The sequence below is a fragment of the Delphinapterus leucas genome, chromosome 5 (assembly GCF_059928025.1).
Source record: "Delphinapterus leucas isolate spDelLeu-1000000601 "Yukka" chromosome 5, BTC_Dleu_Yukka2, whole genome shotgun sequence".
Classification (NCBI taxonomy): Eukaryota; Metazoa; Chordata; class Mammalia; order Artiodactyla; family Monodontidae; genus Delphinapterus; species Delphinapterus leucas.
In genome coordinates, this window is record NC_143133.1 from 22,142,498 (window position 1) to 22,214,586 (window position 72,089).

The 72,089-nt window shown below is 39.1% G+C and overlaps 2 protein-coding genes across 2 annotated transcripts; both read right to left on the reverse strand.

Moving 5' to 3' along the window:
- Nucleotides 1–5,726: 5,726 nt before the first annotated feature.
- On the reverse strand, nt 5,727–19,247 carry SYNPO2 (synaptopodin 2). The gene is made up of 2 exons (XM_089911294.1): nt 19,180–19,247; nt 5,727–16,736 (listed from the first exon to the last, which is right to left on the reverse strand). The coding sequence occupies exon 2, from the start codon at nt 16,618–16,620 to the stop codon at nt 14,521–14,523; it is 2,100 nt and encodes a 699-aa protein (XP_089767420.1). The 5' UTR covers nt 16,621–16,736; nt 19,180–19,247; the 3' UTR covers nt 5,727–14,520.
- On the reverse strand, nt 17,957–23,930 carry LOC111186154 (synaptopodin-2). The gene is made up of 2 exons (XM_022596430.3): nt 23,333–23,930; nt 17,957–19,979 (listed from the first exon to the last, which is right to left on the reverse strand). Exons 1-2 carry the CDS (start codon nt 23,527–23,529, stop codon nt 19,076–19,078), a joined length of 1,101 nt encoding a protein of 366 aa, XP_022452138.2. The 5' UTR covers nt 23,530–23,930; the 3' UTR covers nt 17,957–19,075.
- Between the last annotated feature and the right edge of the window lie 48,159 nt (nt 23,931–72,089).

Consider the following 72,089-nt stretch of genomic DNA (forward strand, 5'->3'; position numbering starts at 1 on the left):
ATAAAGTAAGTGGGAGTTTCAAGTGAATGATGGTTTTTCAAATGAAGAGATAAAAGACCACTAAGGGGGGCTTCCCTGGTGACGCAGTGGTTAAGAATCCTGCCAATTCAGGGGACAAGTGTTCAAGCCCTAGTCCAGGAAGATCCCACATTCCATGGAGCAACTAAGCCCGTGCGCCACAACTACTGATCCTGCACTCTAGACCCCACGAGCCACAACTACTGAGTCTGCGCATCACAACTACTGAAGCCCACGTGCCCTAGAGCACGTGCTCTGCAACAGGAGAAGCCACCGCAATGAGAAGCCCGCGCACCGCAGCAGAGTGGCCCCCGCTCGCCGCAACTAGAGAAAGCCCATGCACAGCAACGAAGACCCAAAACTATCCAAAAATAAACAACTAAAAAAAAAGACCACTAAGGGGTAAAATAGATTAAAGCAGAGTGTACAGTGATAGTCCTGATGGTGTGCTTTTCAAATGCAAATGCGAAATACAGAAACATCTTTTATCAGAAGTGCCCCAGGTACATTTCTTCAAAATTAGGAAGCATTTACTTTACTTGAAGATACTAATCCCAGGTATAAATGTAGTTCCATTAATGGTTCAAGGGGATGTCTCATAAGGTATTAGGATGCTTGTCTACTTATCAAACTTTCAAAATTAGAGAGCAAATTTTTTTTTTTTTTTGCTGTACGCGGGCCTCTCACTGTTGTGGCCTCTCCCGTTGCGGAGCACAGGCTCCGGACGCGCAGGCTCAGCGGCCATGGCTCACGGGCCTAGCCGCTCCGCTGCATGTGGGGTCTTCCCGGACCGGTGCACGAACCCGTGTCCCCTGCATCGGCAGGTGAACTCTCAACCACTGCGCCACCAGGGAACCCCTAGAGAGCAAATATTTAATTTTGCCCTTGACATTAGTTATTACAGCTTTTCCTATTGGCATAGTTTTCTTAATGCACTTATAAAATGGCAGTATGTAATTATCTAGACATAATATTGCATATTAATACTACAGCAAATTTTTCTATGTGGGCCACTCATTTATTCAAAAGATCTCATTCCTTATTATTTCCCTGACCACTCCTCATTACCAAGTTTACCTTCATTTTGATATGATGTTAGGTAGCTATTGACTATCCACTTGCTAAACAATTGTTTCACTTTCAGTATTGATTCATACAAATGCATAGACGAATTAACAAAAGCCTTATGAACTAACTAACACTTCATCAACCCTCTAAGCCACTTTGGTTGTATAGTCTTAGCCTAATATGAAAGGTAAATTCTTCTGGAGGTATTAACATGTTTAGGCCATCATAAATATACATTTGAGATTGAGAGAAGAGAAGAGATCCTTCAGTAAGATGTATGTTTGAAGTTCTTAAGCAACTATCCATTAAAGAAAAGAAAAATGCTGGGGAAGGGATGGAAAAACAATGTCCAGAGCTTATCTGTTTGTAAAAAGATTCCTTACTTATACCAGTCAAAATTTCCTCTCAAATCTGTTTTGATCTGTTTTGTAAATATTATGAGACACTTTCTGATAGTGGTATTCAGATTTTCCAGTTGATGGTTGTTTTCCCATTCCATTCTTGTCCTTAATCTTGCATCTCTCAATATTGGTAAATCTAATGAGGATAAGTCCTTTTTAAAATATAATTAATAGGTCAGCGATGATTGACTACCTGGAATCACATATGCTAGTGACCTAGGCTAGAGCTTTTGTGTGTTTTAGCTGGGAGGAAATTTATCTCCCAATTCCTTCATTTAAAGAGCCTGAAGGAGGTGTGGGTAGGGGGAGCAACTCTTACAATTTCTCACTGTGGGTCAGATAGTCCCAGATGAAATCCAACTCTGATGTTACAACTAGTTGTCTAGACCAGTACATTTTTTGCAAAAAAAATGAAGTCTAGATGAGACAAAATGAAGTCTGACAATGCAATGCATCCCCATGATACACTGATAATTAAACATCTATGCACCATTCACAAAACAGGATTTTCACTTTGCCCGTGGTTGACAGTGGTAGGTAGAATATCACAGAAGTTTGGAAAAAAAAAAAAAAGACAACAAAACAGAGGTTGAATAGTGAAAGCAAAGAAGGTAAATACTAAATGGTTCTTTGTAAAAAATTGCTTTTTGTATGAATGCATGATATGTTTGACGTAATTTCATAAAATGGAACATGTGCATTTTAAGAGCAAAGGATGGAGATCTAGTGATTCAGGTGAAATGATAAGCAAAGAATAGCAGAAGTTCTGCTTTACAGAATTGCAAGCCCTTTTCTTACTTTACTCCAGTGTGCCCAATGGCTGCCCTAGGACTAGAGGTGTCTCTGAGTTTCAGAATGCTCTCCATTCTCAGGAAGTATCTGCGTGTGTCGAGAATAGACAGGAGGAATTATAGTCACACTTTACAGACACTGGAACCAAAGCAAATCTTCTGGTCAGGGCTTCAAGGAAAGAAAAATTATTCTCTAACCTCCTAAGCTCTGATTTTTGTCTCATTAGAAAAATGATGTCTTTAAGATTTTTTCTTCAAATATTCTGGAATTAAAGTGGTAAGGAACAAACAAATTTTGTCTTGTCGGGTTTTAAACAGACCTTGGTTTTTAAAAAGCATTGAACTGCATCAAAATTCTCACAACACTTAAAACCCAAATGTTTTTAAGGAGCTATTTATATAGAGAATTATAAAATCTTAGAGATGGAACGCATTTTAGAGATCCTGCAATCAAGCTTCCATGAGGTATAGGAGTTCCTTTTATAACACCCCTGATAGGCATTGCAATGGAAAAATCACAGGCTATGAAAACAGATAGACTTGGATTCAGCTGGTGAGTCTGCCACCTTACTGACTGGGTGACTTTGGGCAATTTTCTTAAGCTCTCTGAGCTTCAGTTTCCTTATCAATTAAAAAAAAAAAATGAGGATAATTTCCACCAAATAAGGTCGTTGTGAAAATTAAATACATGGATTAAGACCCTTAACACATTTTATATGTCTAACACATATGTTAGTTAGTTCCTTCTCCATTCCTTCCCCACAAGTTTTTGAAGTTTTCTTAAGTTAAACTGAAATTTACTGTCTTGTAACTTCCATTCACTAGTCCTGTTTTTCTTTTTCACAATGGAGACCTTTACTCTCTCATCCATACCAAAGTTCCTCAAATATCCAGCTCTCCTACCTCCTTTTTAGTCTTTTCTCCTCCCACTGGTAAATGTACAAGCATATATCTCATATTACAGAACTTCCAGACACATCACCATCCTTTTTGTTTTAGAAATAAACTTTAGTGCGTCAAAGGCCTGAAAACAATACTCCTGTTAGGATCAAAGCTGCTACTCAGTGGGCCTTACCTGTCCCTTTGTTCTGTTCACTCTTCTAATGTTTAAGCAGCCTCTTGACTGACTTTGCATTTTGTCAGTCCAGCACACAATTTGATTGTCTTAATGTTAAGGTTAAACAAAAATATTGGGATCTTTCCCTGTGATCCATAAAGCACATGAACTTCTTTTTAGTTTTGAAGATTTTACAATCATACTTGTTTCCATTTTAAAAAGCTAATTAGCATTCAAAGTGCTTCAAAATTCTCCTTTAGTCTAGATCCCAAAATAAGAATGTTTTGATTACTGCCAGAGAGATTTCAGTTATTAGTAAGAACATTTTTGATTGGAGATAAGAGACTCTACTGCCCTACGGCCAAGGGAAGTCATACAATCCCTTTGCCCAGAGATAAGAAAAATCAGCCAGGGAACTTTGTACAGTCGCTTCTCTAGATGATAAAATTGTATCATTCTATTCCTAGAAATATTTATTCTCAGACTTGATTAGAAGCAGGGGGTCAGATAAAATCACATCTCAAGGCCCTCTTTATTCTTCTATTTAAAAAACAAATTTAAAAGACTGTTCAAAGCAAATTATTTGCAACACACTTTAGAATGGTTGCCTGTGAAGCACTCTCTGAGCGGGAAGAGAGTTTGCTGCCACCTCCTGGGCTTTTAGAATAAAGCTGTCAAGATCAGCACTTCAGGGCCTGTTCCCTTCAGACAAGGCATCAAGAGCATTTGAAAGCAGGTGCCGTTTACAAGTCTGGCTGTCCCGGACTGAATGAACTAGAAAACTATTGATGGGTTTTAAAGAATAAAGTTGATTTCAGTGTTTTGTGTGTCAGAAAACTGGTTTTCAAAGTGAGGTTCACAGCCCATTACCATCAGAATCACCTGGGGTATATGTTACAAAAACAAATTCCTGGGCCCCATCCAGGGGCTACTAGAATCATAATTTCCCTGGGGCAAGGGGAATCTTAATTTTTCCCTGGGAACAAAAGTTGGAAAACTGCATATTAGAATACTGTGAAGCCAAAAAAATAATAATAATACTGTGAAGGCAATAGTTTGCTCACACTAAAACACTGTATATAAAGGAACTAGTTGGTGAACTGAAGTGAAAAACTAAAATTAAAAGTTCTAAGAGATATATTTTGTTTTGCTCTTAATTTCAGTAATACCACCTGAAATGAATTGTGACATTTTGCTGGACATTTCATAATGTAGAATTCAAAATCTATTTAGCCCATATTGAGTTTATATGAAGGATTATAAGTGGCACCATCTGATAAGCATCAACAAGTAGTCCAGTGGGCCAGACCATCAATAAATTCTGAGTGTGATTAAAACAAGAAAGAAACTTCCAACTGTGAAAGGGTTGGTATGATACTTTAAATTATCATTTTATTTATATCAGTCCAGCCAATTCCTTAGTGATTTTTAGCTCTAGAGGATGGTTTTGTGAATACTTCTTTATCAAACTGAGATATGCTAGCAGAAAAAAGAACTAATGCCATGTAAGAAAGAAACCTAGTTGTTTTTTACTTTTTAAGAAAAAGTGTAATTAAACTCCACAAAAGGAAAACTTAACTAAGTCAATTTAACTGTATTTGAAACTAAAGCAATTTTAGATTCAGATGAAGTTTTCAGAATCTCATCTTGTTGTGATTTTTCTCTCTTCAAGATCGTCCTAACTTCTGCTTCTGACTCAGAAGAATTCTAGAAGTACCAGAAAACCCACATAAATTCCCTGTGTTTGAAAGGCAGCTGGAATTTTAAGTTCCTCCCTACATCAGTCATTCAGCTTCTGAGAATTGTTTTTCATCACTTGCGCTGTGAGCTGGGAGTTTGCCCTGTTCAGACCGAGGTTTCACTCTTTCTGGTTTCGGAAACTGATCACGCTTCTCAGGCAAGGGGGTCAATTACTCTAAAAAGACCAGGTTGCTGACCCTTCATCCTGGGACAGTGTTGAGGAGGAGGGATAAGAACAGCTGCCTGCTGCATCGTCAGAGGCCAGCCAGGTTCTCTCAGAGCCCCAACTGTTGCAGGCCTGAATTGGGGTAGCTTCAGGGATTGGGTTGCCAACTGTTCCACTTTCTGTGTGATAGGCCTAGTTAAGCTTCAACTATCCTACTAGAACCTTGCTCAGGGTACCAGCTATTCTATTTTGAGAATATATTTCATTTACAAGCATTTCCCCTAAGAATTCTCTCTATATTGCTAAATACACCACACTTATTTTCTTTAATATTGGTACTTTGAATTTATCACAGTCCCTTTATAGTGAGTCTCAAAGCTGATATTAAGTTTCTTTTTTAAAAAATACTGTACCAGTCTTTTTGAATCCTGGTCTCATCTTTGTATACCACTACAACAATGCTAGTACAATAGATGAAGACAAAAGAGAAAAAAATTGACCAATAGGCTGAATACAGAGGAATATAGAAAAATAAAACTTCAGTAAAAAGAAAACAGTAGAGAAGAAACAAAGATGTCTCAGTAAAAGACTCCTGGGGATATATTATTCTTCATGTCAATATGAGGTTTACACAGACACTGCTGCTGCTTTTTCTATTTTAGTTCTCTTAGATCCCTTAAACTGGGATTCATATTAACAGAGAAAACAAAAGAACTTTTTTAATCATTGTGTGTGTTTCCCTCCTTGGTAGTTTATGAAATAGTAGCTATTGTTTATTGAGTGCCCTTTATAAGAATATTAAGAGCTAACATATGTTGAATGCTTTCTATGCACCAGGCACTGTTTTATACCCATCGCACATATTGGTTTGTTTAATCTTCACAAATCGTGAGGTACACCTATTATTTTCTCCATTACATAGCAGAGAGTACTGAGACACAGAGAAGCTGAATCGTTTGCCTAATGTCTCCCAACAAGCAAGAGGCAGCCTGGGATTCAGCTGCAGGCATTTTGGCCCAAGTCCACACGCTTACCCACTACAAAATGTTGTCTCTGTGTACTTGGTGTTTATGTGCATTATCTCATGTAATCATAGGTGAATTTCATTTAAAAAAAGGTTACCTTATGCTTCCCCTAAATCAAAATCATTGCTTTAATTTATTTATTTTTTAATTTAAATATTTGCAGGAACATTTTTCTGCATTATTGTTACTAAAATTTGAGGAATTTCTCATCACTATTCTTTTTTTCCTTAATTTACCTGGTGTAAATTAGCACAGCTATAGTAATATATGATGGCTTGAAGTGGGTGTTTGAGGAATTTAGTCAAACACATCATGGGTATTCACTCAATGGAACTAGCAAAATGTTAGACTTCCCCCTACCATTTGAGTTAGAAGCAAATAGGCTGGTAGAAATAAAAACGACACCTTTCTCCCTCCCCTTGTACCTGTTCACAAGTGTCTATCATTTGGGGCTACCAAACTCTAAGAAGTTTTTTGAACATTTCTTTCTTTGATTTGGAAGGTATAAAGTAACTTTTGAGTTATTCCTGAGACAGGTATAGCTTATCACCTCTGATGGGCAATTCCTTTCATATGTGACCTTTGTCTTGTGATCAAGTGAGGTAATGTAGCCTTGTGATTAGAGAATAGCTCTGGAGTCTGACTGTTGGGTCTTGAGTCTTAGCCCCATCACTTTAGACAAGTTTCTTAACTTTTCTTTACTGTATTTTCTCATCTGTAAAGTAGAATGATAATAGTACCTTCTTCATACACTAGTCATTTTGTGATGACTAAAAAAGTTAAAATTTGTTAAGTCTTTAGAATGGCACCTAGCATATAGTAAGTCCTCGTAATTATCACTGTATTAGTGGATCTATGATTTTAAATTAAGGCAGTAAAGCTCTGCAAATATAATGAGGGTTTTTTACAATTAACTCAGAAGTTCACATCTTCTCTCCTTGAAGTTAGTGACGAGAATGTTCATACCCACATTTAGAATCCATTACAGTAGTTCTTTAGGAGATGTTTCCAAAATGACAATGAGACATAGTTTAAAGCAAACAGAACAAAACAAAAAACTACTGGAAAAAACATAAGGTATAAAAATGTCCTCTCTGGGAACTTTTCAACAGAAATACCTGTCGAGAAACCTTCCACTGAGGACATTGCAGCAGGAAGGGTTTGCTGCCTCATCCATATCCAGGATGAATGCTAGCTCAGCCAGGAGACACTTCATGGAACTCTAAGATTCCAGTGACGACTACTTTTTTGATATATTTTGAAACACTGAAAACTGTGATTCTCTCAGCATTATTCTGTGTAGACTTATTCCTGTTGAAATGTCTCAAGTTATTATTGGTTTAGTAGCAAACCAAGCTGGGTGCTGATTCACTATGATAAGCAAGTTCCCTGAATTACTTTTAGTGGGAAAGGCATGAAGCCAAGGGGAGTACTTTCTTTTATGTAGAACCTTTGATTTTGCTTTATTTTTTTTTAATGACATTCCTCACCGCCCCCAGCCCATGAATATCACCTTTTCACCCTGATATAAGTGAAAGAATTTTGGGAACTCATACAAAATCACTGTCAAATCCATCATTTCTACTTATAAAACAGATGCTTATTTTTCAGAGACTGGTTTTCACTTCCAACATATTATCATAGCATCTGATTTTATGAGCAATCTTATGATAGTAGGGTCCTTTCTAATGTCTCTCAAGTGGTCAAAGCCATCCATTAAGCATATGTAGAGTAGGCTCTTGGTGCATGGTTTGCTGAACACATAATTAACAGGTCTCAGAGAGTGGGATTCTGGGGTCTAATGAGACTGTGGAAATCTTGTGGTACTGAAGGGAGAGCCTGGACTTTGATGTCAGATAAGTATGTAAGTCCAACCCTAGTCCACTACTTTATAAGCTTAGTGATTGCCGGACAAGTTGGTTAGCCTCTCTGGGCTTCAGATACCTCATCTACAAAATGGAAATAATAATAATACCTTCATGTTCAGGGTAATTCTGAGGAGTAAATGAGATCACAGTGTAATTGGTTAAGGGTGTAGGTCCAGACCAAATCCAGGGTCCACTACTTAACGCTATGTGATCTTGGGCAAGATATTCAGCCTCTTTGTGCCTCAGAATCCCATCTATAATCTATACACTGAGGATTATGATGGTACCTATCTCATAAGGACTACTGATTTAAAAAGATAATCTATGGTGGTTGCCAGAGGGGTGGAGGTGTGGGTGGGCAAAATGGGTGAAGGTGGTTAAAGGTACAAACTTGAGGTTATCAGAAATAAGTTCTGGGGATGTAATGTACAGCATGGTGACTATAGTTAACAATACTGTATTGTATATTTGAAAGTTGCTAAGAGAGTAGATTTTAAAAGTTCTTCTCACAAGAAAAAGAAATTTGTAACTATGTGTGATGTTAATTAGATCTATTGTGATGATCAATTTGCAGTATATACTAGTATCAAATCATTATTGTACACCTGAAACTAATGTGATGTTATATGTCAATTATATATCCATTTAAAAAAAAAAGAATCTATGAAGATACTTGGCACAATTCAGGGCCCAGAGTTTGTGCTCAGTTAGTGTTAGTTATTGTTATAATTTATGTAAAGTATTAACATTGTTCCTGGCTTTTAGTAGAAACTTAATACATCAACCCCCCCACCCTACCTTCTGTCTTTTCCTTAGACCTCATGAGCTTGTTTAAATGGCTGCCACAGCTTCCATCCCCACCCATGTCATCCTAACTGAGACGGTAATCTCGACTCAGGGCCTTTGGGTGGTCTTGAAAACAGATCATTCCACTAAATAAAGATACCAAAGAGCCTCCCTGACTTCTAAAATGTCTCCTGAAGAACAAAAAAAAACACTTTTGCTTTTTGATATTTACTTGCAAGAAGAAAAATTTTCTCAGTTTATACCTAAAATGTGCATTTCTTTTCAACTTAGAGCTAATTGCAAGTCTATGTTTGTTTGCTTGTTTTCCATGAACAACCATTAATAATTATCAAGGAGCTCAAGAAGTAGGGGCTGTGAAAGCAGGATTCCTCCATGGTATATTGGAATGTTATTATTTTAAATACTATTATTATTATCAGGTAGAGGAAGAAGGGTAGGCTGGAAAGTAGGTCCTTGTGATTATTTTTATTAGGACTCTGAATGTATATCTTACCAGTCATAACACACACATAATTTAGATAAATGTGTCAAGAATGAGGTATAAACAGAGATACACATGAGGAACTTTACATTTAGAACCAAAAAATGAAAATTTAAGAAATTCTGTGTATCAATAACAAACAATTATTTAAACTATAGGACCCTGTAGAAGTCTAACTTTTTTTTGTACTTGAGAAATACTTTATTAGCTGGCATAGCTCTGATAAAATCAGGAATCTGACAGGATTTGATATTTTAAAATTAAATTTCTCTTCACTCCATTGCTTCTGAGTAGTAAGGTCTATGATTTCCAAGTGCCAAATGGTAATTTAGTGTACAAATATACATACCATAGAAACATTAAATTTTTTTTTTTTTAATTTAAGAAATTGGCTGTACCTGATAACATCAAGGAAAGAATAGTCTGATTTGGGGGCTTCTGGTTTTTATTGGTCTGATGCACCACAGGATGGCCTGTAATTTTTTTCCTTTTTTTAAACTCAGACTGGCCTCTTTTAGCAATTTTGCCTGGTGTTTGGGTCCTGTGGGAATTTACTAGCTTGCTTTATGGCCTTTGGCCAATCCTGGTGGGAAGTCTAGAGAAGAATTCATTTCTGCTTTTTCCCAGAATACTTGTTGACAAACTCAGCGGCACTGAAGTGTTACACGAGTCTTTGTGTCCCCCAGAGTCCAGTGATAAGGGGACATGAGACCAGCAAGGGTCAGTGCTTCTGGGAATATAATGTTGGCTCTTAGAATTTACATATTTTTCTCATGAACTTTTAACAATTTTTAAAACAAACTCAACAACTGTGATTTTAGGAGGGAATGAGAACACAGCCCACTGCTTCCCTCTGGAAGCATTTTAAGCGTTTAGCTTTTCAGAAAACAATCACCTCTTTTTGATGACCATGACTTCAAATACCCTTCCTGCCAGGCCAGTGATGACTCATAAAATAGCAATGGATTTCAGGAATTCACTCTTTGAATTTGGGTGCTTGCAGGTTCTCGAATTTGTAACTGGATGAAATGATACACAGCAAGGGACTTCTGTTTGAAAGATTAAATCCAAACTCAGACACTAACAGCCATGTGTCTTGTGCTCTCAAGAAACGTCTGTGAAAGTGCTGCATTCTGAGTGTTTGATATGCCTGTCAGCAGCAAAGAGCCTTCAAAATTTTTTAAGCTAGTAACTGTAAACAAAACAATGGCCCCACATCACTTAGTCCACTCCCTTTAAATGCAGATCATTTGTTCTTGACATCTCAGATGCGACTCTTGTGGCCAGGCTAGAATTCAACTGTGTGATAATACTCAGTTGCCCTATGAAACCCACTTTTTGAAAGGGGTCAGCACTATCTAGAAGAGTTAAAGAATCCTGGCTTACTCTCAAGAACTACTGTAACTCAGTCAGTTTTCCTGTGGTTAAAATGAGTTGCTTCTTGTGAAGATTAAATGAGGTACATGTAATCATTAACAATCGTGCTAGATATATTTTGAAGTACAAAATTTTACATGTTCCAGAATGACAGCCCCAATGTGTCTTATAAAACATATTCCTAAAAATGTATGCTTTATACTATCAATGAATAGTCAAAATGCAGAACAGTGTGATTTTCCTCTCTCAAAGCAGAATGTGTTTATTATTGAAATATTAGAAATAAGACTGTAACTTCTAAGATCAAAGTGGCAGTGCTCAGATTCTCAATCTTACCAGTTCTGTGATTCAATCTGCCCTCCTATAAGACTGAGAGGAATATGTATACTTACATTTACATAGCACCTTTCTTCCTAGTATATCTAGTGTTGTTCACATTCACTATGGCACAACATTCCAGGAAGAGAGGTTTGAAACATCACTAAGGGGACACTGGTGGAAAGAAATTTGCATAAGGTCCTACAGTAAGTGAGTGACTGTGATTACATTTTATTTTATATACCAATGCCTATTAACCATGCAGTGGATTCCTTAGGATAATGTATATAAGGCACCTATCATAACACAAGCACTCAGTAAATGATCATTGCTATTGTGTTGACGATGACAACTGGACTTCATGGGTGGGGTGCTGTACCTAGAAATTAAGCTAACAAAGGACAAAGATAAAGGCAAGGTCCTAAACTAAACAAAAACTGCCTCCCCATACCCTCAAACTAGCCAAGCAACCAATCCGAATACCTGCCACCACAACAAAGCCAACACCCCGAATTCAAAGGGTGCCCAGTGGGAGGGAAGCTGAGGTCATGAGTCCTAAGTCTCCCACCTGCTGCACTGACATCATTTCCAGAACTCCAACCTGAAAGGTGGTACACCCAGCTTATTCTGCTTGCAAGCTCCCACGGGACTACCCGGCTGGGGAGAAGAGGCAAATAAATCCCTGCTTCTCCAGGGAGCTAGCTCAGTCCTTCTCCCTCCCAGCCCCCATCTCTCAGGGTGAGGTTAGACTCTGCTGTGGATACAATTTTGGAGGATTCCCATGCCTTTTCCACCATTTGGGACTGTATGGTTCCAGATGAGATCTGTGCTACCAGCTCCCAGTCGAAGCTGTGGATGCTTTTAGTGCATGCCTGACATGCTTCTTAGAAGCTTTTTGGGAACCCCATGACGTCTCAGTCATGTTAGTTGTGTCTTTAGTCATCAACTCCAAACAGTGGCTCTGATAAGATGGCCACCTGTCCAACAGGAAATGGACCCCAAACACTTCTCATTCCTATATACCACAAACCACTGGACAACTGTAAATACTTGTGGGTCATTACCATTCTAGGCTACTGTTGAACCAGTGATCTCAAATTGACTACTTTGTGTTCCATTTTCTTCCCTCTAATTCATGCCGTTCTTTAAATGCTATGTTAAGAATGCAAAGTTACAAAAATGATCTCCTTTCCTGCTTCACCTTAAGATGCCTTTTTTGGTTGTTCTATTAGAAAAGAATGCAAAATGCACAGCATTCAACAGACTTCCTTTGCAAAGAACAAGTAATACAAACAATAGCCTTATATAATGGATAGATTGCTTTTTCCTTTATCCTGTATGAATCTTCCTAATTGATTTCCCAAAAAGGCAAATAAGAGGCCAAGCTACATCCTGTGGTTCTAACCTCTACATAAATTGCCACCAAAAGCAATGGAAGATTTTGCAGAGAAAAAGCAGAAGAATAAGCCCCATTGTTCTGTAGCTGACTTAATTCTCCTCTGTGTTATGTCATACAAATACCTACAGCTTGCAGTTTTACAATGTACAGAGAAATGGAAATGTTCACAGAAAAGAAATTCAGATGTTTGGGAAGCAATATAAGAGAAATATCAGAGAAATGACTTAGGTCAGAACAGCTCATACAGGGAAGTATTTTTTTTTAATACATTGAACAGATTAAAGAAGAAAGTAATATTTTAATAGGGTAGTGAAAATATAGCAGATTGACAGTGACAGCAGAAAAAGAACAGGAATACAGATATTTTCAGAGGATTAAAATGGTACCATGTACCCTCACACCAAGCAAGCTTTTATGAGAGGTCTCTAGACATATCTCTTGTATCAAGTAGATGGTTTTCCTTGGAGCTGTCAAAAATGCTTTGTGGGGCTTCCCTGGTGGCGCAGTGGCTGAGAGTCCGCCTGCCGATGCAGGGGACATGGGTTCGTGCCCCGGTCTGGGAAGATCCCACATGCCGCGGAGCGGCTGGCCCCGTGAGCCATGGCCACTGAGCCTGCGCATCCAGAGCCTGTGCTCCGCAACGGGAGGCCACAACAGTGAGAGGCCTGCGTACCGCAAAAAAAAAAAAAAAAAAAAGTGCTTTGTGGTTCTCTACATTAATTCATGTTGAATATTTTCCATGGTTGGTCAGACTTGGACTTAAAATAGATATGAGAAAGTTCTTCAGGTTTACTGTCAGTAACATTATTAACTTCAGAGCCAGCTGGATGATGGCATGGTGTATGACCAATCCAAATTTAAAGGTAACCTTGTCTGAATCCTCCTGGTCCATCAGATATAAATAATAAAGTGAAGGTGCAAGAATAGAATTGCAAGGAACAGTGGGAGAAGCAGTCGTCAGAAAGCAAAACAAACACAAGAAAAAAAATTTGTGACATCACTCAGAAATGATGCAAATAATTGTGAGTTCTCACCCTACGGCCTCCACACACATGGGATTACTTGTGCTTCACAATCAGGCCCTGGAATCAGTAACCCTTCATGCCCCAATCATGTGATTTCCCAAAGGAAAACAATAGCCATATGTACCTTTAGCTGCAGCCTGCTCACCTTTTTATATGTTACTCCATTTTACTGTACTCTACCACTTGCCTCAGCGAGGAAAACAAACTTATGCCTTCATGGGCAATTGGAGATGTACTCAATTTCTTAGGTAACTGGGGAGAGAGGATGGGAATCAATCTCTAAGGATAATTATCCTTCTTACCTATCCAGTTTACTTTAAAGAAGTCTTCTGAAATGAGCTAATATATGTAAAACATCTGGCAAGGAGCCTAGTACATAATAAGTACTCTGTAATTATTAATCCCCTCTTTCTTACCTACCTTACTAAACTATGTACATTCCAACAGTCCCCAAGGTACCTTCTCTGCAACATCAAACAGGTGGCTGAGGTTGACAGACCAGAGCTGATCCCTGTCCTCGATAAATTTCTTATCCTTTAATACTAGTAATAGAGATAAAGCACTACTTAAAAAGGAAATGTCCGTCAATACATGTTATGTTTTCACTACATTTGAACCTTTTCACTGTAGGAACACAGCTGTTATGTTACATAAAGACTGTGTCCTAATGTTGATAACACTGATCACTGTTCTTTTGTGGCTAAAGCATAAACCCTAAGGATCTGCTTACTTAATATAATGGCCCATGTCTATTTAGGGGTGCTCCCAGACTTTTTAAGTGTGCAAAGAAGATAAATATGTTTTAAGTCAATCTGAGTTAGATTTTTGACTCATTAAAAATATTCTCCTTGGACCCAGATTGGGAGGTGACATCTGAAATTAAATTAAGTTGAGGACTTGCTAGGCATTCTCAGGGACTCAAGTAACACTGCAAACAATTCGTTTCAAGCAAAGTGGACACTCAGCTTCAGCTACAAGATTACTCTTCCGCAACAGATGGTTTCCACACCTGAACTGTGACACCACTTTTCTTTGCTGAGAACTTCGGCCTTGGTGCCACAAAGTAAGATGTCGAGGCTGATTCTTGCTTTGGAGAGGTGGGAATGGCCACGGGCACTGGGGAGGCGCTTACTGGTGAGGTGGCCTCGGCAAAGAAGGAAGGCTGAGAGCTATAGGCTGGCACTGAGTACACAGACGAGGCCTGCACATTAGTGGGCGAGCCAGCATTCACTGGCCGAGGAGGAATAGCTTGCTTCATGGCTGGCAGTGAACTGACCTTGACTGATGACTTTGCAGGGAGGCCATACTTTGCATCTGGAGGTTGGAAAGTAAACAAGGATGCATTTAGCTGATAAGGTTGGTGCTTCATGACATCCAAAGCATTAAGGGGTTTCTTGCCCTTTTTCTTGCTTGTTTTGGAGGCCTGTGGGGCTGATGGCTGGGACTTGACAGCAGCCAGTGGGTAGGAGGGGGAGTGGATGGGATTGTAGGCCACAGGAGGAGGTGCTCGGACATTGGAGGAGTACTTCCAGCCGGCCGGGAGAGATGGAGTGGGAGACTGAGCACGGGCAGCATGGGCCTGCACGGTGTCTGAATCTACCACGTACTTTTTCATCCTCGACTGCCTTTTAGCAAAGAGCTGGGCTCCTTTCCCACTCATTCCTGGAAGCTCATTGGATGGTCCCATTGCGCCGGTATGAGCAGTGTTTACCGTTGGTGTGGGAGCTGATGGTTTGGGAGTGTAGTTCAGACTGGCTACCGATGCTTGTGGTCCTTTGAAGGGACCAGCCAGGCTCAGAGCACTAGCAGGCCGGGCAGTAGGGTAAGAAGGCTGCGCTATTTTGATGGAGGAAACAACGGTGCCATGTGATGGGTTGGATGTGGGGAAGGCAGGAGGTTGGGCTGGAGCCACTCCTGGCGACCAGACTGGAGAAACTGGAGTTACTGGTTGGGAGGATGAGGACTTGACAGAAGGCTTTGGAGCGACAGGAGGTGGGGTCTTTTGTTTTGCAGTGGGGCTTTGCATGAAATTACAAGCCTCTGCTCCTAAACTGAGGTAGTCTTCTTCTGGTCCGGAATCTCCTCCTGCCCCAGTGCCCTTTTTGCCTTCCGAATTTTGAAGAAGTGACAAGAGTTCAGGATTTGGGCTTACTTTGGGCTCTTTAAAAGTGAACATGGGTTTTGTCGTGCTTCTCCTTTTGGCCTCCTGCAATATTCCTGTTCTTTTTGCTGGCACCGCGATCCTTTCATCCCGGGAAGCTATTTGTTCAGATGAATCGTAAAAGGCTGGCTGGGACCATGGGCCAGGCTGGGGCCACGGAGGGGGCTGTGCTGGGCCAGCTGTCGGACTTGACACTGCTCTGGAGAAGGTTTCAGGTGGGGGTGTGACTGCAGAATAAGGTGGAGGAGCAGGAAAGTCAGCAATGGGACTGGTCATGTTTCGCGTTGGAGAGAAGGGGGTTGCTGGCTGGTTCACGGACCCCGGGAAGGGTTTGGCCGTTCTATTCATAGGGATCATCCTCTGAGCCTCTGCTGTCTCGGACAACCCAGTGAAGCCATTCTGTTGGGGCACATGGCCAAGGCCATGGCTCACCTCGATGTAGCTTTTGCTCGCAGATCTCTGCACTCTCACCGATTCTTCTTCCTTCCTTTGGTAAGATATCATGGTTCTTAGGCCATCCATCTGGGCAGCATCTGGTTCTCTGCTTGGCATTCCACTCACCCTCTCCTCCTCTTTTTGGGCTGTGATCTGATCCATTCTCTCCCTCCTCTTAGCAAACATGAGGGCCCCCTTGCCTGTGGTGTCTGGCAACATCTCCATCTTGTCCCCTCTGTTCAGTTTCTTTTCAATGTCCACTAGTCCAGAATCCCAGTCAAAGTTCACAACTTGTGTGTTGTCGTCAGTGTCAGACAACAACTCTTCCTCCACCTCAGATTCGCTTGCACCCAGAAATGCTACTTCACATGTATCCTCTTTGTCGCCTTCTTCCTCCTCCTCCTCTGCCTCTCGATCAAGTTCACCAGTCCCGTAACTGACTAGGGTGTATTTCCTGGCCCTCCGACGGCGCTTCTTAAACATCAACACCCCCTTGGAATTGGGGTTGGGGGCATCTGTCAGAAGGAGGGCAATGCTTTTGCATTTAGATTTTGCTTCTTTCACCTGCTTTTCTGATAGGCTTTCACTCCTCCTGAGCCCTAGGGAAAATACAAAAATTATATTGAGTTGGCGAGTTCAAGGAAGACTCCATGGCAACCCAGAAATCAACTCTCCTGGGGGAAAATGAATGCAGAAAAACATTTTTACAGTTGGGTACTGAATTTTGAAACAATCCAACTCATTTCTCTTTCTTATTTCTTTTAAAATGTATACTTCTGTAATGATATACATGATGGTATAATACAGATATAATTTGTATATATATAATATGCCATTTCATTTTTTCCTATAAATACATTTTATATATGTTGGTTAGAACATATGTTTCATAATTTGTTTCTGTATGGCTCCTTACACTTTAACAATAAACACTGGAAAATAAATGTCAGTTAGTCAGATGTAATTAAAATTACAAAGGAAAGAATTTAAGGACATAATATTTTCTGAAAACAAGTTAGGACATACCTTGCATTTCCATATTTAAAAAATAAAATGTTGATATAAAACATTTCCAAGCATTTTTAAAAAGTGGGAGGGGGAAACAAGAAAATATTGTTTACCTAAATGTTTCAGTGTAATAAGTTTAAATATTTAAGTTTTCTGTTTCTACTTTGCCATTCTCCCAAAGTCTTTGCATTCACAGCTACTAAATTAATATAAAGTCAAAAAACTGAATGAATAATAATTGAAGGTACCGAATCAATAAGTAATAATAATTCAGAATACAAGATTATTGTGAATACATTTAAGAAATTTTAGCTACAAAGTTGTCTAGATAAATTTGTTTGTAAATGTATTACCATCTTGGAAATATAATACTACTTTTGTTGCAGCAAGAATAAGTGTAAATCTTGGGGAAATTTTTAAATTATATTACTAGTGACCCTTAAACTGTGGGTAAAAACTGATGCGGAAATTAAGTCATGTAAAATGAGAACTTGACAGTTTTAAAATAACGGAAAGCTATATTTCAATTTTTAATTTTATTATTATTGTTATAAAAAATAAATTGGTGGCAAATTAATTTATAGTACCAGCTAATTATAATCATGTGTTCCATGATAAATGAGCATGGTTCACAAATAATTTTTGAGTTCCTCAAAATAGTTAAATGGAAATTTCAGAAAATCTTTTTGAATATTTTTTTGATTGGAAATCAGCTCTATTTTTCACTGGAAAAAATCAGACTTAATGGTTACTTTTTCAAAAATAAAATAGAATCAGAATAGTTTTATAACAAAATTACAGATATTCACTGGTAATCAAATTTTATTTCGAGAATATAGTAAAAAGTGTGGTCATTCCTAAATGTAATTCCTTTTTTGACTAGTGTTATACAACTTACTATTAAATTGACAGTAACAGTTGCACAGTTGTTGCTAACTTCACTGCCAACATGTAAAATATGTGTGAGTGCTGCCTTAATGCACTTGTTTAATATGCTATAAATGTGAAGATGCATACAGATGCTTAAAGTATAAGGAATGATTAACATCACTTGCCAATTCAACTACAAATGGTTATGCTAAAAATACGCTTTAAAAGGAATAACAATAGTTAGGAGACTTAATATACTTTGAATAACCAAGATCATTACTTTTGTGTATCATTCGTACATTCAAGTGCCTTTGACAGTCAGTTTTTACCTCCTCAAATGAAATTCCAAATTTGTTTCTAAAAAGCACATGAAAGAAAATAGCAAAAATCATAAGACCTAACTGCCATTCTTATCTTCATTCTCCAATCTGTAATCGCTCCCCTGGGTAAAACAAAACACTGTAAAAAGCCTTGACTTTAAAATATATTTTGTGTTGGGGGACATTTAAATGCCTCCACATGGCCCTGGGGATTGACTTTTGTGTCTAGAAGGTAGATGAAACGCTTTGTGGTCTAGTGAAGACTTACAAAACGGAGAGGATCATGTAACTGCTTAGTATTCCACATGTCCTTGTCCGTCAAACTCACTTCTGCAAGCATCATCATGCTGCACAATGATTTTTTTTCAAAACGAGGATCTGCTTTTAATATCAGTGGTGGAGACTGTATTTTAAAGACACCTCTCAGCAGCAGACTCAACAGTTTTCGACAGTTAAACTCAGCGTCCACATGACTTCAGATACTCTCAGATGCTATTTTAACATGAAATATCACAATATTCTGAGACAAATCAAAAAGGCACATTAACAGTATTATTTTCTTTAACAGTTCCTGTGTCTTTGGGAATAAAAGAAAATGCATTAAAAACATTTAAATCTACTACAAAGTTCAAACTTATTACTTCCAGTTCAGAAATTGGTATTTTCCACAATTTCATGTTTGTTATTTTGTGCATTAATAAATTAAAAAAAAAAAAGCCAATGAGAGACGTAAGAAAATCTTACCAAAAGAAAAAGAAATTCACGCAGGCAAAGCAGGAGCAAAATACCCTATCTCCCAAGCCCCTTCCAACAGCCCAGCAGTGGCCCCCCGGGCAGGACTTACGTGCGTGGCGTGCTCTGTGCTTGTGAGGTCTGCTGTGATCCCTTTCTGAGCGTGGATCTTCTGCCTGCTCTGTGCCTTCTGATGAGACTGCAAAGGATACCAGAGAAGGAGGTGCTTCTGACTGCCCTCCTTCCACTGGAGAATCCACACACCCCTTTCCTGCCTGAAGCCTGCTCCCTTCCGTCTTCTGCCTATCAGAGCAGTCGAAGATCACTTCCACTCGGGGCAGCCCGGTGTCTCCTGCTTCACTTCCCTGGATCACTCTCAACTCTTGGCCACTGGAGATCTGGATTATCTTGCTGGACCTCAGACAAGGCTCCCCTTTCTCATTAGTGGGGACAGAATTTATGTGGACGATCCCGTCATGCTGTAAATTAGGATCTTGGTCAGGAGGCTTAGATTTTTCAGTTCCCAGGAGAGCCACTACAGGGGCACTAGTGCGCTTGTGTCTCTCTTGTGAAAGGGACAGTTGTAGCTCAACCACAGTGCCTGGCCGCCCCGCTTCTGCCTTCTCCCTTAAGATAACCTCCTCTGGTAAGCGTCCACTTTTAGAGTCATACGTGTGAGGAGCCAGGCCTGTTTCTTCTTTTATGCTCCCAGAAAAACCAGCACCACTTGCTTGGTCCTCAGCTAGGGGAGCTCCACTCTTGACCTGGGCGATGTAGAACTCCCTGTACTGGCTCTTTGTGGCTGGTCGAATCTGTAGGGTGGTACTTTCCACGTACCCTTCATGGATGAGATGCTCATGGTTTTTGTTTTCAGTTTCAGAGTTCAAAGTCTCACTTATTCCACTGGATGGTCTGCACACAGAAAAATCAGTCCAGACAGTTAAATCAGAGTGTGTTACACCTGCCAAAGAACTTCCTGACACTTTTATGATGTCTAATACAGGATACAGTAAAAATATTTCCTCTTAAATGTCAACTGCAACATATTTGAAAACAGAAATTGGCAACATGTTTATATTATTATTTAAAGATCTTCCAAATAAACTTGTCTTTTAAAGCAAAGCAAAAATGCTCACAAAAGGTTATGAAACGGAAATCCATCCTAAATTCAGCTTTTATTTTTTTCAAAGCACAAGTTATAGCTACATGGATGCCCTTCATCTATAATTATTGGGGTGTTTTCAAATAGCCATGCTTGTTATAATATGACAAAGCATTTTAATGTCTTATTGACTAAGTTTAGGTCTGGACATTATAAAGCCTCATAAACATATTCAGCAGCTTCAGAGCAATATTAATATACAGATAACTCAAGTAATTCTTTTAGAGGCTGTGCTTTCTTGAAAGGAATGAAATAGAAGCTGTTTTTTAAGCTCCAATGAGCATGTGTTTTGTAATAAGTGGACCCCAGCCCAGTACTCTTGTGTAAAGAGAAATCCTTTCCATGCTGCAATGAATCATTGAGTCATGGAGTATTTATAATCTGAGATGTCTCCCCTTCTCTACTTGAACTTGCTCTCTTGGAGCATTTTCCTTATAGGATCTCTGAAGTCAAACTGTTCCTTAATCTCTCAGCTAAGGAGCCCACAGCTGTTCACCACAGTCCTTTGATTTTGACCTTTACCATTCCCAGATGGTTTTGCAAATTTGGGTTTGCAAGAAGCAGTGTCAGTTAAGGGTTAAACAACTTCTTGCTAAAACTCTAATTTAAACTCTAGCTGCTTTTAGAAGAGAAGCATCATTCACAGAACAGCTGTAGGAGATGCCTTCATTTCTTACATTTGTAAGTTTTTTAAAGAAGCAGCAGCGCCTATCTTGGCCCCTTTCTTCTTCTCACAAAATGTACCCTAACTAATGCAGGGTCATCAATTGAAGGGAGTGAGCCCCTACTTCTATTCTACTCAAGGGAATTTACCTTAGAATTTATGTTGTAGTAAAATTTAAGACTAATATTCAAAATAATTACTCCTAACTTTGCTTTTGACTGCATTTAGCAAAACAAAAATAAACAAAACACAAACTAACAGTCAAATGAAATGCAGCTTTCTCTATGCAAATAATCTGTAAAGCTTCCTGGTAATACCAAAAAGAAACATTATAATATAGTATTTTTTAAACATGTTGAAAGCAAATTAGATCTTCCTTTTATAGAAAATGATGAATACACTGTATGCAACTGAATTTGAGGGTACCAAAAGGCCAGAGAGTTTTAATTTAGGAAGGCCTTGAGATGGAAGTAGATTAAATCACTTTGAATTATGTTAGCAATCAGTTATGAAGCTGAGAAGAGAAAAGTTTGAATTCGTTCCAGCCTTACCACTGTAATACAGGCAAATGGGTCAGATAAATGTTAACATTTATTGGTAGCCAAGGTAAAATGGATAGCTATACATGAATAAAAATCATAAAAGAACTAGAGGCTAAAGCTTTATACCTTAACATGCTCATTTCCATTCAGGGCACATAGGTACCCAATTCCACAATTTATGTGTCATAATTATATGGGTATATATATATAATCATTTAAATGAAATTTACCGTAATAGAGACAATGTTAAAGGAGGATTTTTTTAAGGTAGTCTGACCCAGCTATCTCTGGGCAATAGTCCAGGAAAAGCAAATCGCTTGTCCTCTAGGGATAGACAACAGTTACATGAGTGAGAGAAATATTTAATTCCAGGAAACAATGTTCAGTTACCCAGATTGGTGGTGGTGGTGGTGGTGGTGGTGATGATTACCTTTGGGCTGATTTTAATTTGAGATTCCATTTTGAATCTCGTCAATTATTTATTTATTTTTTAAAAGGAAAAATAACAATAATCATAATTCCAGTTCTTAAAAGTAGCAGAGAACGAGTCTATTTATTTCTGAAAGTAAATAGGTACCTAAGACTCAACTTTAAACCATCAAGGACTTTCCCAATGGTAGTCAGTCATAATCAAAACAAAAACTAGTAGGGGATGTCTCAGACTACAAGTGTGTTCTGAAGAGACTGGCCTCATTAAATCAGCAAAGGCACTACAAGGGAACGAGTTAGAAAAGGTTTTTCTCCCATTTTGGGTGTGATTGAACACTTCAGATACCTCAGAGATTGATGCATAATAATGGCCAACCCTTGACTACACTTGGCAACATTCCTGTTAGATCCCTTTTAAAAGCAAGTGGCAGCTTTATAAATAAGTAGGATCCCAGGGGCTTAAACACTGGGCTTGAAGGGTAAATATTTAGATGGGAGATTCTGAGACAAATGCTAGATTTCTTTTATTTTCACAAAATTTTGGCCAAAGTGAGTTCACATTTGTATAGAAATGGAATCATATTGAATGACTATCAGAGGGGTAATGCTGTACGTAGTCTTTCTGCAGAGTTAAGGCAAAACCTAGAAGGTTTTGAAATTCTGTGTGAAAAGTCCTTCTCTTGTCTTTCTGAAGGCTGCTCTCTAGGAAGCCAGAGTGTTCCTTTGTGGATTCATTATGATGCCATGGTCAGGGCCTCATTTGCAAAGTTAATGTGGACTATACTGCCATTTGCACATGGTAAAAATGTTGATGCTATAGTTTTTTGTGATCACCCTCATTGTTTTCTTTCGTTTTTATGTTTAAAGTTTACTTCTGCATTTTTAAGCAACTAGGTGAGGATGGTGGTATTTGGAGAGATCAAATTGACAAGTGATTTGCATTGATAGTCCAAAAACTAACCATCAGCTTTTGCCCATATCCAAATACTGGTTTTTCTGGCAAACAGAAATTGGACTGCTTTTAAGGGTTTCTTGGTTCTTTTCCTTCTCCTAGGCATCCTCTTTCTATTCAAATAAATATTATACAGTATAATATTGCGACATTTAAACATTTTAAATTAATCTAGGTAGGAATCTAGGAATTTTAATTTAGTGATCCTGACCCACCAAAAAATCTTGACCTAGAAGTATTATGTTCAATATACTGAGCTTCCTAAGGAAGTAGTCTAAAATACCTAAGATTTTCAACAGAGTTCTTGAAACAAAATTTTCAAGTTAATTCTCAATTAACCAGAAAATTCAGTTGATTAGAATTGCCATTTATCAAACACTATGATTTTTCTGTTTAACTATACTGACCTACGGAGCACCCTCATTTCCCCATAAATAACAATTTATATGGTAGTAGGAGCTATAGCTTTCCCATGTAGCTTCGGGAGAAAATATACATTCCAACGAATCTTCTTACCTTTTGACAAGCATTTGGAGAGAGTCTGTTATGCTCTCCATGAGCTTGATGACTTCTGGGTGGGTGAGGTCTGCACAAGGGCTGCCATTGATAGAAACCACTTCATCCCCCTCACAGAGCCCAGACCCGGAGGCTTTGCTCTGGCTTCGGATCTGAGTGGAGAGAAAAAGGAGGCAACAGTTAGAATTATATAACATAAAAAAACGCGCCACTATCTCTGAGAAATTTCTACTTGGGAGAGGTAAATAGATCTTCAGACTGTAAAAGCAGCCCTGATTTTTAATTTACCTGTTAACCTATAAGTCCATCTTAAACACTTTTCACCCATTACGCACAATTTATTATACACCATAATGTCAACATTTAATTCATAGCATTTTAAGTAAACAGAAAAAAAGGAAATCAAATCTATGGTGAAAGAACTAGAAAAGCAGAAGTAAAGAATAGTGAAGAATGGAGGAAGACAGATGTTTAAACTGATTATACGTTAAAAATAATTATTTCACACTGTGAAGCTTGATCCAATCAGAAAGTGGCTTCTCCCATTAAAATAAAATTTAAAAGCCCTTCTCATTGCCAGGGTGGATGGAACACCAAATGTAAGAAGGACATGTAGGGCAGGACAATCAATTTAAGGAGATAGCTGTACAGCTCAATGAACTGACGAAAGCCATCCCAGTAAAATGGGGAAATTAGGCAGCAGGATATTAATAATTACGTCAGAGGAAGAAATCCTTCATTGAAATCAACTATTCAGGACTTGATAATAAGCAAACTGTAGCAAAAAAGAAAGAAAAAAAAGGGATTATTTTGCAAAAAACTAGAAACATCCCTGCTCTAAGGATTGCATCATATTCCAGCACAGATTCAGTGGGACAAGAAATGACTAAAAACCTAGAAGAGAACCTTCAGATCCTGGAAGAAAAGAAATTCAGAGGAGTAGAATAGCAACAGAGCTCGCACCAGTCCTTAGTGAAGAATAACATTCAGTTATTCCTGGAGGTTTACATTCTGTATAATTATGATTATGGTAAATTGCTGTGCTGGTTATTATCCATCTGCCCTTCCAGGCCCATTCTCTACCCTCCCTGGTGCCTCTTTATGGCAGTGGGAGGATTGGCCTGTAGAGACTGCAGTGACCAAGTTCCCTTGCCTGCCAACTCCTGGTTGGATTTGGTCAACAGGAAGCCCCAGTAAGAGATCAAAGAGCAAGGGAAATGAGAGGTGAGGGAGGTGTTCTCCCTGCAAGACCTGCTGGGCCACGATTTGGCAATGGCTTTGCTCCTTGATCTAGACAGTTAGAGCTCTTGTCCGCCTGTCCCTCTACCATGCCTTAACTCTTGTTATATTCCAATAACACACACCATCTCTTTGCATCTTCAGGCCTAAGGGTAATAATAGCTTCCTGCTCTTGATCTCTGGGTGCTTCATTATCATTTGTTGGTTCACTTGAGCCTGCCTTTAGTCCCTGCATTACATTATCTTTAATTACTCCTTTGAACAGGCCACCTATTTCCTGCTAGGACCCTAAATGATACTAATGTGTTTAGATTTCATTTTATAATGTGAATTTAATAGTTCTCAATGAACCATGTATCATGATCATACAATCTCAAATTTAAGAATACTTTAAGATAATCTTATATACATTTTCTACCAAGGGGATCCCTGTTTGACTACTAAAATTAAGATTCTGAGTCCAAAGAGGCCCAAACCAGGTAAGCAGTGCTTCTTGAAGAATGTTTTCATAGCCAGGCTCATTTCTGATTTGGCATAAAATGTATTTCAATTTATCTCTAACAGATGCCCACAAATTCTTGCTAAGGTCTTAAATGATAATTAATATGCTGACTGAAACAGGTTTAAAGTTTATATCTCCAAGTGCATTTATATTTTAAATGATACTCTTGGAAGCAGAAGCATATCTTTAAGTGCCAAAGCAATGCTGCTATTGAAATTTGAAGTGATTCAGTTAGTTTTGTTCTGGGAGGGTCTATCCTTTTATTGTTATAAGTTATAAGAAGGCCTTCCCCTTTTTCTGAAAAATCAATCTCATTCCTTTTGTTTTGAAAGAATACACTAATTTATTGCAAAAATTAAATGAACTCAATATTTCCAAGGCTATAAGGAAGCAACAAAAGCAATGAGAAAGAGAATTTCACCCAGTTTTGAAAAATATTTGTTTATTGACTGCCAAATATATTTTTTGTTGTCTTGCATGAAATTATTAAAATAAAGAATCATGAGAGAGTTGTTAATAAGTCAAGAATAAAACAATGCTCAACAATGAACATTTAAGTTAGGAATAGAGTTATTCACATTTCATTTAAATTTACTTAATTTTTTTAAATAAAATAAGATTAGGTGGATAATAAAGCATGTTTCTGAAGCATAAAACCATTCATCCAGTGGAGTCAGATGTACTAGAGTACAAACAGAAAATTCATCCTTTTGAGAACCAAAGGGGTTTTATGTTGATAAAACAGATGCATCATTATACCCTGTACCCCGGCCCCCACCAGGCCCAATCCTGAAGCTGGGATTCCATTTATCAGCAATAAGTTGTGTGAGTTTTGAGCAGCTTCATGGGTTTGCAGAGCAAGATGAAAAATTGGTCCTTGGAAAAAAAACAAATCCACAACTTAATAGAGCTGTCTATCATCCAAACACGTGTTGCTTGATGGGAAAAGTGCAGTTCATCATTATGCTTGTCAAGTGGAGCTTTTAGTGGTATCCAAATAAGCAAAAGCACTATGGTAGGAGCCATTAGCATTCCTTCAGAGCATACATTCTGAGGTCAACATTTGGAATCAACTGCTGTGATTGTGTTTAGCTGACCTTTTACATTTGTCTGAACAGCAGGAAATATTTTTTCCCTCAAGAACCATGTTAAATATGGTGATACTTTCCTTGCTGCAGAGACTTTTCTAAAGGACTACTCTTTCTCCATTTTTAATAGGACTAAACTAAACAAAGGTTATATGCCAAGTCAATTATGCCCAAACATATCCCTTGCAATCACCAACCTCACCAATATGGTTCTGTTCATAGGTGTATTATGAAGAATAAACATTTATTAGGATACAAAAGATCTTTACCTTATATTGTGTATAATTATGTATTTTTATAATTTGTATAATTGTGCATTATTATGTATCTGAGTAAAAATTCTATTCCCTGAAAACATTCTTACTTGTTAAAATGAAATACATTGTCAGTAAAAAGAGTAAGTTTGCATGTAAAAATCATTACTATTTATAATGCTGAATCTCTATCAGTGAAATTATCAACCAGTCTTCTCCTCAGGCCATTAGTCCTAGATTCATAAAATATGTGTCCTAGTGGAAAAGAACACCAACTCTGATGAAAGAAGACATAGGATTCAATTGTGTGGCTCCAAACCTTGCTAACTCTCTGAACTTAGATGAGTTACATTACATCCTTAAGCTCTAGTTTTCTAAAGTGTAAAATAGAACTAATAAATTTGATCTCTCTAGATGGTTAATAAGGATTAGAAATAATATGTGTTAAGTTCCATGATGCACATACAGCTCATAGAAGTGCTCAAGAAGGGACTAATGAATAAGAATGCATTGACTTCCTACACACACACACACACACACACACACACACAAACAAAAAGAACATGCCAAGTAAAAAGAAAAACTGTAAAATGTTAGTACTTTGTCTATAAGATGTTTGAAAATATCTGGATTTATTTTCAGTTTTTATCCATATATTTGGCATTATCTCATCATAATCTAAGATAAACAATGTTTTATCTGTCTTTTCCTCAGTGAGTACACATTTCATAACTGAAATATGGAAGAGAAGACAAGCCTATTTATTGTTTCCCAGCAGAAGTAATAATACAAATATTTAAATATTAGTGGCTTGTTTTTATTGAGCACTTACTATACTAAGCCCTTTACATCCTTAAACCATTTATCCCTATAAAACATTAATGAGAAGTATAAATGTACTTCTACTTGTATGTGTTCAGATGTGCTGTCATTACTCTCATTTTTATGGATCGGAAAACAGAGACTCAGAAAAGTTAGGTACTTTGCCTAAAATCACACAGCTAGGACCAGAACTTGAACACAGGGATTTTGACTCCAGGGCTTGTGTTTTTAACCATTACACATACTGCCTACCTAGTCGATAGTCTAAATTCTCTACCATGAGCCCTACAGTGAAGAGAGAGAGGAGTGCAATAACAATTGACCTACAGTGAGTAAAGTCAGGGAGGAAATGGGAGAGACTAGGAAGAAGTGACCGAAACTTGCCTGGTCAGTCCATAAACCAATGTTGGGAAGGACAGGTTTTTTAAATTTTGTTTTCCTTCTTCTTCTTCCTCTTTTATTATTTTAAGAGTTATATATATGTAATATTCTTTAAAGATTTTTCAATCTTTAATTTTTAATTGTCAATTTTATGACCCAATATGTTACAAATTCAAAATTGAATAAAACTGTGTTTTGCAAACTGTGATTTGAAACAACGTACCTATGTGAGCATGTAATATTTCTTTGAAACATTCTTTGAAAACATTCCCTTAGAGACCTCATTCCACACCTAATACATTAGTCAGATGAGTGAGTTTCTATCCATAAATCCTGTATTCCCTTTCAGTGTCTCTCAATTTAATCAGAGCACAAAACTAAGAGAGATATTGGTAATGTAGATATTTACCAAATACTGTGTTTTATTGTTTACAGCCCCTTGATCCACGTCAGGAAAGATTTATTTTACTGCAACCAAGTGAAAATGTAAAGTCAAGCCTTCTTTAGGAAATTTAACAACATTATTTCATTTCATAAACTAAATCTGAGAAGAATGTCAGCTACGCTCATTTACTTTTATGATAAATAATTCCCTGGTAAAATGAAAAAAGCTCCATTTCTATTAACTTATTATTGCTTCATGTCCACGTCTTCCAGAACTGACTAGAAAGCAAGTACCAGGTTTGAGTTCTCACAGAACCTTGTACTTAAACTACTTTGTATTGTGTATATGACATATCAAGTGTGTCAGATTCCTGTTAGCGAAACTAAATCTTGTCTCATGGGCTGCATTTTCACATACAGTTCACTGACAAGTCCTCTTGGAAGATGTCAGAGTAAGTGGTAGAACCAAGACAGTCTCCTCTTTAAATTCCACTACTATACGTATTAAAATACATGAAAGAGAAGATAGCATAAATTAACCTATCTTATGCAGGGCTATTCTTAATCCATAAAATAAAGTCTTGGGACCTGGAGATAACTAAGACAGGATGAAATACATGATCTCAGACAAGTAAAAACATTTTGATGGAAGCTGGAAAATAGTCTATGATCTAGTAGCTCTTTCTGAAGCCCCAGCCCTTCCTCAGTTTTCCACTTCAGGCCTTTGGCAAAACTTCCCTCATACTTCTAAGACAAAATTTAATAAGCATTCCCTCACCCCAACTGGCTCTTAAACCAAAGACTTAGATAAGTCTGTGTTTATCAGCTGTCCAGTGAAATGGTCAGAATGGTCACTGGAAGGTACAGCAAGAGCAATGATGATGGTTAAAGTTTTAGAAATAAGTAAATAATCCTACTTTTAATGGGCTTGCTTTCCAAATTCTGAACTCCAACCTCAGCCCTTGAAGGGGGGTTTCCTAATAACAAAACTGAGTTTACAAGTTGTTGGGAATTCACGTTCACAGTGGTACAATATTTTTGGAAATCAATAGCAAATAGCAATGTAACAGTTTCCGAATGACAAGGCGAAAGAAAACAAGGACCAGAAGACAATGGAATAAAAATAATAATAAACCAAGAAAAATCTTAATAGTAGGAAGCAAAAAGCATCTTGGAATTCAGTGCAGAAATTCAAACAGCAAAATGGAAAAAAAAGACTTGAGGACATATCTAGACTATGGGGAAAATAAACAAGAAATATAACCAGTAACTGAGTAAATAAAAAGTCGGAGAAAACTGTGGCAAAGAGTTGAATGGATTCCTCGACTTTTGTCCCAAGCCCCCTTGAATGTGCCTTGCGTGCAACAGAAGCTGAGAAGATAAAATAACATTTCCCAGACTCTCCTTCAGCTAGGGTTCTGGGTGTGATTTTATTTCAACAAGCAGGTGTACCTGCGAGAAACTTGCACTTGAAATTGAATTAAATGGAGAGAGGCATTACACTGTGAGGCATCCATCTTGCTGGTGCAGATCTGGGAGATGATTTTCCTCTGGCTACAGCAGTTCTACTGGCAGTTTCTTAATCCCAGATCACAGCTAAAGTGTGTAATCCTAGACCTAGCACTGGGCCAGCCCAATAGCTTCCTGACCCCTTTAGCTTCCTGATTGTGGCACATGTTGCCAATCCCTTGGGTAGCCAGTTCTACAGTGTTGTTTGAAGTCATTTCTGGAGGCCCTGCCTAAAGCCTGCCTTTCCAGATCTTTCAACAATCCTGTAAGTACTTCTTATATTCCTTTTCTCCCTAAATTAACTAGAGAGTTTTCTATTTCCTGTAAATGAACCCTGAGCTGATACAGAAAGATAGAATCGAGGGCAAACATAGAAGGTAAAAAAGGACAAGAGCTAAAACAGCAACTATTTCTCAGATACAGAAAAGAAAAAAAGATGGACACAGATGCTGATATCTCAAGACAGACAGGAGAGACAATGCAGGAAAATGCAGGAACTAACACCAGATAAATTGTACGAGGTCACCATCTGCTAAGAATACAGGAGGAAAGGCAGAAGGGGATTAAAACTTGAGGACAATGAAGTTCAGAAAAACCACTGTAGAGTACGTACTAGGAAGTTAATATGAGAGAAATAAAAGCTTTGTGAAGAACTTAGAGGGAATAAAGTAAAATGATTATTAATATGCACTGTTGTTGAGACAAATGTTCTAAAAGGAGAGTAGATAATTCCTAAAATGAAGCAAGGCTTTTCTCCATTAAAGCATTGATAAGTATATGAAGAATTGAATAAGAAATTCAATTATACAAATTGTCTAAAAACAGTGAAAATAATTCTTAAAATGTATATTCAAGTTGGGTCATGGATGTAAATACAAGTAGACACTAGGATTTTTCAGTTATTCTATACTCAATTCCTCAATTCAAACTCAATAACCTGTTTCTCATATTGAGTTTTGAAGATTATGAACTTTTCTGCTCTGGTCAGTAATATAGGTTCAGATACTGGGCAAAAAGTTTTCCTTTTGGATGATTGTCTTTATCCTTAGGGACCAAGTCACCATAAAAGTAAAAAGCATTCCTGGTAGCAACTTTGGAAAGATTCCTGAATTAAATAACTCTCTTTAACAGGAATGAGGGCCCTAATCCATGGGGCTGCATACTTAAGAATCTGCATACCAATGTGATTCCACAGGCAGAAACGATGCTGCAATATAACTGCTATGAGCTGTTATAAAGCAGCCACCATTGATGCTAGAAAACCAAGTACAAATATGGAATGGTATTCTCTGCTCTTCTTTTCTCCCTAAGAATGTAAACATCCCAGCTCTTTCAGAAAAACACTGATGGACCAGAGCCTTAGGTAGGACATGTCCCTGTCTACTCTTTTGTTGGATTAAATTGTGAAAGATTGCACAGAGGCTTTGAACTATAGGCAGATTCTTTTTATAAATATTTATACAGAATATTTTTTTAAAACTTTTAAAGACCTCATTGAAAAAGCACATGTAAAACCTAAAAGATTAGATAAATAAGTAGTCAGTATAATCAGGATGACTCAGAAAAGAGAGCAGAACTAGAACTCACTGTTTGGGTTTCTCAAGTCTCTGTTCATATTTATTAACTGCACACCCAACAGTTAACTAAATGATTATTATGCTGCAGTACCTCATCTATTAGGAATTTAGTTATCTAAAAAACTAAGTAAGCTCAACAGTCTTTTGAGTGGTCAAAATACAATAAAAAAGTTCACTAAAACTTCTACACATCACTGTAAGTGTCTGGGATCATTTTTCAGTCTATTTGCTCAATTTTAAACAATTCTGATAAGCATTTTGTTTAGTTTACAGAAAATTAGAAATGGGGAGACAAACATGCACACTGTATAAAGATGTCACAGTTAACACACCACCAAAGCAAGGAAGCAAAAGGCAACATTTAAAAACACATGTAAATCTTAAAAAAAAAAAAAAAAAAGACTCAGAATACATTTAATGAAAGTGTAAAAAACTTTCACATGCTCAATGGGACTTAGTGGCTCTGCTGTATTTGAGTAAAATAATGGGCATTAATAATAATGATCGCAATTCATTTAAAATATTTAAATCACCTTAGTAGCCTAATTAGATGCAAAAACACATGTGACATCTTTTAGAAAGAGTACCATTCCAAACAGCTAAAATAGAAGTTTTTTTATTTAAAGGTAAAACTAGGCCTGAGGCATTGTCATATTAATAAAGTGAAGGAACTGGATTAGAATTCATAATCTGAGGTCTTTAATACTTTGCTTGTGTTGGTGTTTTTACTGAAATTGTTTCATTTCAGACACTGAATATGTCTCATGTACCCAGAAAAATGTATCTGTTTTTCCCTACCTCTAGATATGCTCGTGCAGGGGCCGGGAATGTTAATCAAGGACTATGCTCTTTCAGGGAAGGGCCAATTTAAATAACCTCCTCCAAAGTTTTAGTTAACTGGAACTTCATTTAGTCAATCAGTAGTATATAAAATTGTGTGACCTAAAGCAGCAATTCTCAAACGTTTTGGTCTTAGGACCCATTTACACTCTCAAAAATAACTGAGTACTTAAAAAATATTTTGTTCTTGTGGGTTCTATCTATTGGTATTCACCATGTTAGAAATAAAAAGATATTTAAATCTTTTGTTTATTAATTTAAAAATAAAATAACAGTATGTTAACACAAATGTTTTATGAAAAATAATCATGTTTTCTAACACTAAGATAATTTGATGAGAATAGTGACATAGTTTTCTATTTCTGTAAATCACTTTAATGTCTGAGCTTAATAGAAGACAGCTGAATTCTCATACATCCTTCTGCATTCATTCTGTTGTGTTACATTGTGTTGATTGAAGTGTATGAAGAAGATCTAGCTTCACACAGATAAACAGAAAAGGGAAGAGTATTTTAATAGCCTTTTCAGATAATTTTGGATATTCCTTGATACTACATCAAACTCAGTAAGTGGCAATTTCTCAAACTGCAATGTGGAATCTGAAACCATAGCAATGAACTTTTCATACTTCATTATATTAAAATTCTCTAGTCTGTTTTGCACTTTGCGGTACGCGGGCCTCTCACTGCTGTGGCTTCTCCCGTTGCGGAGCACAGGCTCCGGACGCGCAGGCTCAGCGGCCATGGCTCACAGGCCCAGCCGCTCCCCGGCGTGTGGGATCTTCCCAGAACGGGGCACGAACCCGTGTTCCCTGAATCGGCAGGCGGACTCTCAACCACTGTGCCACCAGCGAAGCCCCTGTTTTACACTTTGGATAGATCTTTAGTCCATCATGATTCTGTTACATCACGCACTAGTCATAGAAAATATTGGTTCACTGAGTTATACAGATCTTCCAAACGTTGACACATTTAATCATACAGTATACAAAATCACACCTCTTAATCTCATCAGTGATCTCAACAGAGAAGTCTTTAAGTATTGGGAAGCTGTCAAATTCATGGTGGCAGGTGCAACTTTCTAATTTTCCCTTGAAAGCTCGAATACTGTCAGTTGTTTTCCTTGAAGTGACAGGCTCACTTTGCTCATTTTCCAGAAGGTGTCTACTGAATACCCGAGTCTAAATAACCATAGTTTGTCTGTCAGTCATTCTTTAAGTAAAAATGATGTTCCATGAAAAAAATGACTAGTTGAGTTTGCAATTCAAAAAATTATGCACGTGCTTCCTCAACACAAATATTCAAAGTGCTTTACATGTATCCTCATTTTGTCATGCAGAATATTAAAAAGATGTGTGCTCAAGATTTAATAAAATGCAAACTTTTACAGCTTTACCAAGGACATTCTTACATGAAACCAGCATCTTGTTTCTTAAGTCAAATGGTGACAGTGATGAATACGACTTCTAGTACAGGTAGGTGTCACTGCCTCAAATGCTAAGGTGTCATCCACCTTTGCTTTTACACCATCAGTGCAAATGTCAACAGAGCGAAAAAAGACAAACAATGTCTTAGTACCATTATGAAAATCATTTAGATATCACAGATCCCCTGAAAGCATCTAAGAGACCCCTAGAGGTCTACAGACTACACTTTGAGAACTACTCATCTAAAGGGACAGGGATGCGTGATATGCATCTTTGCCCTCTTGGGTATCTGAGTTTGAGAAGAGGAAATTTCATCAAAGGCAATTCAGAGACAAACAAGAGTAAGGTCCAGCCTAGGGAAGAAAGGCTGACAGAAGCCAGGAAGTGATACCTTTTAAAAGCATGTGTTAAGAGAGCATGCCACAACCATGAATTCAGATAAAACATCACTCTGGTGATCTGAGGAAAAGGAGAAGCAAGCAGTTTCAGCCCAGATTCCAAGTACATTCTCAGAAGAGAGGAGAACAAAGGGGAGAATAAAATCTTAATTGGGCTGGAGTGTCAAGGGTGCTTTTTTTTATTTAACATCTTTATTGGAGTATAATTGCTTTACAGTGGTGTGTTAGTTTCTGCTTTATAACAAAGTGAATCAGCTATACATATACATATGTTCCCATATCTCTTCCCTCTTGCGTCTCCCTCCCTTCCACCCTCCCTATCCCACCCTTCTAGGTGGTCACAAAGCACCGAGCTGATCTCCCTGTGCTATGCAGCTGCTTCCCACTAGCTATCTATTTTACATTTGGTAGTGTATATATGTCCATGCCACTCTCTCACTTCATCCCAGCTTACCCTTCCCACTCCCTGTGTCCTCAAGTCCATTCTCTAAGTCTGCGTCTTTATTCCTGTCAAAAATAACTTCCATTCAGTTTTCAAACTACTGGCTGGTTGAAATTCATTGAGAGCTGTGACTGCAATACGAAGATCTTTGTATCTTTTATAACCCAATGTATGTATTGTGTATATAGGCGTGCAATAAATATGTGCTAAATACTATTTTCTATGTATTCTTTCTTTGTAGTCTCTTTTAGGTTTAAGATTACTACAAAAATATCATGTGATTAATGGGAAATTCCCAGTGTATTTGTGGAAGAGAATTGGTCCTATCGAATACTGGACATCAGAGATAACTGAGTTTTCCCCAGCAAAGGGGATGGCCACACCATGACTCAATAAGCAGCTCTGCAGCTGCTCCTGCGAATCGCTCCATTTCACCATCAGTCCCCTGGCCCCATAAGAGGTAAGGTCACAGGCAACCAGTAAAACATAAAACTTTATGTGGGTTTGGTTGTACTTTAATGGAGATAAGCACATGAGCAGAAGCAGTGTGAGGCGCTGGAGCTGAGGCACTACCACAGGTGCTGTTGCAGTTTCTATGTGCTCTGTCTGCCTTGGAAGCTCCATGTGAGCTGGGTAGGCTATGGAAGTGGATTGCCAAATCCCGTACTTCAGGAAGGGAAATCAGGGTCATGCCAAATGCCCTCTGTGTCCATGTAAGTGTTCTGTTGTTGCATTTTAAAACCAGTCATGCTCCTTGCTGGGATTGACCAATTCTTTTCCTATTTATTTCTGATTAAGGAGAGCCTACATGAATGTCATCACCTTGCCAAAAAATTCTGGGTCAGAGCCAGCCAAGGAGAGCCTTCCAGAGGCAGGCAAGAACCCTCAGCTACTCTCACTTTTTACCTAGCTGGAGGTCAGTGTTGAATTTACAAAGGAAATAGAGTTGGAGCTTGAGGCTTTGCTTATGTTACCTTATTTAATTAATTAGTTAAGTAATAATCCTACATATTCACTGATTGTCTTTCATGGACAGAGTTCTGAGGTCTGAAGTACAATCATGAGTATTGCCCACAAGAGCTTTATATTCTAAGATAGATAAGAAAGTAGATAAGTGTAACCCAATATGACAACTGCTATGATTAAAGTTAACGCAATATGCAGGGGGAGCACACAGCAGCGTCACAGCCAAGGATTACTGGAGGAGGGAAGATTTTCTAAAGGACACATAAATGTTAGCCTCACGAGGAAAAGTCAAGGGGAGTCAGAAACACAAAGGCCTAAGAACCTAGCATGCAGCAAATTCTCAGTCAATGCTTGTTGGATGAACTATCTTTTCACAATGCAATGCTGCCTCCTATTAATACTGCAGTTTCTTGAAGAGCACTTCAAAACCAATGCCTGTTAGCTCACCTACAAAATGGCTAGGAAAATCCCATCATTGCTATTCAAAGTGAGGTTTACAGACAAGCAGCATTGGAACCACCTGGGGACATGTTAGAACCACAGAATTCCAGCCCCCAACCCAGATGAACCACAGTCTGCATTTTAAGATCCCTGGTGATTTATATGCACATTAGGGTTCAAGACCGTGCTGTTCTAAAGGCTTGTCAACCAGTGATGGCCTTCTAGGACAGTGGTTTATAACCTTTGGGAACATCAGACTCTATGGAGAGGACTTTCAAAATGCAGAAATCCAGTTTTTATTCCCTTATCTTCCACAAAAACCAAATCTTGGGGGCTGGGACCTATGTATCTGCATTTTTAACAAACTTCCCAGGGAACCCTGAGGCCTGTTCTTTGACACAACCTGGTATTATTTTCTATAGAATACTTTAGGGAAATATGTTAGGGGCCAACCATTTTTCTGTGTGTGTGTGTGTGTGTGTGTGTGTGTGTGTGTCTGTGTCTGTGTGTGAGACGAAAAGGCAGATCTTCATTGAATGACTTTCTTCCAAGTGATTATGTTATTAACTCTTTTGAGCTTCAAATAACCATACTTTTCAAGGAGACTAGAAGATGAGTTTATGATCATTAAGTGGTTTTTTTTGCACATCCTTTTATTTTAACTATATAATTTTTATGGTTCTGAAAACAAACATGATCCAAAGTCAAGACTTTCTGGATTAGAAGTGGTGAACATAATATAAGCTAGAATGCTGCTAAAGGCCGCTTATGGGGAAAATTATAATCCACGTTTTATCCCTAAGCAGGTCATGCAGGCAGCTAACTAGCTCTTCAAAACTACTCTATGTAGCCTGCAGCCATATAAAAACTCCAAGTACCATTTGACAGTACTTGTGCTAAATGTATAATGCAAATATAACAACACATTCAAACTTTGATTTACGTCAACTATCAATATAACTTTTATTCTCTAGCTGGTCATAAAATTTAACAAGCTGAAGACAAGGAATTCCCATTTGTTCTTGATTTTCATTTGAAACTAAATATGATGAAATTTCCATTTCCTCTCTATTATTACATAAACCTGAAGCAAAGAAATGGCATTATCAAGCCTTGTTTTATAGGAAAAATGATCTCCACATTAATTAAATTAGTTGAGCATAATATAGCATCTTCTAATATTTGAAGGAAATGGAATAGTCAAATGGCAGATAAATATATTTAAGTATTTTAATGAGTTGAAGTTCAGTATAAAAGCACTTGGTATAACTCAAGCACACTACACAACATCCTCTATAAATTATACTTTTGAAGGAAAAAATAAACCATATTAATTTCTTCAGACAAGGACTTTACTACTTTTACAAATTGTTTGTAAAAGAAAATTTAAGCAATATTGTCTCCTCCTCTTCCCATGAAACAATTGGGATTTGAATGAAAATATCAAATCACTACTTTTTTCAAATGAAATGGTTTGGCACTATCTTTCATAGTAACACAACATCTCTGTTACTGTTTGATCACATTTGTATTTGTTAAGACTCGCTTTCATTCAGAGTTTGCTTTAGAGAGAAATAAAAAGCCTCCGTTTTGAAGGCATTCAACCATTCACCAAGTACTGTCTCCAGGACCGGGTACTGCTCTGGGCTTGCCTTCCCCAGGCTAACTCTGGAGACCAGGAAGAACTTAGCAATTGAACCTAAATCTTAAAAGGCTGGTTATATGACATGCCTTGATAACCACAGAGAATCATCAGGATCCAGAGTGAGAGGGGCACTAAACCCACGAGGATTGATTTCCTCCAACAACAAATTATGTATTAAGCATGTAGTATATGCAAGGTACTGTACTCTGAAACATATGAAGATTTTTATGGCAGAGTTCCTGAGCAAAGCTCTCAGAAGTGGAAAGCTGTTGCATTATCTGCTGCAGAATTTAGTCACCCATTTCTTTCATTTATTTATCCGTCCTTCCTCTCCCCTCTCTCCCTTTCCTCTATCCTCTCCTCCCCTTCCCCTCATCCTTCTCCCTACCAATCTCTACGCCCCCCACCTCTTTCTCTCTCTCTCATAATGATGCCTCTTATAAATTCTCCATGGACTACAATTATAGTTGATGGACTCAATCTACTTGTCATTTACAATGGTGTGAAAAGAGGTATCTTATGCTTGAGCCTACATTTAAGATCCATCCTCACAGATTCCTTTATTAACACACTTATATTTGACATGTCTATAGTCCTTGAAACAAAATATACACAGCAAAAGTATAAGATGATGTTATTAGCATATAAGTATATAAGCCAGATGTTCTGTCTGTTCCCCAAAATCAGTGTTTAAAAAATTGAGGGCTTCCCTGGTGGCGCAGTGGTTGAGAGTCCGCCTGCCGATGCAGGGGACACAGGTTCGTGCCTCAATCTGGGAGGATCCCACGTGCCATGGAGCGGCTGGGCCCGTGAGCCATGGCCGCTGAGCCTGTGTGTCCAGAGCCTGTGCTCCACAACGGGAGAGGCCACAACAGTGAGAGGCCTGCGTACCGCAAAAAAAAAAAAAAAAAAAAAAAAAAATTGAAATCCATATTAAAATAGGAAAATATAATTGGAGGAAATATGAATTGACACTCCTGCATTAAGAGCTAAGTTAGAAACATGAAGAAGACCCAGGCCACAGGGAGCCTGACACTGGTGATGAGTACAATACTGTGCTGTGCTTTATAGAGTCCAAACTGAATTGTGGATTTGATTCCGAAGAGTGTAATTATTTGCTAAGAAAATGATGAACATATTATGAAATCTAGATTCTGGCTTGTGTCATATAGGGCTTATATATAAATCTAAGTTTTTTATTCAGTCTCTGTTGTTCAATAATTTAAAAGCCAACCTCTCAGATAATACGGTATTACTTTCAGTTTTTTAACATTTTACTATGACCCTTTTCGCCCCATGCCCTCCATTTAAAAAAATGTTACTAGATCCACCAGAGGGCAGACAGCAGAAGCAAGAACTACATTCCTGTAGCCTGTGGAACAAAAATCACATTCACAGAAAGATAGACAAGATGAAAAGGCAGAGGGCTATGTACCAGATGAAGGAACAGGATAAAACCCCAGAAAAACAACTAAATGAAGCAGAGACAGGCAACCTTCCAGAAAAAGAATTCAGAATAATGATAGTGAAGATGATCCAGGACCTCAGAAAAAGAATGGAGGCAAAGATCAAGAAGATGCAAGAGCAGAAACTAATACATCATTGTGAAGCAATTATACTCCAATAAAGCTGTAAAAAAAAAAAAAAAGCAAGAAATGTTTAACAAAGACCTAGAAGAATTAAAGAACAAACAAACAGAGATGAACAATACAATAACGGAAATGAAAACTACACTAGAAGGAATCAATAGCAGAATAATAGAGGCAGAAGAACAGATAAGTGACCTTGTGACCTAAGTGACCAGATAAGTGAAGACAGAATGGTGGAATTCACTGCTGTGGAACAGAATAAAGAAAAAAGAATGAAAAGAAATGAAGACAGCCTAAGAGACCTCTGGGACAACATTAAATGCGAAACCATTCGCATTATAGGGGTCCCAGAAGGAGAAGAGAGACAGAAAGGACCCGAGAAAATATTTGAAGAGATTATAGTTGAAAACTTCCCTAACATGGGAAAGGAAATAGCCACCCAAGTCCAGGAAGCGCAGAGTCCCATATGGGAAAAACTCAAGGAGAAACACACTGAGACACATAGTAATCAAATTGGCAAAAATTAAAGACAAAGAAAAATTATTGAAAGCAGCAAGGGAAAAACAACAAATAACATACAAGGGAACTCCCATAAGGTTAACAGCTGATTTCTCAGCAGAAACTCTACAAGCCAGAAGGGGGTGACATGACATATTTAAAGGATGAAAGGGAATAACCTACAACCAAGATTACTCTACCGAGCAAGGATCTCATTCAGATTCGATGGAGAAATCAAAAGCTTTACAGACAGCAAAAGCTGAGAGAATTCAGCACCACCAAACCAGCTCTACAGCAAATGCTAAAGGAACTTCTCTAACATAAGAGAAGAAAAAGACCTACAAAAACAAACCCAAAACAATTAAGAAAATGGTCATAGGAACATACATATTGATAATTACCTTAAACATGAGTGGGTTAAATGCTCCAGCCAAAAGATACAGGCTTGCTGAATGGATACAAAAACAAGGCCCATACATACACTGTAAAAAACACAAACACATGGAGGCTAAACAATACATTACTAAATAACCAAGAGATCACTGAAGAAATCAAAGAGGAAATCAGAAACTACCTAGAGACAAATGGCAACGGAAACACAATGATCCAAAATCTATGGGATGCAGCAAAAGCAATTCTAAGAGGGAAGTTTATAGCAATACAAACCTACCTCAAGAAACAAGAAAAATCTCAAACAATCTAACCTTACACCTAAAGGAACTAGAGAAAGAAAAACAAAGCCCAAAGTTAGCAGAAGGAAAGAAATCATAAAGATCAGAGCAGAAATAAATGAAATAGAAACAAAGAAAACAATAGCAAAGATCAATAAAACTAAAAGCCGGTTCTTTGAGAAGATAAAATTGATACACCATTAGCCAGACTCACCAAGAAAAAGAGGGAGAGGATTCAAATCAATAAAATTAGAAATGAAAAAGGAGAAGTTACAAAGGACACCACAGAAAGACAAAGCATCCTAAGAGACTACTACAGGCAACTCTATGTCAATAAAATGGACAACATGGAAGAAATGGACAAATTCTTAGAAAGGTATAACCTTCCAAGACTGAGCCAGGAGGATATAGAAAATATGAACAGACCAATCACAAGTAATGAAATTGAAACTGTGATTAAATTCTTCCAATGAACAAAAGTCCAGGACCAGAAGGCTTCACTGGTGAATTTTAGTCAAATATTTAGAGAAGAGCTAACACCCATCCTTCTCAAACTCTTCCAAGAAATTGCAGAGGAAGGAACACTCCCAAATGCATTCTATGAGACCATCATCACCCTGTTACCAAAACCAGACAAAGATACTACAAAAAAAGAAAATTGCAGACCAATATCACTGATGAATATAGATGCAAAAATCCTCAACAAAATACTAGGAAACAGAATCTAACAACACATTAAAAGGATCATACACTATGATCAAGTGGGATTTATCCCAGGGATGCAAGGATTCTTCAATATACACAAATCAATCAATATGATATACCATATTAATAAAATGAAGAATAAAAACCATATGATCATCTCAATAGATGCAGAAAAAGCTTTTGACAAAATTCAACACCCATTTATGATAAAAACCCTCCAGAAAGTGGGCATAGAGGGAACCTACATCAACATAATAAAGGCCATATATGACAAACCCACAGCAAACATCATTCTCAATGGTGAAAAACTGAAAGCATTTCCTCTAAGATCAGGAACAAGACAAGAATGTCCACTCTCGCCACTATTATTCAACATAGTTTTGGAAGTCCAACATAGTTTTGGAAGTTTGGGGAATGTAAATTGATACAGCCTCTATGGAGAACAGTATGGAGGTTCCTCAACATAGTTTTGGAAGTCCTAGCCATGGCAATCAGAGAAGAAAAAGAAGTAAAAGGAATACAAATTGTAAAAGAAGAAGTAAAACTGTCAGTGTTTGAAGATGACATTCTCTACACATAGAGAATCCTAAGATGGCACCAGAAAACTACTAGACCTAATCAATGAATTTGGTAAAGTTGCAGGATACAAAATAAATGCACAGAAATATCTTGCATTCCTATACACTAATGATGAAAAATCTGAAAGAGAAATTAAGGAAACACTCCCATTTAACATTGCAACAAAAAGAATAAAATACCTAGGAATAAACCTACCTAGGGAGACAAAAGATCTGTATGCAGAAAACTATAAGACACTGATGAAAGAAATTAAAGATGATACCAACAGATGGAGATATATACAATGTTCTTGGATTGGAAGACTCAATATTGTGAAAATGACTATACTATCCAAAGCAATCTACAGAGTCAATGCAATCCCTATCAAGTTACCAATGGCATTTTTTATGGAACTAGGACAAAAAATCTTAAAATTTGTATGGAGACACAAAAGACCCTGAATAGCCAAAGCAGTCTTGAGGGCAAACAACGGAGCTGGAAGAATCAGACTCCCTTACTTCGGACTATACTACAAAGCTACAGTAATCAAGACAATATGGTACTGGCACAAAAACAGAAATATAGATCAATGGAACAGGATAGAAAGCTCAGAGATAAACCCACGCACCCATGGTCAACTAATCTATGACAAAGGAGGCAAGGATATACAATGGAGAAAAGACAGTCTCTTCAATAAGTGGTGCTGGGAAAACTGGACAGCTACATCTAAAAGAATGAAATTAGAACACTCCCTAACACCACATATAAAAATAAACTCAAAATGGATTAGAGACCTAAATGTAAGACTGGACACTATAAAACTCTTAGAGGAAAACATAGGAAGAACACTCTTTGACATAAATCACAGCAAGATCTTTTCTGATCCACCTCCTAGAGTAATGGAAATAAAAACAAAAATAAACAAATGGGACCTAATGAAACAAAAGCTTTTGCAAAGCAAAGGAAACTACAAACAAGACAAAAAGACAACCCTCAGAATGGGAGAAAATATTTGCAAACGAATCAACGGGCAAAGGATTAATCTCCAAAATACATAAACAGCTCATGCAGCTCAATATCAAAATAACAAACAACCCAATCCAAAAATGGGCAGAAGACCTAAATAGACATTTCTCCAAAGAAGACATACAGGTGGCCAAGAAGCAAATGAAAAGGTGCTCAACATCTCTAATTATAGAGAAATGCAAATGAAAACTACAATGAGATATCACCTCACACCAGTTAGAATGGGCATCATCAGAAAATCTACAAACAACAAATGCTGGAGAGGGTGTGGAGAAAAGGGAACCCTCTTGCACTGTTGGTGGGAATGTGAATTGATACAGCCACTATGGAGATCAGTATGGAGATTCCTCAAAAAACTAAAAATAGAATTACCATATGACCCAGCAATTCCACTACTGGGCATATACCCATAATTCAAAAAGACACATGCACCCCAATGTTCATTGCAGCACTATTTACAATAGCCAGGTCATGGAAGCAACCTAAATGTCCATCGACAGACGAATGGGTAAAGAAGATGTGGCACATATATACAATGGAATATTACTCAGCCATAAGAAGGAACGAAATTGGGTCATTTGTAGAGGCGTGGATGAATCTAGAGACTGTCATACAGAGTGAAGTAAGTCAGAAAGAGAAAAACAAATGTCGTATATTAACACATATATGTGGAACCTAGAAAAATGGTACCGATGCGCCGGTTTGCATGGCAGAAGTTGAGACACAGATGTAGAGAACAAATGTATGGACACCAAGGGGGGAAAGCGGTGGTTGGGGGGTGAGGGGTGGGATGAATTGGGCGATTGGGATTGACATGTATACACTGATGTGTATAAAATGGATAACTAATAAGAACCTGCAGTATAAAACAAACAAACAAAAACTAACACTAAACTTTCTTTGGGTTATTTGTATGGAAATATGTTAATATAAATGTTTCAGACATTACATGAAATTTCTAAAATTCTTATATGTTCTGGTATAATGTTACAAGTCATAATTCTAATTATTACTTTAAAATGTATATCTCAGAAATAACTAAATTTCCTTGTCAATTGCATTATTATGAACTTTCATCAAATCTTTAACCGTGGTCATTTTTAAGTCTCTTGTCATTTACATACAGTTCTGGGTGTACTCTGATGCTTTTGCAAAAATGTTCCCATAAAAGGGTTTCATCTTCAAGGAATTCATGGAAAAGACTCTCACCAGTACAGGTTTCTGGTAACTGACTATACTGCTGAACTGAATGAATAGTCATTTTCAGAACTCCAATGGAAAACTGATGAATTCATAAAAGTGCTAACAAAAGCTCAAGATGAAAAAATTAATTACATGGGACTGAGTGAACTGATGAGGATGATTATAATTTTTGTGGCTTTCTGTTTGAAGTTTTAAAAAAAATCCCACAAGGACTCAGGCAAAAAATATACAAATCAATTTTCACTGCAAAGTAAAAGAGCTGTTACAGTGGAGGATTACTGGACTGAATGTCAATATTATGACGTAGTATGAGTATGTTTCGTGTTTGGTGAATGCAATCATTGTTGCTTTTATTGTGGTCATCCATTTACAATGCTTGGTGTTAGTTTATTTATCTCTTGTAAAAATAAAATACTGTGTGTGTGTGGAAAAAAAAGAAGTTACTAGTATTGGATTGGCCAAAACGTTCCTTCTGTTTTTAAGTAAAATAAAAGACACATTTTTCATTTTCGCAGAGCTTTATTGAACAATATATTCACTGTTTTGTTCCACTACCTTCTGCCATTTTTCAGGCAACTTCATAATTCCATCTTCCCAAAATTTATCTTTTTGAACAAAGAACTGTTCCAGGTGCCTTTTACAGTCTTCCAGGGAATTGAAATTTTTTCCATTAAGAGAGTTTTGTAAAGACTGAAATAAACGGAAATCCGAAGGTGCAGTGTCTGGTTAATATGGCGGATGAATCAGAACATCCCAGCCAAGCTGTAACAGTTCTTGCCTAGTCATCAAAGGAACATGTGGTTTTCCGGTATCCTGATGGAAGAGTATGCGTTTTCTCTTGACTAATTCCAGATGCTTTTCGTCGAGTGCTGCTTTCAGTTGGTCTAATTGGGAGCAGTACTTGTTGGAATTAATCATTTGGTTTTCTGGAAGGAATTCATAATAAAGGACTCTCTTGCAATCCCACAATATACACAACATCACCTTCTTTGGATGAAGATCGGCATTTGGTGTGGTTGGTGGTGGTTCATTTTGCTTGCCCCACAATCTCTTCCGTTCCACATTATTGTACAGCACCCACTTTTCATCACCCATCACAATTTGTTTTAAAAATGGAACGTTTTTGTTATGTTTAAGTAGAGAATCACATGCGGAAATATGGTCAAGAAGGTTTTTTTCGCTTAACTTATGTGGAACCCAAACATCAAAGCGATGAACATAACCAAGCTGGTGCAAATGATTTTCAGTGTTTGATTGGATATTTTGAGTATGTCGGCTATCTCTCGCGTGGTATAACATTGACTGTTCTCAATATCTCGATTTGATTGCTGTCAACTTCAACTGGTCTACCTGACCGTGGAGCATCGTCCAGCGAGAAATCTCCAGCATGAAACTTCGCAAACTACTTTTGACACATTCGATCAGTCACAGCACCTTCTCCGTACACTGCACAAGTCTTTTGTTGCGTTTTTACCTTTCTTGATATAATAAAGCATAATATGCCGAAAATGTTGCTTTTTTTCTTCCATCTTCAATATTAAAATGGCTACACAGAAATTCGCCAATTTTGATTTTTTTTTTTTAAATGCACACTGATACGACAGCTGTCACAATACAGTCTAACTAAATTGTTTCGAATAAATTAAGACAACTAAGCACTAGTAGAGCCATCTTATGGAAAGAACTGAACGAACCTTTTGGCCAACCCAATAAAATAGGCGTGTGCCTTCTCATATACCTTTGGGTTTTTGGTTTGTATTAGGAATTTTCTGGGTCCTCCTTATCTCTTTTTTCGTGTGTTTGTGTGTGTGTGTGTGTGTGTGTGTGTGTGTGTGAAGAGAAATGTCTATGAGCCGCTTGACAGTAGACATGACATCTTTCTACCTGGTACAAAAAGCCAACTGCACTTCCTAATGTGATGTCTATTAGCCTTAGAAGCCCACAAACGCAATTAAAAAACATTAAAATGGTGAAGCAACAAGGCAAGATATCAAGGGGACCAGAAGAAATATGAACTAATGTAGGTGGCCACAAAAATTGTTATAAGCATACAGTAAAGGAAAGCCTGGTAGATAATAAATGTAGATTGAAAGACAAATGGTAATTAGGGAAACTGTGTTGTAATACGCTGGCTACAGCAGATTACCCTAGCTCTCATAGCTAAATGGAAAAGCTATTAACATAATGGAGCAGATGTATCTGTTACAAAATAAAATATTACAAGTATTATAAAGAAAATTAAAAAATAAACAACAATCTTGTTTTGGGGAGATTACCTAAAATTCAATTTATTTTTTTATATACAGATATTAGTGATGCTCAGTAGGTCTTTAATTTATTAGTTTCTCCTTTGATATTGACATTTTTTGATAGAATAAGTATGTCAGATTGTGAGGTGGTCATGTTTTTTCCCAAAACACATTCCTTTATTTTCCTTGTAAAACTGCCTAAGAACTGGGCAGTCATACGATTTCTCTTAGTATATCCTAAGGCTTCCATGAGCATTCCTAGAGCTTACAGCCAAAGAAATAGTCCTGGAATTTCAGATATTAAAACTTTCTTCACAGCCAGAAATTTCTGTGATATTTGGGTCATTGCACACAAATTTACTGGATAATTTGTATTCTAGTAAAAGACCTATGTAGTCCACTTCTGCTCCTAAGAGTATTCATTGTGCTACATTTTCGATGAACACTCTGATTCCATCTTGAACAACTTCTTCATCAGAATCTTTTGTCTTCATATATTGTAAAGTATAAAAAAAGGCAATGGTTAGGACATCAACTTTCACACCTTCATGTTCAGTCTTAACTTTAAGAAGTTGTTTTTTGCTTTTTAATTAATTTATTTTTGGCTGCATTGGGTCTTTGTTGCTGCGCGCGGGCTTTCTCCAGTTGCAGAGAGCGGGGGCTACTGTTCGTTGCGGTGTGCGGGCTTCTCATTGCGGTGGCTTCTCTTGTTGCGGAGCACGGGCTCTAGGCGCGCGGGCTTCAGTAGTTGTGGCTCGCGGGCTCAAGAGCGCAGACTCAGTAGTTGTGGTGCTCGGGCTTAGTTGCTCCATGGCATGTAGGATCTTCCCAGACCGGGGCTCGAATCTGTGTCCCCTGCATTGACAGGCGGACTCCCAAACACTGCGCCACAAGGGAAGCCCTTAAATTTAAGTTTTGTATTGTTTACTGCTGATAGTGTCAGGGTGAGTGTGGCCTGAGTGGGTTGCTGCTTCCCCTTCCCCTCAGCTCAGATCTTCTTCTGGGTAAGGAAGACGACATCTTTGCCTTTCTGGTGCCCCAGAGACTCTGGCTAAAAGCTCAGTCAACCCAGATTCCCTCCATAGATGGACAGTGGGCCAATGCATTTTTTTTTTTTTTTTTGCTATCAATGCTATTTTTTTTTTTGCTATTCTCTTTGTAGAACATAATAGTTATATTTGCTGAATGCTCCAACTGGATATGTGTTCCTAGACTAGCTTGGTGTTAATGTTATTTCAAAATAATTATTTGGTTATTCTCAGCAATGTTATCTGCACATATTGTTTTCCAAAGGTAGATATTTATTTTCCATTTTAAAACTTGCCTTGGTTATAAAGAAAAGTAATTTTTAATAGATCTACAAACTGGCAGACCTGGGAACACTGACTCCTAAGTCAGAAATGGAGAAAACCAAGAAGCAACATAATTTGCTCTGTAGAATTCCCTAAAGACTCAGGAATTTGTGGAAACAGTTCCCTCTTGAAGGAAGGATGAGGGTAGGGATGAAAACAGCAAGGCTAGTTTAAAAAAAAAGACATGAGAACCTCCCAATACCATTTTCCTATTCCCCAAGGCAAGCAAATGTCCTTTATTCACCCTGCAGGACAGCAGGCACAGCTGAGGGTGGGTGTACCATAGGGAAAATAGAGGCTTATGTGAAAGATTAACTTCTAGATCTTCTTTTTTTTTTTTTTTTTTTGGCTGCGCTGGGTCTTCATTGCTGTGTGCGGGCTTTCTCTAGTTGCGGCGAGAGGGGGCTACTCTTCATTGCAGTGCGCAGGCTTCTCATCGCGGTGGCTTCTCTTATTGTGGAGCACGGGCTCTAGGCGCACGGGCTTCAGTAGTTGCGGCACAAGGGCTCAGTAGTTTAGGCTCGCGGGCTCTAGAGCACAGGCTCAGTAGTTGTGGTGCACGGGCTTAGTTGCTCCACAGCATGTGGGATCTTCCTGGACCAGGGCTCAACCCGTGTTCCCTGCATTGGCGCGCAGATTCTTTGCCACTGCGACACCAGGGAAGTCCCTAACTTCTAGATCTTAAGACAAACCCCGCCCCCAGCCACGCTCCCATCCAGGCTCCCAGAACTCTGGCAGCTGGACTTTATACCCTTCTAGAAGGAGATTAGGAGATTCTGATTAGCCTGTTAATTAGATATTAGAGCTTCACCAAGAAACGATCCCACCTGCTCACCTACAGTAAGCAGGTAGCAAGAAATTGGTCTTCTAATCTAAGGGAAAGCCTCTATTATAAAAGAGACCAAAACAAGCAAACATGGAAATTATGCTGGGAGAGGAAAACATCAAAAAACTTATCACTAATATCTCCAGAGTGATATGAAATTCATGAAACAGAAACAAGATGGTACAGAAAATAATGAGAAAGACTCTTGGCAATTAAAAATATCTCAGCAGAAATGAATAGTTTAGTAGAGAATTTGTAAGATAATGTTGAAGAAATTTTCTAGAGGGTCCTAGAACCTAGCAGGTTTAAATAGCAAGACGAAGAGATGAAAATAGAAGAAAAAAGCTAAGTTACACAATGGATACTAATAGTCCAATGTATAAATAATAGAAATTTCAGAATGAGAAAACAAGAATGAAAGAAATCATCAAATAAGTAATTCAAGAAAATTTCCCATTATTGAAGTACAAGTTTTCTAGATTAAAAGGACCCATGCAACAGATGAAAATATACCCAAACCAAGGCACATCATTTGAAATTTCACAAGAAAATCTTATGTTTCCAAGAGAAAAAGTTACATACAAGGGATCAAAAAAATCAGAATTGCTTTGGACTTCACAACAACACTGGAAACTAAAATACAGACTAATACCTTCACAATTCTGAGAAAAATATTTCCAGCCTAGATGTTATACCTAGATAAATTATCAATCAAGTTTGAGGATAGAATAAAGATAATATCAAAAATACTAGATCTCAAAAAACTTAGCTCTCATCACCCTTTCTTAGGAAGCAATTGGAAGAAGAATGCCATGAAAATGAGGAAGAAAAAGAAGAAAAAGGGAGACATGGGGTCTAGGAAATAGGGAATTGACTCAAGAGAAAGGAAAGGGAATCTCCAGTATGATTAAGGGAGATTCCAGGAATTAGGTGTATACCTGGCAAAGAGAGCTACCATTCCAAATTAGAACAGGTCAGAAGACTGTAGGAAGGATGTCTCCAAAACAGACAATATTAATAGAGTTCCTAATACGTTTGAAAATATCAGGAGGATTACTTAGATGCAGAGAGTTTGGGGGTGAATTAATGATAAATACTTAGAAAACTGAAAAGAAATGATGGCTGTTTATTCTAAGGAGAAAAAAGTTGTGAAAGAAAGGAAAAAGTACTCATAGCATACTATATGGCTTAACTTCATAATATAAGCACTGGATATTGATTCAATCAAAATATGATACAGTTATATCGGGAGGATGGAGCAGGGGCAAAGGGAATTATGTGAGCTTGAGGCAGGGAGTAGGTAGGGATAACAGAGCTATGGTCTTCATTTTCCATAGTGGTGAGCAAAAGGATAATGTTTACAACTAAAAAAATAAAGAAACAGCACAATAAGTGTATATTTTATAAATAAGAAGGAAAATAACCAAAGGTAAAAATGTTGCCTTTGGGAAATCTAGACTTGATGGTTTTTCATCACATCCTTTAGAGATATTTGACTCTTTAAACTAGGTGCATGTAACTTTGATAAAGATTAAAAACTAAATTTAAAAAGGCATCATGGCTTTTTTCCAAATTTTTGTATTTTTAATATTCTGGTTCTAAGGTATACTGGATTCAAGTAACCTGTGAATCTAAACTTTGTGTAAATAAAAGTTGTCTTGATTTACTCAAAATTCCACTGTAGAATATTAAATAATCCGTGGGATTTATGGACATGAAAGATTAGCCACTTGCCTAATTCTTCAGTGAAAAATGAGTATCTAGCTAAGGAAAATACTAAAGAGCTGTTTTTATTTCGGTATCTGTCCTTCATCTACCAACCAGTATCAAAACATGAGTATATATAAATGTGCTTGTGTTTTATCTATAAAAGACTGTGTTCTAAGATTTTGAGGTGAAGTGGTTTTTCTTTTTCTTTTTTTTTCCTGTCAATTGATCCATTCTTCCTTTAGCTGTACATGGAAGGGGCAGGATGGTGCACAATTTCAAGGGACATGCATCACATTAGATACACATTAATGACACCCCCTATAGGGCACAAAGTCAAGGAGAAAAAATGGTGGTTATGAAATGGGAGTGACCTTTGACCTCTTGAGAGGAAAGTGTGAGGGTAGAAAGAAAACCAGTGTGGAAAAATACTCTACAATGGAAACCTAAAGAAAATTCCACTTCATTCCACTCATTTCAAACCTTAGACCTAACAGACTTGTGCCCCAGTGAATGACTTCAGAGTTTTGGTGCTTAGAGATTTTCTAGATTTATGTCTCAGCAGCATTGAGAGAGAAGGAAGGGAGGGAGGGAGGGGAGAAGGGAAAAAGAACAGGAAGACACAGACCCTCTGTGCAAATGATATAATTGAATTCTACAGGCGGAATTAAATGTTTTAATAAGTTCAACTTGCTGAACGTTTGCTTCCTCCCTCCTTTCCTCCTCCCTTCCCCTTTCTCCTGGCATCTAGCGCTGGCAACTCAGACAGTGATGAGTTCATAGGCTCCAAAATATGGCCATGGTATGAAGGCAGCAGCAAAAATTTTTAAACAGCATTTCAGCACCACACTGCAGGGCCGAGAAGGGAACCTTGTGTAATGTGAGCAGCTATGAGCTCGTGCTATTTTATTAAGGTTGGCCATCCCTGGGGGTTTCATTACGTGTGTGTGTGTGTGTGTGTGTGTGTGTGTGTGTGTGTGTGTGTGTGTGTGTGTGTCTTCTGCAGTCTCCTATTTTATATGACAGTCATCAAGAAGTCTTCCTTTTCTCAGACATGCCAAAAGGAGAGTGGAGATAACTCGGTATTAATCCTAACTCTGGGGTTCTCACCTTTGAGCAAGGTCTTTGACATTAAAAGCAAAGAAAGATTAAAATGAGAATGACCTCTGACATCCCCTACTTCTAGACTTAGCCTCTGTATGTGTCAGTTTCTTGCTCCTTATCACTTCATTAAGTCACTAAACCTTGCTACCTGGAAGGAAATATTGATGGAGTGATAATGGATGGCTCTCGTCACATTGTGTCTGTGCTCCCCCATTTGCTTATTAAAAGAGCCTGGCTTTTCCTCCAGGTGGACCCAGATTCTGGAGCTCCTTTCTGTTAATAGGCCATTCTCCGAAGCTCTTTAACTTTTCCCTTGCCAGATCCTTCGAAGGAAAAATAACTTCTTAGGCCAGAACATGGTGGAATTTAATATCTCTACTTCAAAACCTTTTAAAAATACCAGGCAACAGTGCAAAAGCTTGAAGATAGTAGTAGATTAGAAGGAAATTCTTCTCTGTGTTTAGAATCTACCTTGTGTTTCCCAGAATGTCCATCTTGTTTTCAAATCTGATTTTTCCTTCAGAACCCAGACCAAATGGCTGCTCTTCCTTCATGGAGCCCTCCTCCTGATCACCCCACTTTACCTTCCAGGCAGGAGTATCTGCAATCTATGAACTCATTAAAAATGACTTTGGGGGCTTCCCTGGTGGCGCAGTGGTTGAGAGTCCGCCTGCCGATGCAGGGGACACGGGTTCGTGCCCCCGTCCGGGAAGATCCCACATGCCACGGAGCGGCTGGGCCCGTGGGCCATGGCCACTGAGCCTGCGCGTCCGGAGCCTGTGCTCCGCAACGGGAGAGGCCACAACAGTGAGAGGCCCACGTACCGCCAAAAAAAGACTTTGAATTTATCTTCTGGCACTATTTAACTTTTATTTTAATTATTAGAAAACACATTATCTCCACTTCTAAATTGTATCTTCCCCCAAACAGGAAACTTGTTTAATCTCCTAACTATCCGGACATGTAAATTAGTAATAAAAATAACCACAGCTAAACCATTTGCCATACATACACTATTTCTAACCCTCACAACAACCCCGAGAGGCAAGGACTATTAAGTCTATTTTGCAGAAGAAACTAAGTCTCTGAGAGAGTAAGTGGCTTGCCCAGGATCACATTGTCAGGAAGTGGCCAGCATTTCACTGAACTTATCATTCAGCCAGAATCTGTCTTCCTCACACTCTGCTACAAGTTAGAAGGAAAGAAATGAAGGAAGGAGAGAGGGAGGAAGGGAGGAAACAAAAAGTTAAAATCTCAGGATTTTACCCATTTATTGGAATAATACTTCACAGACTCCCAGAGTAGTGAGAGATTGAAGAAATTTAACACAGCCTATCCTCTGCTTTTTACACAGAGAATAACTGAGACCAAAGTGGTTAAGATTGTTGGTCAAGGTTACACAGCCAGTGACACAGCTGGGACTAATGCAGACCTTAAGGATCCTGGCTCCAATTCCCAAGTTGCTTTCTCTGTAAGATGTAAATTTTGAAGCAGGCACTAAAACATTATGATATTTAAAACAGGATAGCAGTTCATAGACATATAAACTTAATCGTTTGCTTAAACTTTTGTTTACTAAAGTCCTCTGGCTACTAAGAAGCAAGGATTTGAATTTCTGTGTTTTCTTGAATAATTTTCTCATCTCCAAACAGATAGGATAATATATAAAATATACAAGATAACATAATTTTCTTTTGTCGGATCACCAAAAAGGCATGTTTTGCCTTTAAAACGCCCTTCACTACTTAGCAGTCCTAACAATACAAATAGTGAATGCTTCATCTGTGAGCACCCTGCTAAATGCATACTTTTGAACAGCACAAAGGCAGCAAAGTTTAGAATATGACCAAGCTAGTGAGGTGTGGGTATTAAAAATCTATATATGGAAAAAAAAAAAATCTATATATGGGCTTCCCTGGTGGCGCAGTTGTTGAGAGCCTGCCTGCCGATGCAGGGGATGCAGGTTCGTGCCCCGGTCCGGGAAGATCCCACATGCCGCGGAGCGGCTAGGCCCGTGAGCCATGGCCGCTGGGCCTGCGTGTCTGGAGCCTGTGCTCCGCCACGGGAGAGGCCACAACAGTGAGAGGCCCACGTACAACAAAAAACAAAACAAAACAAAAAAAAAACTATATATATTTAAGGCCAAGTTCAGGGCCTTGTAATTTCCCCCAATTAGCTGATATATACTTTCTGGAAAATGTGTTTAGCAAGCATGGGCAGTTGACCAAATCCTAGATGACTCCAAAATCTAACAAGCAGAATTGTGTGCTTTTATAGCTTCATGCCAACACCTCCACCCCACCCCACCCTCTCTCAGAATCCTAATACTATCTCTTCCAGGAAGCTTTCCTCTTCTTCCTAAGTTCTTTCCCTCCTCCCCCAAAGCGAAATGCATAGTGGCAGGAATCTGGGACATCTAAGATCCTGGGAATAAGGGAAAGGGGGCTGCCTCTGAGAGAGAACTCTAAGATCATCAGCAACAGATGAGAATAGGAATTTTCAAAGTTACTTTAGATAAATGGACTGAAAACAGACCAGAGCAGCCTAATGGAAGGAATAAGCATATGGAAAGAAAGAGCGTATCTTTCTGAATGGGCTGTTCAGAAATAGAAATTAGACAAGGGTAGGAGGCAAATGGTGCCCAACGAAGTACTGCCCAGAGGAGAAGGTATCCAGATGAAGGGCTTGAGCTGCACAATACCAGGTGCATGCAGTTGTGGAGGTGAGTGCAGCAGGTACCCACAGTTGCATCTTTCAACTCACACTCTTTGTTCTGATTCCACACACAAAGCCAGCTTGAAATAATAATGTTTTGTTTGTTTGTTTGTTTGTTTTTGCGGTACGCGGGCCTCACACTGTTGTGGCCTCTCCCGTTGCAGAGCACAGGCTCCGGACGCGCAGGCTCAGCGGCCATGGCTCACGGGCCCAGCCGCTCCGCTCCGCGGCATGTGGGATCTTCCCGGACCAGGGCACGAACCCGTGTCCCCTGCATCGGCAGGCGGACTCTCAACCACTGCGCCACCAGGGAAGCCCAATAATGTGGTTTTTAAGGGAAGATACAGCACTAAACAGAAGATGCCAGTATTCAGGCTCCTTGTCAATGTGTTTTTACCTCTTTCTAAAGGAAGAAATCAGAATTCTAGCTTACCATCCATCTTCTTGGTGTTTAAGAGCATGAATCAGTATCCCCAGACTGGGTTACTGCTTGAACAATGACAAGACTGTTTTAGATTTTGGATAATTGAGGGTCAGGCCCTGGATTATGTGAGATTTACAAAGATCAGACCACCTTCTGGAGACCTTTTGTCAGTCTGTCAGTCAAACTTTCCCTACCTCATTATATCTTCTTTCAAATTTCAGTTAGAGTTCATTGATTTCTTCTCTGACCCACTGATAGACTTTGATCCCTCTCTCTTAGGGCATATCTTATGCCTGGTATTATATTTACTTTACTGTAAGAGAGTGTATCTCCTTGAAGGCAGGTATTGTTTTGTTTTGTTTATTCAATTGCTGTTTTTTAGTATCAGTACAGAAATGAATAAGATACAGTCATGTCCTCTATATACTCATGAGTAGGGGTAACAGACAGAAAAACAAGTTATACATGTGGCAAAGTAATAATGAAAGTGTGTATAAAGAACTGAAGTATTGCAAAAGAGGAAGAGATGAACGATGCTGGGAAGCCTCCCTAGAGGAGGCGATGTCCGAATTGGATTGTGGAAAATAAACAAAATTTCACCCAAAAGATCAGAAAGGGAAAAAGTATTCAAAACAAAGGGGAAAACATATGCAAAGGCAAAAAAAGTGTGAAATGACTTGGGAATCAGAACACAGCTCAGTACTGTAAGAGTGTGAAGTGCAAGGGAGAGAGTCACTCGAGATCCGAGATCTGAGGCTGGAGAGGCAGAGAGAGGATGAAACGTTCGTGTATTCCCCAGATGGAGTATGGACTTTCCATTGCAGATGACAGAAGCTAGCAAAGGCTTTTTAGTACAAAAAAGACTGGATCAGATTTGTGTTTAAAAATATGTCTTTTGTACCCGTGTGGACAAGGGAACAAAGAGAGGTAAGACAGAAAATAACAAGATTAGATGGATAAACAGAGGAATAGATAGATAGTGTTAAATTAATTAAACAAGGAGGCCATTAGACTGAGGTGGCCCTAATGCCATGGTCACCAACCTAAGCAAACCAAAACCTAAGCCTCAAGGCTACAAAATCAAAATGCTAAGGACAAGCAGTCACAAATAGCCAGTTAGGCTTTAAGTTACAGCCAATCAATAATTACCTTACTTTGCTTCTGCACCTTCTCTACTTGTCTTTCCCCTGGCTCCTGCTGGAGAGAGTGCTTCTAACCACTTCTGGTTTGGCACTGCCCAACTGGAATCTACAAATGCTCAAACAAGCTCTTAAAACTTTCAATATGCCTCAGATTGCCTTTTAATAATAGGTAGGTAGGTAGGTAGACAGATAGATAGATAGATACATAATGGATAGATAAAGTAAGAAGGCATTTGGAAAAGTCCAGACCAGCACTGGCCAATAGAAATATAATATTGGCACAAATGTAGGCCACATGTGTAACTTTAAATTTTCTAGTGCCCATGTTAAAAAGAAACAGTGAAATAAATTTTAATATATATTTATTCCAATATATATAAAATATCCTTTCAACATGTAATCAATATAAAAAATTGTTAATGATATAGTTCACATCCTCTTTTCATCCTAAGTCTTTGCACTCTGGTGTGTATTTTATATTTATAGTGCATCTCAATTCAAACTAGCCATAATTCAAGTGTTCAATAACCACACGTGGCTATTGGCTACCATATTGGACAGCACAGGTTCAGACAATACATGATGAGGCAGTGACAGGAAGGACGGGATACATTTATAATATACTTATAAGATGAATTTGACAGAAATTAGGGACTGATTTATGTCAACAATGAAACACTAGTTGAATATAAAGTTTTCTAGTTTGGAAAATCTTGCTGGATGACAATGCCATCAGCCAAGTCAAGGAAGCAAGTTAGGGAAAATAAGATGATGAATTTGTTTGGGACTTATGAATCTGAGGTGTGTGCAGGACATTGTGCCTAGTGGGTATAATAATGCCTACAGACTACACTATATAATGCTTCTATGTTTTAAACACTCTTCTAAGAGCTCTTTGTACACAAACACATTTAGGGACTTCCCTGGTGGCACAGTGGTTAAGAATCTGCCTGCCAGTGCAGGGGACACAGGTTCGAGCCCTGGCCGGGAAGATCCCACATGCCGTGGAGCAACTAAGCCCGTGCGTCACAACTCCTGAAGCCTGTGTGCCTAGAGCCCGTGCTCCACAACAACAGAAGCCACCACAATGAGAAGCCTGTGCACCTCAACAAAGAGTATCCCCCTCTCTACGCAACAAACTAGAGAAGTCCCGCATGCAGCAATGAAGACCCAACACAGCCAAAAATAAATTTAAAAAAAAACACACATTTAATCTTCAGAACAGCGCTACAAGATGGGTACTACCACTGTCCCCCAAATGAGAAAACTGGGGTACAGAGAGCCACTTGGCCCAGGCCTCATTGTTATCAGATATCAAGTGACGAGCAAAGATTTAAACCCAGGCAGTGTGGCTCCAGGGGCAAAGGTTACAATAACACATTGCACAGCCACTCTCAAAGCAGGGCCTATGGAATCAGACAAGTCTGGGTCCAAATAACTCCTCCTTCACTAATTGTGTGACTTTGAGCAAGTGTATTAATCATTGGTTTTCTCATCTGTAAAATGGGAATGATATGCGTATCCCATGCTGAGAGGAATTACTGACATAATATATATAAAATGTTCATCACAGCAATAGGTATACAACAAATAGTAAATAGTAGCTGCTCTTATTATTACATACATTGGGCTTGGAGCTTAATGTAGAGCTCCAAGTTGGGATATACATTTCCCTTCAGATACCTAACATGGGATCTGGTGTGAGTTCTGTCTGTTGAAAAAAAAAAATGACTTTGATTCATTACAAAGACATGTATTTAAAGACCTGCACAGATGAGAGCTAAAGGTTGGGATCATCCTGCAACAATAAGCTAAGACAATCATGGGCATTTACATCATGAGACAGCACTGCTGAGTGTTCATGGCAATTAGATCCTATGAAGAATTGCATTGGAAGTAAAAATCTTGCTCTTAACCCTCAAGAAACCTAGAAGAACAGACTGAATACATCATGAGAACACCTTTGTTTGTGTGCACTTTTATTAGTTAGTGATAAAAATAATCAATATAAGTTATTTATCATATAGGGATCTATGGTTGTTTGGTTAAAACCCCAGACAATTTAATCATAGGGTTTAGGTTTATCACATCTCCCATCCAGATAATCTCATTCTTGTATGGGCAGGCATTTGGATAAGAAAACAAAAGACAAAATTAACTAAATTAAATAGCCAAAACCATAAACAAAGGACATCTTGCTCGATAATCTCTGGCATTTTTAACTTTAGATTTCCAACACATTCATGTTAATTACATGCCATTTCCTGCCAAGCCTACAGTCATGTGATCTTAGTTAGCACTGTAATTAGCTTTGCCTCTTACAAAACACTGATTTTTTTTCTAGCTGATGAGCTGCTGGGCACAGAACCTCTTGAAGAGTTTTAAAGAAAACTTTAGCAGCCAATTAGCACCCAACTCTCATGATCCCCCAGTTCACATTTTGAATCAACAGTGCTCATATTGATCCAACCAATCCCATGGATTGGCTCAACTCTCCAATCCCTCAACTCTCTACATTCCATTTAGGTGATGGGTCTCCTCTTTCAAACCAGGGCTAAGCCAATAACACAGTTTAATGCTCTGAAGGCCGAGCTCATGTGATTCTTCTCATCTCAGGTTCCGTCCAGAGGCCCGCCTAGGAAACCTCTCCACTACAAGATGTTCAAGTGGGCCACATACCTGGCTTGCCCAACAGGCACAGCAGATGAGTAACAAGTGCGTTTATAGATTTTGTGGTGTTCCAGCTGTCGCTGATGTAAGTGTTTTCTGCTAAAATTGGTATATTTTTGGCCATCTGCTTCATCCCCTGAGCAGTTCAAACATCACCATCAGGGCCCAGTGGTCTGAGGAGGCCATACTTAGATTCTTTGTAGGTATCAAAGAGTTTGTCAGAAGGTTGCCTAATATGGTGACAGTGACTGACCCAGAGGCCTCCTAGAAGAACTAAATGTTCAACAGCAATAAAAGGGAACATTAATTAGCTCAGGGACAATACATGGGACTGGAGATCAGCCAGTCAGGCTTTAGACCATGTGTCTCCCAACTTGCTGGGTAAGACTAGGTAAAGCATGAACTCACTCCATGCCTCCATCACTATAGTCCAGGAATCAAACTTGCTGATAGAATAGATTTTCAGCCCATCGAATACAAGTGAACATTCATTTGAGGATCCTTTACAATTTAGAAAATTCAGAATAATATTTCAAATGCAAAAACCATATATATATATATATATATATATATATATGGAGGAAAAATGTGGGGAAGAAGAAAAGACCCCCTAGAAGCAGTTAAATAGGTTCTCAACAGACACCTAGAGACACCTGACGAAGCTGCTGGTTGGATATAGGAGGAAGCCTTTGTCATGGGAGTCTGTTGGCCAAGAGATGTGTCTGCTGAGAGAACTGTGCTTGAAGAGTAAATGGATGGGGGGAGGGAGCTTGCTGGCTTACATACAAGTATTCAGCAAGTGGATGGATCCAAGAGCTGAGTGGTGAGTTGTTCGAAGATGTCAGAAATTCACGCAGACATGTTAACAAGCTGCACTTGACAATCTGATCAAATGGACTACGTTTTTCCTCTGAATTTTAAACCAAGTGAAATCAAACAGGCCTCATAAAATGAGGTAAATCTGTGTAAAGCAAAAAGTTTCCAGATAAATTTCATCCACTAAAATTGTGTTTCTCTACAATGGCCAGCCCTACACACTCTGTTGTGTTTACTATTTCATTTCTACCCTGTAAAGGACTTTTTCCTTTTAAAAAGAACACACACACCCACACCCATACTCCTACCCCGCCCCATCCCCACACACTACACATTTGGCTTCCTGCCTTCAGTCTCTTGCTTCTTTAATTAATTCTGCAAACCAGTGTCAAATGGATTAATAAATATTTCTCTCATGTCGCTTTACTATTCAAGGACTAACGCTGGCTTCCCATTAATTCTCAAATCTACTCTGCTTGGTTTTAGTAGTTATCTTAAGAAAGTAAGCCTAGCTTTGCCTGACCACTTGCCCAGGGTTCAGAGTGGAGGATGCTTTCTCTATGGTCAGAGCCAGAGTAGAGCCTCCAGATAACAACAGAAGATGCCTCAGATCTGAGTAGAAAGAGAAGCTGAAACCATGCAGAGGAGTCAGGATCCAAAAACTGGAGGGCGGTTAAGAAAGCACTGTAAGTGGGAGGGCTTAGAGACAGGCTTGGGAGTTTGGGCAGGGGCTGCTGAGCCAGGCCGGAGTTCCAAACTTAAGAGCTAATAGCAAGTCCAATCTAAACGTCTTCGCTTATCATACAAGCAAGACCCCCTCAGTCTGACCCCCATCCCCTGGCACCATCTCCTGCCATGCTTCTCCCTCACCCCACTCCTTCCTCCAGTCTAGAGTGTGGTCACACTGAAGTTCTCCCAATTCTTAGAACACACCAGACTCTTGTGAGACTCTACACCTTCACACACACTACCCACTCTGGAGTGAACTCCCCTGAATTCTTTTTTGTTGAACTTCATTAAATGCTATCTTCTCCCTTTTTTATTCTATTCTTTCCTTGCTCAGCCAAGCCCGTCCCTGCTTCAGCACAAATGCACATGCCATTTCTGCCTAGAATGTTCTTCCCTTCACTCTTTGTATGGCTTGCTCCTTCTCATCCTTTGTTGTTGGCTAATATCAGGACCGACATCCTGCCAGCCCCTTTCCCTGCAAGCACAGATGTTAGAGCTACAGGAGCCTCCCATTTGGCTCTGCCCAAGCACCCTTCAGACTTCTCTGCAAAGGTCAATGACTGAGGAGCCTCAGTGGCAACATGTGTGTGTCTCTTTCTCGCTCTTCATTCTCACTCCTCTCTCTTCTCTTTTTTATTCTCTCTCCCAAAGTCCAGTCACTTCAGTCTTAAGGGTCTCCAAACTTTGACAAAAGGCTCAACTTTGATTAAAACTTCTCTAGAACATCACTCACCTGCTGTAGATGATGAGCAGCAGGTCTTGCAGTTCCCTTCCTTAATTAAAAAAAAAAATGAGTAAGGTGGTCACACCAAAAAGAGTCACTGAATTAGGCCAGAACTGGGCTTTGGGAACAGAATTTGAAGCCATGGAACCAGTGATCTTACCTGCCTAATTTTATGCTTATACACAAGGTAGCTGATTTGCAAAGACGTCTTAGCCTGGTCCGGGCTGAGTCCCAGGCTGTGTTAGCCTGGTGCTCTTGCCAGAAGACTCTGAATACATTTGAGAGTCACAATTCCCTATCTCAGCTACCCTGCTCATACTTAGTGTGTCCATTTGTTTGGTTTTGGCCTGTCTCTCCCTCTGGCAAATAAACTCTATGAGGTCCAGGATCACATCTGTTTTGTTCTTCATTGTGCCCCCAGTGTCTGGCACCATACTTGGCACGTAATCATGCTCTGCGAATATGTGGTAAATAAGTGATTGAACAAGGGACTTACTTATTCTTCAAGATCAAGAAGAACGTTAATTCCTAGGTAGAGTCTCCCCTCCCTTTCTCAGGCGGCGATTGGTTCTTGCCTCTAAGCCTCCACAATATTGTACATTCTACTATCACAGAGCAAGGGATCAAACATTTTCTGAGGGTCTATCATAGGTACTGTGGCAGCTGTTATTATATATGCTTCTCCTTTCATTCTTTCAAGAAGTCTAGGAGATAGTATTGTTTTCCAGATTTACAGATGAAGAAACAGGCTCAAAAAATCCAAGTCACACAATCCATAATAGGTGGCAAAGCCTGTATCCAAAGGTAGGTCTGCTTTCCTCTTTTGCAAAACCCCTTTTCATTAGATCATGCTGCCATACAGTTCTAAGCTTGATATCATAATTTATCTGTTTACAGGTTTGTCCCACCACTGGAAGCAGAGACCATGCATATACATCTGTATATTCACAGCATTGAGCATGGCACCTGCCATACCATATTTAAGATCAGAATTAAAGAATATATGAACGAATGACTGTGGGTCTGTCTACTGATGGAAAGAGGACTTTGTGGCCTCCAGCTCTCTAGGCTTGCTCTCAGAGACTGCCTGTATTGACCACACACTCTCTGGAGAGCTTGTGCCTGGGTCCCTGCCTAAACACAGGTTGGGCCTCCTCCACCAAGTCTCTGACCCTTAATCCAACCACTTGTTTCTTCTGTCTCTGCCACAAGATTCCTGAATACTGAGTGTATTTGACAGACTTCTGCCTCATGGGGTATTTCTATCTTAGTGATCAGTGTAACACCACAGAGGCATGACTACATGACACACTCCTTTATTACTTGGAACATAACCTATTTTTCTTTATTTGCAGCTGAAGTCACTGCTACCAAGGGGCTGTCAGTTAGTCAATAAGGTGAGCCCATGACTCTGGCAGATTCTTTTGGGAAATCAAAAATAACATGCGCTCTGTCTTCATATGCTTTCAGGCTTACTAGGGAGGTATGATCATACATAAAACAATGAGAGAATGAATGGTACAAACCAGTTTAGAGGAATAGGCCAATTTGAGTCACAGTTTGAGGCCCTGGCTGTCGGTCTGAAGCTTGCCAAAGCCTTAGCTATTCCCCATTGCACTCCAAAAAGCTCTGCACATGCTATTCACTCCCCAAGAAGCCGACAATCTCCTCCCCAGGTTGGGCACAGGGTCTCACAGGCATAATCATGACCCAGGGACTGATGCTTTCAAATGTAATCAGAGTCTTCTGGCAAGAGCACCAGGCTAACACAGCTTGAGACTCAGCCTAGGCCAAGCTAAGATGTCTTTCCAAATCAGCTACCTCGTGTGTAAACATAAAATTGTGCAAGTAAGATCACTGGTTCCAGGAATTAGAATGCATTTCCAAAGCTTGGTTGTGGCCTAATTCAGTGACTCCTTTTGGTGTTTTGGTGTGACCACCTTATTCTTTTTTTTTTTTTTTTCAATCAAGGAAGGAAACTGCAAGACCTGCTGCTCATCATCCACACCAGTTGAGTGACCTTTAATCACTTTTAACCAGTTGAGAGAAATTTTAATCAAAGTTGAGCCTTCTGTCAAACTATGGAGACCTTTAAGACCAAAGTTACTAGACTTTAGGAGGAAGAATTAAAAAGAGAAGAGAAAGGAGAGTAAGAAAGAAGTGCACATTGCCTTTTGAAGCTCCTCAGTCATTGACCTTTGCAGGGAAGTCTGAAGGGTGCTTGGGCAGAGCCAAATGGGAGGCTGCTGTAGCTCTAACATCTGTGCTTGCAGGGAAAGGGGCTGGGAGGTCTGGATCTGGAACTCTTCATTTTACTATACATTGAATTCCTTCCCTCTCCCCAAATGAAAGCTATGGTCATTTATTATCTACAAGCAGAAGTCCAAATTCTTACACATTTTCTTCAGAATAACTCATAAATAGAGAAACAATCCTTGGAGCTTTCCGAAAAGAAACACTGAATGCACTCTCCAAAACGTCAGTTAGAAATAAAACAGAATCTAAATGTCCCACCTTGCAGAGTCCAAGCAATTCCTAATTTTAGAAAGAGGTGTCACCCAACCTGCTGTATAAGGCTGTGCTAAGAGCCTCGGCTTTTAGGGAAGTTCCCTGCTCTTCCCTAGAACAGGGCTGTTTCATTTCACGTTTATATGCCTCTCTATTAACACCTTCCTCGCATCTCCGGAGAAAATAAGCATCCTTCTTGGTCTAAAGGTGCCCTTAAAAACATGACCGTATACAATATGAAAAGCTAAAAACAAAACCAAAACAGAATGAAGACACACAGGCACACAAGTACATAAATTAACGTTAGAGATATTGACAGACAAATAAAATGTGTACAGTATTTGCTCTAGCTGTTCAAATAAACAGTATGAAAATAGCTTTTTGCTCATGAAATTGAGTCTGAAAATTGAGGCAGTGTGTGCATAGTAGCAAAAGTGCTCTGTTTTACTTGAGTTTGAACTCAGATTCCCCCATTTAGTAGCTTCTATGAACCTGGGGAAAATAATGATAATTTTAGCTAATATTTATTGAGAAATTGTTACACATCAGGCACTAAGATAGTAACCTCACGTATTACATAACTTTTCTGAGTCATTTTCCTTTTATGTAGAGTCATGATGATAATATATCCCTTATATGTTTTTGTGAATATAGAAAAGCATGTAAAACACCTAGAGATGAGTAAATACCTAGCGATGAATGCTAGGTATTCCATTAGAGATGGAATAAGTGACTATAAAAATGACTATTTTAAAAATAAAAATGGAACATAGCAATAGCACTGCTAGTATATTTAAACAGCCATCTAATTCTTTGTCTACTCTTAGATGTATCAGTATTAAGTGAAGAAAAATGTCTAAAAGCAGAAATTCTGGTACATATTAGATATTTTAATAAGTGAAAAAGTAAAACTAGAAGTAACTAAAGCAACATTTTCTTTGAATCAAAGGGAAAGTCTAAAGAATGAAAAGCATATTTTAGATTTTTCCTTGATGTTATTTGGGTGGGTTGCTCTGTGTTCTGAGAGAAAATAAATTTTATTATATTCCTAGAAGAAAATTATTAGACCTTAGTTCTTCATCTGTTCTACCTTTATTAACTTGTTCTGTGAACTTGATCCAGTCAATTAACTTTTACATTTGTCCATCTGGATATCTGTAATTAACTCATTAGAGATTATTTATTTGTAATTTCACCTAAAACAATGATATGGATAATGAGATATCTAAAGAAGACTTTGTCTTGGCATAATTCAGCAAAACTGTGGTGGTTTTATTCAGAGACACATAGATCACATGTGCAATACACATGAATGGGCAACAGCAACCCACTGGAAGTTTTTGGCCCTTTCAGAGATGTTGATAGGGGAAGTTGTTGGAAGCTTTAAGGGGCAATGTCAATAGCACTGAATAACATTCTGTTTCCTGGTTCTTCTGATCCAGCCAGGGCATTTATTTAATGGCTAGATGAGATGGAAAAAGGAAGAGCGTGTACAACCGTCAGCCTGAAATAGAGTGTGGGACGATGTGGAGGTAGAGTTACTGGCCGAAATCCCTCTCAGTAAAGGACTGTGCTCCCTGCCACCCACAGTGGTTCAGCCTAGTTCTAACTCTAGCCCACTTGTGGACTGAAGACAGTGGAAAGGGCCACATATGCCTACTATCACCTCTCAAACCTGGAAAAAGATGAGATTATTGTCGAAATCTGAGGCACCCCTCTCCAGTCAAGAGGGGCCAGTGCCAGCTACTACAGGGAATCAGCTTGACAGCTCTGCTGTCAATGCCCTGAAAGGAGAGACAGAGGGCGAGTCCTGTTCCAGGAGCACGAGGCACAGCCAGGCACATGGAGCAGGCTGGGCAGCAGGGTTGAAGAACTGGCAGAAGCTGAGGAATGTTGAGCAGACAAGCAGGATCAGCTTGAAAATCTCAGGGAAGAAATCACAGGGATTCTCTCCTCTAAAAACCTTGCCCCAAACCCTGCTCTATCCGATTAGAGCAGAGGCTCTCAAACTTGAGTGTATGTGAGGATCACCTTGAGATGCTTGCTTTTTGGTTTGTTTTTTTTTTAATATTTATCTATTTATTTTGGTTGTGCCGGGTCTTCGTTATGGCACGCGGGATCTTTAGTTGCTGTGTGTGGGTTCTTTAGTTGCGGCGTGGGGACTTCTTAGTTGTGGCACGCATGCGGGATCTAGTTTCCCAACCAGGGATCGAACCCAGGCCCGATGCATTGGGAGTGTGGAGTCTTACCCACTGGACCACCAGGGAAGTCCCGGGATGCTTGCTTTAATTACAGATTGCCAAGCCCTACCCCCAGAGATTCTGGACCAATCTCAATTGGAGCCCAGAAATCTGCATTTTAGCAAGCACTCCAGGTATTCCTGTAGCAGGTGGTCTAGGACCACAGTTGGAGAAGCACTGACCTAAAGGAGACCCATCAAGCTTTGTACTTCTTAATGACAATGCCAAGCACCAGTAATGACATGAAGATGCCATTGGATCTCATATCCAAACAATTCTAATTTTGGATTTCTTGGTGTATCAAGGGCCAATGACATTCAGAAAACATTTTCTGAGAAGCCATCATGTGAAAAGCATTGAACAGCATTAAGAATTGTCACGTGCACAGATAACTTCAAAACCAGGCTGACTTCGTTAGAATCAAGTGCTTAGGCTCGGAAACCTGCAGATGAGGAGTCCTTCTAAATGCTGGGATTTAAGAAAGCACTTTGGGAGCAGCGCCATCTGAGGTGTAGCTGGAAGGAAGGTAGGACTGCATCTGGTATGAAGAAAAGCACCTCAAGCAGAAGGAAATGTTTAAACAAAGGCAGAGACGATTGATCCAGATTGATGGCATGTGCCTGGCCTGTGGAGTGTGTTAAGAGCGGAGACAGAAGCAGAGTAGAAGTGAAGGCTAGAAGGGTGGGCTGTGACCATACCTCAGAGAGCTTTGAACAATAGGCCAAAGTTTGATTTTTGTCCTAAAGGAAATGTATGCAGGATTTTGAGAAGATGAACTGAAATGGATGTTTCTTTTTTTTAATTTTATGGGTAACACAGTGTTTAACTTAAACAGTATTCTTTTTTTATTGACGTTTAGTTGATTTATAATGTGTTAATTTCTGCTGTACAGCAAAGTGATTCAGTTATACAAATATATACACATTCTTTTTTTTTTTTTTTTTTTTTTTTGCGGTACGCGGGCCTCTCGCTGCTGTGGCCTCTCCCGTTGCGGAGCACAGGCTCCAGACGCGCAGGCTCAGTGGCCATGGCTCACGGGCCTAGCCGCTTCGCGGCGTGTGGGATCTTCCCAGACCGGGGCACGAACCCGTGTCCCCTGCATCAGCAGGCGGACTCTCAACTACTGTGCCACCAGGGGAGCCCTATACATTCTTTTTTATATTCTTTTCCATTATGGTTTATCATAGGATATTGAATATAGCTCCCTGTGCTATACAGTAGGATCTTGTTGTTCATCCATTAAACAGTATTTTTTTATTTTTTTTTTTTTTGCGGTACGTGGGCCTCTTACTGCTGTGGCCTCTCCCATTGCGGAGCACAGGCTCAGCGGCCATGGCTCACAGGCCCAGCTGCTCCGCGGCATGTGGGATCCTCCTGGACTGGGGCACGAACCCGTGTCCCCTGTATCGGCAGGCGGACTCCCAACCACTGCGCCACCAGGGAAGCCCTGAACAGTGTTCTTAGTAGCTAGTATATCCATGGAGCACAGAATGTTAAAGAAACAAGATAGTACATAAATGTAAAATTTCCCTTCCTTCCACCCTTGTCCCTCAGCCATTTGTTCTGGAAGCCACTAATGCTACCTATTTCTTTTGTATAGAGAGGACTGTTTGGGAAAATAGCTTATGGCCCAGTACTGGTTGGACAGTAATGGAGAAGAGAAAGGTTAATGACAGAGACACCAGTTTCGCATTGCAAAAGTCCAGGTGATGAAATGAAGGCTTGAAGTAGAGTACAGTCACTGTAAATATAAAGGAGACTCTAAAAGGATATTTCATCATCCTTTACTCCCAATGTCCAATCAATTTACAAATGGCACAGTAGGAGTCGAAGATGACTGCAATTTTGTCTTGAGACTTGAGGAATGGTAGGGAGGGGAAGTTATTTTGTGACAGGGAGATGAGGAGGCTGTGTGGGAAAGATGAGGTCTATTTTGGAAATTTTTGTTTGAGAGATGACAAATATCCCATTAGAAGGTGAACTATTGATACATAGCTTGGAAGAGAAACATATACTGGGAGGTCAAGGGCAAAGAGGTGGTAGTTAAAGCTGTGGGATTGGATGAGCTCGATAGAGGAAGATTAAGGGGCTACTGAGTACTGAAAAATTCCCACATTTAAGGGGGCTGTAGAAGAAGTGGGGTCAACAGAGACTGAGGAGAAATGGTCAGAGAGTGAGGACATGTGTTATTGAATCTAGGCGGAGAAAGAATTTCAAAGGGGGAAGGGTGGGAGGATTTCTGGTCAATACCAAGCCGTGGTAATAGGGATGTTATGCAGTAAGGAGAAACCGCTGAAAAGAAATCAGTGGACCACCTGGTGATGAGCAGATTACTGATGAGCTTTAAAGGGTAACTGCTGAAGAGTGGTGAGGGCAGAATCATATTAAGGGAGCCAGCGAAGGAACACAAAGGTACGGAGGCCCTGGGGAGACCTTTCTCTCAAGAAATCTACTGTGAATGGAGGGAGAGAGGAAAGGACCTGGAGAAGGGAATAAGGCAGATAAAGGACTTTCTCCGCAAGTGTAGCAGAAAAGGTTGAAGAGAAAAGGGTGGAGTTAGGAAGATATTTGATGGAACAAGATCCTGTAAGAGATTGAAGGGGAAAAATTGAAACGAAGGGAGGAAAACCAAGGAGTTCATGCACGCCATGTCACCTTGGCCCTCTCAACAAAGTAGCTGAGCTTACCTCCATGCTTGAGAGAGACTGAGTTTGCTTTTGGAGGTTTGCTCCCCCACTATCACAATCTCTAAAGAGCTGTGCTGAAAGTAAGTTTGGTCTCTTTGAATAATCTGGGAAATGTGTTCAAGAACTATCATGTTCTTTCTGTAGCCCATAAAGAAAAGCGAGGCAGGAACGTAGAATTCCTTCCAGATGACTTTCTGGGAGACAGCCACTGGTCTCCGTTATTTAGGTAACTTATGCAGTGATATTTGGAGAAAGAACTTAAACATCACTATCACACTAGGCTGATCAATTGCAATTTGCTTATTAACATCCTGTGAAAACTACCAAAAGGTATGTACAGTTTACTGGGGAGGGGTGGGAGATGAGTGGAGTCAGTGCACCTCCCTGTGATTTGGGTCAATGTAGACTTTTCCCTAGAATTCATTACCGGTGATTCTCCAAGGACAGAGTACAATGCCTTCTTCCTTCTCCTCCCTTTCCTCCTAAGCCTCCTCCCTTTATCTTCACTTGCCCATCCTGGATTTACTCCCAAAATATGGAAGAAATGCAGAGAGGCAGCATTTCTGCTTAGGTTAAAAGAGGTTATACTAGGGACATGTTAGTTGTGAAGTACTATGTGTCCCCCAAGAGAAGCATAAGGACCTGCAAACATATCTGATTTTTTTCCCAGGTTAATATATTTTACTTTAGCTATTTTTGTTTTTAGCTTTTTTTTTTTTTGATAGCACTCCAGTTTTAAATCTCACCTCATGGTTTATATTGTGCCTGCCTCAAGCGATTATGTTATATAAGAAAATTATGTAAGTACATTTAAAGTTAGGCATCTATTCGTTCATCCTTAAATTTGAGATGACTCCCAGGGAGTGTTTTCTCATTGTTCACGGTTTATTTCCTGAATTCCAGTAGCAGTAGTGTGTATGTGAAACCCACACTGCCTATTCCCTCCTTAAGGCTGCATATTAGCTGGTCAAAACACACACTCTTAAGGTTATGCTGCCCTCAAATGGTCTAGGTTGGGAATGACCAACTATTTTTTTCTGGATGGAAACCAGGTTTCCAATCAGACCTGTCTGACTGAAGCGTTAACTCCTGACCAGGAGAAAAACAACAACAACAACAAAAATTATTATGTGCCAAGTCTGAGGAGCATGAGGGAAAAGGAAGATTTTATTTCCCAATATTCCCTCAAAAGGTATAGAGTAAAAAGTACAATAGCAATAGTCACAGGCTTGTTTTTGTTAATTATAGAGTAACTGGCTGCACGTGTGTGGCCACAGGGATGCAGCTGCGGGATATGAGTTGAACTGGCTCCCTTAGGCCTTTGGGGCCAATCTTCAGCTTCTGTAGGGCATCCCCCTCATCAGAACTCATGACATCATGTTCCACTACTAAGGACATACAGTCCTTTGGAAAGAATGCATTCAGGGAAAATATTCATCTCTTCCCCGTGTGGCCAAGACTCAAAAAGGAGGCCAGCAATTATGGTGATTACATTAATCACAAAGATGGCTTGTGGAGGAGGGTACCAATGTGGAGGGCCTATAATGGTAGCTCTGTTGGGACTCTGCTCTAATTGGCCACCACCAAGGCCCGCTAATGCCTATGCTTAGCTTCCCAGCTTGTTGATGGGGAAAGGAGGAGACCACCCTCAAGGGGATGAGCAGACTCAGGGTGTGCTGGGTGTTCTGGGCTGGGCTTATGAGGCAGGTCGGTTATGGAGCTGTTGGCTACTTAGCTAGAGAGCCCATCCTGGAACAGGTGGGCCAACTAAAAATGCAGGCAGTGCTGCCCCTTGTGTTTTGCCACATTGTTTCTGATATTTTGGGTGATTTCGGTTAATCATGAAAATCCTTCAATAATGAAAGATTTTCGGCTAGGAAAACACTAGTTCTCGTACACTGCTTTTGGGCTGGGCACAGAGATGAATTGGGCTAGTGCAATGAGTAGAAATGAGCCCTTGATTTAGCAGTTTTCTGGTGCTGTGGGAAAGCCCGGGAAAGAACACTGTGCTTAGTAACTTGGGATCTAGAATCAGCTCTGCCATACACTGGTTATGTGACCATGAGAGAGTCACTTAACCGAAATTTCTGGGCTCAGTTTCCTCATCTGCAAACTGTGACATTTAGCTCAGATTAGTGGTTTATAGACTGCTCTGTGGGGAGGCTGTGCTTCACAGGCTGCTGCCAGGACACAGAGTCCTTTCTTCCTTCCCTTTTTAAGCATAGCAAGCCCACTTTGATCCATTTTATAAATCTAAATTTGAAAACCAATGGATAAGTGGTCTATACACCTTTCCTTTCCAGCTACATTATACTGTGATTGGGACAGGTACTCTGAATGGTGATGGTGACACTTACTGGTGGAGTTCTTTTTCTTCTTTTTAATCTTAAATGAAATCACATATGGCTCTAAATCCAAACACTTTCATATAAAATGAGTCCCATCTGATTCTGGGATGATGGCTTGTGTGTGTGCTGGGAGAGGGGTGAAGAAGGAAGGAGTGTGAATCACTGCAGTCCCACAGCTTCTGGGGGACACAGGCCAGGGAAGGAACTAGGTAGAACTCACTAAGCAAACACCAGACAGTTTTAGGAGTGTGGGTATGTGCGTAAGTGTGGTTATACTCTATCAGGAAAACCAGCCAGAAAATGGAAGATCATGGTTAAGGAATGGTCTGGAAAAAATACAAGGGAGCATAGGCAGAATAACAACTTTTTAAGGAAGAAGATATATTAATATATATATTATATATAAGATATAACAACTTTTTTCTCAGGAAGGTATAAGTACTGAATGGGCCCCAAAAGGAAAAATACACTAAAAAGAGTTGAAAATTTTCCAGAACACAGAGTAAAAGATTTTAATACACTGTACATATGTATCATTACTAGTAGGAGCCATGATTAATAAAATTAATATTATTTGTTTTCATCCAGGAAGCTTTCCCTTTAAGTTCATTTAAACACAGGATATAATATAAAATGTGTACAACTTTATTTCTCAACCACCGAGAGTTTTTTTCCCTCTGTAGTGTTTAAGTTGAGATCGTACAAGTGTGGATGAGTGATAATATGGGATACAGATTAAGTATCGGACCAAGGGACTCAGAGTTATGAAATAGCCACTGTTCTGGTTCAAGTATGCTGAGTGAATGCAGAAAAAATGTCTTTTCCACGTGGTGTTTTCATATCGCCGTCTGTAATCATATTTACTGAGAGATTATACTTTATGAAATTGCTCAAACTGCAGTTCATAGTTACATGAATTTCTGAGCTCCGATTTGTATGCCCCCCAATAGATTTCTCTATTGGTGTATCCCATTATTGTGCTGAAAATATAATATAGTTAGAGAATATTCATCTGGTGAACAAATATTTACTGAGTGTAAACAACTACAAAATAAGGCAGTAAATAGTGACTACTAGACACATAGCGTAGTAATATGTGCTTATGATATAGGGTTAAGGGTGGGACTTTAGGTAATTTGTTCAGGAAAGGGTTTATGGAGTAAACTTTTGGTCCAGGCCTTGAAGTGTAAATAAAATTTAGCTAGAGGTGGGAAGAGAGAACGTGGCAGGTGGGAATGGCAGGAACAAAGCTATGCCAGTGAGAAAGCACAGCCAACATTCAAGGGACAGCTAGGCAGGCAGAGGGTGTGCATTGCAGGGGATGGGAGGGGGAAGGGATGAAGAGGAGTAGAAGACAAGTCTGGGCAGGAGGTTGGATTTATATTGTAGCGGCCTTTGTATTTGCGCTGAGGGCAGGAGCAGGGTTATACGGCTGCAAGCACAGAAGCAACGTACAGAATGATTTAAAAGGAAAAGTGACCAATCCAAAATTGCCTCTGGAAGACTATCAAGGTAGTCCAGGTGTAAAATGATGAAGGTTTGAGCTAGAGTGATGGCACTGGAAATGGTGTGTGAATGTGTGTGGGGCGGGGAGTATTAGTGAAAAACTGGAATTCAATCCAAGGCCACTGCACAGGGTAAAACAATAAGTTGGACAAAATAGAAAAGGTTAGAGTCCTACACATAAAAACGTTATAGCCACTTTTCAACGGATGGGCTAAATGTGTGTGTGTGTGTGTGTGTGTGTGTGTGTGTGTGTGTGTGTGATGTCAGGAGTAATTTGTGTGTTATATTTGTACCCATAATTAGCCAGAAAGTCCTGGTGTCATTTTCCATAGTAAAAGAACATTCTTTAAAAATGAAAGGGAAAAAAATAATCTGGAAGCAGGGAGATGTGGTTGGGTACTGATAATCATTACTTTGTGAAGGAGGTTGAGTATTTTTCCATTTCAGCAAGTCATTAGAACAAGTGGAAAATCCATTGGAAGACAGATATACAGTCTGTAAACAGAAGAAGGTAATGTAAATTACCCTGATTATTCATAAGCCAACTGGTGACAAGGATGATGTGTAGCCAAAATTTCCCTGCAAATGGTTTGTAGTGCTTTTCTTGTTTAAAAAAAAAATGAGTATTAGACCCAATTCTTTTGTATTTTACTTCCCTTTTTCTCATGCTAGGGAAAATGTCATAGTTTATGTCAGATGTCACTAGGCAATTGAAGAAAATGACTATCTAGAATTACAAAAATTAAAATGGTAACAAGATGTAGTCATTGAATCAATTCAACAACTGCAGGTTGAATGCTCATTATGAAGGCAACTTTGGGCTAAATTTTGGGAGAACCAAGAGAA

Bases quoted from the DNA above. Each gene is read 5' to 3' on its own strand.
- SYNPO2 (XM_089911294.1), bottom strand. From the start codon at position 16,620: ATGTTTAAGAAGCGCCGTCGGAGGGCCAGGAAATACACCCTAGTCAGT.
- LOC111186154 (XM_022596430.3), bottom strand. From the start codon at position 23,529: ATGTTATATAATTCTAACTGTTGCCTCCTTTTTCTCTCCACTCAGATC. The intron at 19,980-23,332 runs GTAAGAAGATTC...TTCTGTGTGCAG, and splicing joins CTCCAAATGCTTGTCAAAAG to ACCATCCAGTGGAATAAGTG.